Below are 72,089 nucleotides of genomic sequence, written 5' to 3' on the forward strand. Positions count from 1 at the left end.
TTGCATTTCATATATATATGCCTGGCCAATCACACGCGCGCGCGTGTATCCTCATACTGTGCTCCCCTGCGTGCTGTGACGTTAGATCTAGGGTTTTGGCTCCCTGGATCAATCCAACGCGCCTGATGCGTTTGGATGATCCAGGATCCATTTCCCTTGGGCCTGGACATCTTTTCTTCACAGATTCTTCGTTTTTGGCTTATTTCTTGCTATGTGCACCACTGGATCTTGTGTTTTACGCCCCTTGCTCATTCAAAATTGCTTTAAAAATTCCAAATGAATTTCCATGAGTTCTTGATAACTTTCTTGATGTTTTTATAACATTTTTGCATAATAAAATTTGATAAAAAACATGTGTAGCATTTTTTTACTATTCTTGTTGAAATTAGTGATTTTCTTGCACTTTTTAGTCCAAAAATCCCTTAAAAAATTCCTAAAAAATTCACATAGGCTTCTTGATATTTTTGTAGCATTTTGTGATAATTTTCACATGTTAAAATTGGTTAAAAAGTAAGGTGTTATTTTTCTTGCTATTTTTGTCATATTTTGTGCTAAAAAATAAGTGAAACTTTGCTTGATTTCAATCCAAATTGCTTGATGAATTTTGGTGACCTATGCCACTTGATTCCATAGAAGTTTAGCCACTGTTTGTGCTTGATTTTACTGCATGTATGGGGATATTGATGGATTACTTAGTTTACAAGTTACTTGTGTAAATAAATAATGCAAATATGCTTGAAGTTTGTTTTAAAATGCCAAGTAAATCATGTTGCCTTAATTCCCATTCCAAGACCTAATTCTAGACCTTTAAAAATGTATTGGAATGTGAGAATTATAGGTCATATGGTTCTTGCATTCTATGAATAAATTTTAGACATATTTGCACTCATTTTGCCTTTATTTTCTATCCTTTACATTCTAGTGTTTCTCTTGCTTTATTTTCTTTGATATTGTCATGTGCTACTAACTCCTTTCACTTCATGTTTCATCATTTCATAAGCATCTCCACTTCATCCCATATTCATCTCTAATTCTTTCTTACAATTTAATTTGTGCCAAAGTTAGAATGTAAATACTTAGGAGTTTTGTAATATTTTTTTTTTTCTTTATGCCTTTTAATTTCTTGGCAAAGAGGCCATAGAATGTATCTAGGGTATGATGTAAAGGACAATGGACTCTAATGATGTACACCGACACAAGCACCGACAGATGCACACACATCACTATATAGCTAGGATATGCATGTTTAGATGTATGTTTAGGATTGTATGTTTAGATGAATGCTTAGGACTTATACTTAGAAAAAACCAATTTTCCAAACAAATGTGAACAACTACACTCAAATCTTTTCTAAATAAACCTTGGGATCCAAAATCCCATTGTATTTTCTTTTTCATTTTCTTAATCAAATTTCAATGAAAATAATCATGTTTAGACCACATTTTGCAAATAACTAATCCCACCTCACCTTTTCTAAATCTCATGCCCTTGAGGCCTCTTTCTATTCTTCAAATTCCATTTTCAAACTTAAAATCAACCAACAAAAACAAAAACATTTTTGAAAGAGAACTACGGTGGATTTGATCCCTTAAACGGGTACGTAGGCAAGGAGCAAAATTCCTTCAATTCAAATAAAATAAAAATCCAAACACATTCTCCTCCCTCCAATTCTTCACTTAGTAACTTTTAGGTGTAAATAACATTTTCAAATAGCATTTAAAAATAGAGCGCGCGCGTAGAAATTAAAGACGGTTCCTATAGGTTACTATAGTCGTTACGGGTGCCTAACACCTTCCCGTAGCGAAAACAACTCCCGGACCTCGATTCTCAAGGGTTTTGCTTACTTTTTCCCTTCCCAAGAAAAAATAAGATATCACCGGTTAGAAAGGTTCAAACGTAATCAATGTTTGACACCCGAAAACCAAGATAAAACAATACCATGCATACATGTTGCATTTCCAATTCAATTTCAACTCCCAATTCAATTCAATTCCAATTCTCAAATCAAATATCAATGTCAATGTTTATGTCTATGTCTATGTCTATGTCTATGGCTATGTCTCTGTTAAACCCTCAATTCAATTCAATGTCTATGTCTATGTCTCTGATTGTTTTCAACCTTCAATGTCTCTTTCAAAATCAACTTTCAATTCAATTTCTCAATCAATGTTAATCCACTCTCAATTTGCTTTTGGGCCAACAAAAATGGTCATGCCTATCTTCAAATCAAGTCAATGTCAACTTACCCTCAATTTGTATCTTGTTAAATCAAACTTCCAATTTGTATCTTGTTATTGGTCAAGTGGGTAGTTCGATCCAAAGAACAGCTTGTACCTGCTTATATGCCTATGTTTCCGGTCAAACGGCAAGTTCGATCCAAAGAACAGTTTGTACCCAGTTTATGCTTTGTTATCGGTCAAACGGCAAGTTCGATCCAAAGAACAGTTTGCACCTACCTACATGATTGTGATACTAATCAAGCAGCAAGTTCGATCCAAAGAACAGCTTGTATCAGCCTATTGTCTATGTCTCCAGGTCAAATAGCAAGTTCGATCCAAAGAACAGTTTGTACCTGTCTATCTGTTCGTATCCTCAATCAAGCGACAAGTTCGATCCAAAGAACGGCTTGTATCCATCTCTTGTTTGTATCTCCGGTCAAGTAGCAAGTTCGATCCAAAGAATAGCTTGTACCTATCTTGTATTTCTATTTCCAGTCAAGCAGCAAGTTCGATCCAAAGAACAGCTTGTATCTGCCTGTATGTCTATGTCTCCGTTCAAGTGACAAGTTCGATCCAAAGAACATCTTGTACCCATATCTTGTTTGTATCTCTTGGTCAAGTAGCAGGTTCGATCCAAGGAACAGCTTGTACCCATCTCTTGTTTGTATCTCTTGGTAAAGTGGCAAGTTCGATCCGAAGAACAGCTTGTACCTATCTTTTGTCCCCTGGTTTGTCTACCCTGTCAATGTCTACCTAAATCCCCAGTGATGTGACATGCTCTGTAGACTCCAGTTCGCTTGTCTTGCATTCATAATCAAAATGTTGCATGGCATTCATATTTTGAAAATCTGAGAGCGTATTTTTATGTCCAAAAACAGTGCAAATGTTAATATTTAAGTATCTTCGTCCCGTCAAATCAAAGACTTCGTCTCTTGACTCTCCGGACAAAGAAACTTAAATAGGGGCAGCTGTTATACCCTAATTTTGGATCTAAAAATACTAGCTCAATTCTTCTCTTCTTGCATTTTAAGTCATTTGAAATTGTCTCTGATCAATTGCATCTTTCTCTGCGTCTTATTTCAATGTTATTTGCAAAATTCATGAAAAAGGGTATTTTAGTCATTTCCTGTATCCAAACTCATTTTAGTCCTTTAAAAATTGTTTGAGTCTTTTCAATTGGTTTGAATAAATCTTTATTTCAATTCTATGTCAAAATCCATTTCAAAAATTGTATTTGAGTCATTTTGAGTCAGTTTAGCCCCTGGGGGCATTTTAGTCATTTCCAGTGTTAAAACTCTGTTTAATTTCCAAAAAAATTGTCTCTGAGTCTTTTAATTTCGCTTGTATAAACTCTTGCTTTAATTCCATGTCAAAAACCATTTTAAAATTGCATCTGAGTCATTTTAAGTTGTTTTAGTCCCTAGGGGCATTTTGGTCATTTCACACGAAATTTTGGCAGAGAGAGGTTACTTTAAAGTACCTCATTTAAGTAGTTGGTTCGTTTTAGTCCATTTTGTGTTTTTTATTGGTTTCACTTTACGTTTATTTCAAATTACATTTTTTAATTCAATTTTATTAATTTTTGCATTTTAGTCCTTTTGTGTTATTTTGCATTTTGGTCCTTGTCTTTTATTATTTTGCAGATTAGTCCATATTGTCCAAGTCATTAGTCCAGGCCAGGTGGCGCATGCTCATTGGTCCAAGGCATTACTGCATCAGCTATAAATAGCTGACACATCACAGTCAAAGGGTCAACACCATTCACTTCTTGCCAACTCACCAGAAACACAATCACAATTTCTCTCTCCACCAAAACAGAATCAAAACCGAAAATCCTCAAGAACAAAGATGAAGATTCATCTTCATCCTTGAACCCTAATTCACCAAATTCCCCAAAAATCATCACAATTCGTCACTGATTCACCAAGAATCATCCATCATCAACATCAACAGATCAAGTTCAAACATTCGAACTCAAGTCTCAGAACACAAAATTCAAATCGAATTCCAATAACAGAATCAAACAAAGCCTTAGAACACAAATTCGAATCAAGCTCCCACACCGAATCCAACAAAGACTCAGAGTACAGATCCAAACCACAAGCTACGATCCGAGTTCATTACAAAGTTGTAACTAACTCAGTTAACACGAAAATCGAAGAATCAACACGAAGGAGCGAAGAAGAGGAAGGAAGAGGCATAAACATCACGAATCTCAACGGTATCCTCTTCTCCATTTTCGTTTTCAACATTTTCGAAGCTTGCATGTGTAGATCTTGACAATTTTACGGTGATTTCCTAAAAATTAAGTGTGGAACTGAAGAGAAGAGAGAAAGACGATCGTTTTGGTATAAAAAGGTTTCGAAAAAACGAGAAAAGGTTTCCGGTACGGCGGTGCTCCGACCGGCCACCGTACCGGAAAATTCTTCCGATCGGCTTCTCCGTTCGCTCACTTTCAGAGCTTCTCACTCTAGAAACCTTAGAGAGAGAAAGATTGGGAGAAATGGGGGTTAGGCCGGGTTCCTTTGGTTTTATACCAGCTCTGAACCGGTTCGACCCATTCCTCTCCTGACCCAATCCATCTCTAGGCCCATTTGTGTGTTCCACAGCTTGTATGATTGCCTGTTATGCGCACCTCCCCTTTCTTGTGTGTTCTTGGCCATTTCTTGCTTTCTACACCCCCTGCCTTGCCTAAAACTCTTACAAAAAATTCCATAAATTTTTTCAGATGTTCTTGTTAATTTTGTGGTATTTTTGTGATGATTTTTGCACTTTAAAATGTGATAAAAATATATGTAGTATTTCTTGCTAAGTTGATTACTATTCTTGTTAAAATTGGTGAAGTTTTGTACATTTTTTTTTAGTCTAAAAATCCTTGAAAAATTCTATAAAAATTCATACATGTTTCTTTATTTTTTTTTTGTGGTCCTTTTGTGATATTTGTTGTGTTGGAAAATTGATAAAAAAATAATATGGTGTTTTAGTGCTTTAATTGTGAAACTTTATGTAAAAAGCCTATGACAATTGTGTGATTCCAATTTCAATTCTTGATGGATGTTTTGATTCATGATATATGATTTGTGAAGGCCTTGTTGCTGTTTGAATGTGTTTTTACTATATGTGTGTGCCTTGTGTTTAGTTACTTGTTTTGCAAGATTTGTTTGTGAATGAATAATGAAAATATGCTTAAGTTCACCATTAAAATGCATGGTTTCTCATATCCCTTTGATCCCCATTTTAAAATCTGAGTTCATGTCTTTAAAATGTGTTAAAATATGAGGATTATAAGTCATGTGAGCTTTGTATTTTGTGGTGTAATTTTGGCTAGGCCTTGCATCATTTTTGCTATGTTTTGTGGTAATTTCTTTGCTTTTGTTATAGTAACTTTTACTTGCTTTATTTTCTTGATATTATCATGTGCTACTAACTCCTTCATTTTATGTTTCATGCATTCCATAAGGCATCTCATTCTCCATCTTATATTCTTGGTCTCTATTTTTCTCACACTTTAAAATTCATACAAAAGTTAGAATGTAATACTTAGGATCTTTTTTTACTTTTATGCAATTTTAATTTCTTGCAAGACCATAGAATGTAAACTAGGGCATGATGTAAAGGACAATGGACTCTAATGATGTACACCGACACAAGCACCGACACATGCACACACATCACATAGATATTTTTTTAGATGTATGGCTAGGATATGCATGTTTAGATGTATGTTTAGGATTGAATGTTTAGATGAATGCCTAGGATTTACACTTAGAAAAAAATCATTTTCCAAAAAACTTAAACAACATCACTTGAAAACCTTTTTCCAAAAAATATAGGAGTCAAAACTCCTTTGCATTTTCTCTTTTATTTTCTTAATCAAATTTCAATGAGAATTAATCATACTTGACTTTTTTTCAAAATAACTAATTCCACCTCACTTTTTCCTAAATCTCATGCCCTTGAGGCCTCTCTCTTATTCTTCAAAATTCATTTTCAAACTTAAAATCAACCAACAAAAACAAAAACATTTTTTGGAAGAGAGCTACGGTGGATTTGATCCCTTAAAAGGGTACGTAGGCAAGGAATCAAAATTCCTTCAATTCAAATAAAATAAAAATCAAACATTCTTCTCCCTCCAATTCTTCACTTAGTAAACTCTTAGGTGTAAATATCACTTTTCAAATAGCATTTAAAAATAAAGCGCGCGCGTAGAAAGTAAAGACGGTTCCTATAGGATACTATAGTCGTTATGGGTGCCTAACACCTTCCCATAACGAAAACAACTCCCGAACCTCGATTCTCAAGGGTTTTTCTTATTTTTCCCTTCCTAAGAAAAAATGAGATATCAAAGGTTAAAAAGGTTCAAACGTAATCAATGTTTGACACCCGAAAAACCAAGATAAAACATTATCACGTGACTAAAATACAACCTGCCGGTTGATTATACGTGTGTGGACATAATTATCTAGACGAATGTGCACACTAGAATTTGTCTTAGAATCTTCATAACATGTTATAGGCTTTACTATATCATGCATGTCATGGCGGTCAAAGGGATCCTAGAACCGCTTTGCCAAGATACGTTAAACGCACCGAAGCCTACACTATATTTCATGACACAATTCTATACCAGACGAATAGGGAAACCTAAGTTCGTCTTTGGTAAATCATTCATTTCATAATCTATTTCAACAATGGTTCATATCTAACATAATCATAACATGCATAGTTGTTTTATCTTGGTTTTCGGGTGTCAAACATTGATTACGTTTGAACCTTTTAAACCGGTGATATCTTATTTTTTCTTGGGAAGGGAAAAAGTAAGCAAAACCCTTGAGAATCGAGGTCCGGGAGTTGTTTTCGCTACGGGAAGGTGTTAGGCACCCATAACGACTATAGTATCCTATAGGAACCGTCTTTAATTTCTACGCGCGCGCTTTATTTTTAAATGCTATTTTGAAATGTTATTTACACCTAAGGGTTTTCTAAGTCAAGAATTGGAGGGAGAAGAAAGTGTTTGAATTTTTATTTTAGTTGAATTGAAGGAATTTTGTTCCTTGCCTACGTACCCGTTTAAGGGATCAAATCCACCGTAGTTCTCTTCCAAAAATGTTTTTGTTTTTGTTGGTTGATTTTAAGTTTGAAAATGAATTTTGAAGAATGGAGATTGAGAGGCCTCAAGGGCATGAGATTTATGAAATTGTGAGGTTGGATTAGTGATTTGCAAAAGAAAGTCAAAGTATGATTAAAGTTCATTGAAATTTGATTAAGAAAAAGGAAAATACAATGGGATTTTGATCCCAAGGTTTATTATGAAAAAAAGGTTTGAGTGAAGTTGGTTCATATTTTTTGGAAAATTGACTTTTTCTAAGTAATAAGCCTAAACATTCATCTAAACATACAATCCTAAACATACATCTAAACATGCATATTCTAACTATATATCTAAAGTGAAGTGTGTGCATGTGTCGGTGCTTGTGTCGGTGTACATTATTAGAGTCCATTGTCCTTATTACATCATTGGCCTAGATACATTCTATGGTCTTGCAAGAATTAAAAATGGCATAAAAGTAAAGTACAAGATTTCCTAGATGTTACATTCTAAGTATTAATATGGGAATTAAAGTGCAAGAAATGAAACTATAATGGAAGAATGAAGTAAGCTTGTGGAGATGCATGAAACATGAAACAAAATGGTTAGTGGCACAAGGAATAATAAGGATTGAAATGGATGCAAGTAAAATAGCATAGGAAAGTAATGAAACTTGACAAAAAAAGTAGAAATCCTAGCACACAAAAGTGGTAAAATATGCCTAAACTTTGTCATAAAATTCCCACAATCATAAGGCCTATAATTTTCATGCCATGACAATCTTCAAAGAGTTTTATTTCAGCTATGACATGAAAATTATAAGACAATATTACACCAAGAATTATGACACATTTTAAGCATATTTTACACTTTATTTCCACAAACAATTATTTACATGACTTGTAAAACAAGAAATTAACAAATCAAACTCCAAAACAGTAAAGAATAGCACCAAATCAGAGGCATGCACATTGCAAATTCTCATATCAAGGGTCAATATACCATAGCAAGATTTTGGGATCAAGAACATGCAAGAATTTCACAAGAAATTAACAAAAAGTAACATAAAATCACAAGAAAACTCCACATATATTTTTATCAATTTTAACATGCAAAAATTATTACAAAAATACCACAAAACTATCAAGGAATATGTGTGAAAATTTTTGGAATTTTTAGAGAATTTTTAGACACAAACACATATAAAATTTCACAATTTTTAACAAAAAATGGTAAACTTTTAACAAGAAAATACTACATATTTTTTAATCAAGATTTAACACATAAAAACACCAAAAAAATGTCAAGAAAATGATCAAGGATACATGAAATTTTTTTAGGAATTTTATCAAAGATTTTGGACAGACAGGGGTGTAATTAGCAATTTTTAGCAAGAAATGCTGGGAAAGGGGGGGTGCACGTAGCATACTGGAAAAAGAAGGCACAAAAACGTTGGGCTTATGGCAATTTCGGAATGGGCTGAGGGAGTATAAAAGGGCTTTTGCTGATTTTTTTTCATTTTCACTTAAACTACTTCTCTCTCTACCCTTATTTTACTCTCACCTCTCTCTAACAGATTTCTGGAAAACTCAAGAACAAGAAGATGAATATTCATCTTCTCCGGCAAGCCTCATTACTCCGGCGCGGTGGCCGGCCACCATAGGGTGGCGGCGCCGCCGCCGGAGTAAAAAAAATTGCTCCGTTTTCAAAAATAAAAACACTTTTCCGAGATCTTTTTTCACATAGAACACGAATCCGGCTTCCAAATTTCCAAAACAAACATACATAAGCCTAGATCTACGAATGAAGATTCAAAGGAATAAAAGAATGATTACCTCAAGTTTCAAAACGGAAGAGACTGGATTAGACTTGAATTCGCCTTGGATTCATTCTTCCTCTTTGAATTCGGCTTTGTGTTTCCTTCCTTTCTTGTTGCTGCGATTCTATCAATCTTGTTGCTGTTCTTGCTCCCTTTGCCTGCGAGTTGTGGCTGTTGCTGAGCAGCAACCTTGTTGCTTCGACTTTCTTCTCCGCTCAAATCCTCACCGGATTCGGTTAAGCCTTGGATGATGAAGTTTGAATCCTTGTTGAACAATTTGGTCCGATTTAGTTGAAGCTTTGGTGTTGACAGATTCGAAAACGTTAGCGTTGTGTTCGTCGGTGAATTTGCAAGTATTACGTGATTGTTGTGAAAAAAGGAACGAAAATGGCTAAGAAAAGTGGATCGGTTTTGATGAATTTTGGAGATTTTGTGATGAATGTGGTGGTTAGAAGTGGTGGTTAGAATTAGTTATGGTGGTTAGGGTGGAGGAGAGTGGTGGTGGAAAGTTGTTATGGTGGTGATGGAGGTGGAGAAAGTTAGTTAGAGGAGAGAGAAAGTGGGAGAGAAAAATGATTAGAAAAAATGATTTTTTTGGAATTTTTGGGAGTTTTTGTGAAAATGATTAATTGTTGTGAAATTTTGACCATAGTTTGACTTATATAGGTGATGTGGGAAAGCTTGGACCAATTGGAATGAGACATGTGGCACTAGACTTGTAACAAACTTTTGTGGACCAATAACATTTGGACACGTGGCATTTGGACTCTAACAAACTTAAAAGGGATTAAAACGTAAATAACAAAAGTGCGCGGACTAAAAATGAAAATTAAACTAAAATTGAATTGAAAAAGTAAATTGAAAATTAACGTAAAGCGAGACGATTAAAAACAACAAAGCAGATTAAAATGAATCAGCAATTTTATGTGAAATGACCAAAATGCCCCTAGGGGCTAAAAACGACTAAAAATGACTCAGATGAAATTTTAAAATGGATTTTTAACAGGAAATTAAAGCAAGAACTTATACAAGACTCAGAGACAATTTTTAGAATTTAAACAGGGCTTTAACACATGAAAAGACTAAAATGCCCCTAGGGGCAAAACTGACTCAAAATGACTTCAAATGCAATTTTTAAAATGGATTTGGACATAGAATTGAAATGAAGACTTATTCAAACTATTTGAAAAGACTCAAACAAATTTTTAAAGATTGAAAGAGATTTTATCATGGGAAATGACTAAAATGCCCCTAGGGGCTAAACTGACTAAAAAATGACTTAACTGATATTTTCTGAAATGAATTTTGACACGAGATTGAAACAAGGACCTATACAAACCAAATTAAAAGACTTAAACAATTTTCAAAGATCAAAATGAGTTGAATGCAGGAAATGACTAAAATACCCTTTTCCATGAATTTTGCAAACAATATTGAAATAAAATGCAGAGAAAGATGCAATTGATCAGAGACATATCAAATGACTTGAAATGCAAGAAAAGAAGAATTGATTAGTATTTTTAGGTCCAAAATTAGGGTATAACAGCTGCCCCTATTTAAGTTTCTTTGTCCGGAGAGTCAAGAGACGAAGTCTTTGAGTTGACGGGACGAAGATACTTAAATATTAACATTTGCACTGCTTTTGGACATAAAAATACACTTTCAGATTTTCAAACAAACATGAATGCCATGCAACATTTCATTTATGAATGCAAGACAATCGAACCGGAATCTACGGGCTGTGTCACACCACCAAGGGATTTATAGACATCAAGGTAGAAAGAACGGGCAACAAATAGACAGGTACAAGCTGTTCTTTGGATCGAACTTGCCACTTGACCGAGAGATACAAACAAGAGATAGGTGCAAGCTGTTCTTGGGATCGAACTTGGCACTTGACCGGAAACATAGACATATAGGCAGATACAAGCTGTTCTTTGGATCGAACTTGACACTTGATTGAAAACACAAACAGATAGGCAGACACAAACTATTCTTTGGATCGAACCGGCCGTTTGGCTAGAGACATAGACAAAAGGGTTGATACAAGCTGTTTCTTTGGATCGAACTTGCTTGTTGGATTGTCACCACATCACGTGGGAAGGTGCAAACTGTTCTTTTAGATCGAACTCGCCGTTTGACCGATAACAAAGCATAAGCTGGGTACAAACTGTTCTTCAAATCGAACTTGCCGTTTGACCGATAACAAAGCATAAGCTGGGTACAAACTGTTCTTCAAATCGAACTTGCCGTTTGTCCGGAAGCATAGGTATATAAGCAGGTACAAGTGGTTCTTTTTGAATTGAACCTGGCACTTGACCAGTAACAAGATACAAATTGAAAGTCTGGTTTAACAAGATACCAATTGAGGGTAAATTGTCATTGACTTGATTTGAAAATAGACATGACCATTTTTGTTGGCCCAAGAGTAAATTGACATTGATTTGAATTGAATTGAAAGTCGAAATTGACATTGACATTGACATTAACATTGACATTGGCTTGGCAATTGAAATTGACATTGACATTGACATTGACATTGACATTGGCTTGGCAATTGAAATTGACATTGACATTGACATTGGCATTGACATTGGATATTGACATTGAATATTGACATTTGACATTTGACATTTGACATTGACATTTGACATTGATATTGACATTGACATTGGATATTGACATTGACATTGACATTTGACATTTGACATTTGACATTGACATTTGACATTGACATTGGCTTGGCAATTGAAATTGACATTGACATTTGACATTGACATTGGCTTGGCAATTGAAATTGACATTGACATTTGACATTGACATTTGACATTGACATTTGACATTGACATTGGATATTGACATTGACATTGACATTGGCTTGGAAATTGACATTTACATTGACATTGACATTGGATATTGGCATTTGACATTGGATATTTGACATTGGAATTGGATTGAAATTGGATTTTGACATTGGAATTGGATTGAAATTGGAATTGAAATTGGAGATTGGAAATTGCTTCGAATTTGACAGTTTGACATTGAAATTGGAAATTGCTTCGAATTTGACAGTTTGACATTGAATTGGATTTGACAGTTGGAATTGAAATTGGAATTGACTTTGAATTTGACAGTTGAAATTTGGATTGAATTTGACAGTTGAAAGTTGGATATGCAACATGTATGCATGGTATAGCAAGATTACTGGATGTATGAGCACATAAAATGCATGATTATGCATGTATGAATGCTTGAAATGCCTGATTGGCTTGTAATTTGACAGAGAAAGTTTCACAGAGATAGACAAAACATTGGAAGATTGGGCACGTAGTGGCTCGTGCTGCAACATATTCACAGGGGAAAACCTCTTTGGAGAGACCGTCGTTGAGACGTATCGAGACCATGGCTGAGGGTAGTAAAACTTGTAAAGGAGGATCCTTGGAAGGTTCTTGGATACAGGTCGCCGTTGCTAGGCGTGTCAGTGCTGGGTAAACATTGGATGTTCGCATCTGTGGTCAATGCTTTTCAACATTCTTTCATTTTTCATTTTCAAACCCCATTTTTTCCTGAACCGCCCTTTCGGGTTTTCGATTCACCGGGGAATAAGATTCTTTTCATTGCCCCATTTTTGCCTGAATTGCCTTCATAGGTTGTCAATCAGCGGGGTGCTCATTTTTGCCTAAGCCGCCCTTTCGGGTTTTCAACTTAGCGAGCTTTTCATTTTCATTTTTCAATTTTTCATTTTCATTCTGTTTTTTCATTCTTGCCATTGACCACAGATCATCCTGGGGAGTAACCTGCTTGTAACATGTATTGAAATAGACATTGATATTCATTTATTCATGCATGCTTCATTGAAATGTACCCTGTTGCTCAGGTTTGCTTTCAAAATAGACAGGAAAAGATGTTTTAATTTTCACAAAATGTTTGTTTCAGACATTGACATTATCAAACAGAAAGAAATACTTTGTATATAGCATTGAAAATAGAAAGAAAATAGAATTTCAAACAATAGAAAGGCTCAAATTGATGCAGAAGAGTGAAAGTCAGCCAAGGGCATGACTTCACGGATTTACAAAGCTTGGAAAATGGTAATTTTATTGGTTGGTGATACATTGAACACGATGACCGCTACATTTCATAGAAATTTTGAATTCACAAGTCCGGAGGCCTCTGATGAAGAAAACCATTGACAGTTGCAGATGCCCCAAGGGGTGATGGTGATTTGCCAGATATAGTTACTTGTCTTTTATTGTCAACCTCATTTTTGCATGAACCGCTCTTTCGGGTTTTCGGCTCATCGAGGCGCTCATTCTTGCCTGAGTTGCGTACAATCTCAGCGAGCTTTTTCATATTCATTTTTTTGTCCCTAACTTTTGCCTGGATCGCCCTTTCGGGTTTTCGATCCACCGGGGAGCGCATTTTTGCCTAGGCCGCCCTTTCGGGTTTTCGACCTACCACGCTGTTCTTTTCTTTCTAGACAAAGTATTTCTTGACTATATCGGCATTAACAGGATTTGGAAGTTCAACACCATCCATGTGTGTAAGAATCAAAGCACCACCAGAGAAAGCCTTCTTGACAACATAAGGACCTTCGTAGTTCGGTGTCCACTTGCCCCTTGGGTCGGGTTGCTGACTTATCCTTCTTTTCAATACAAGTTCGCCTTCCTTGAATTCTCGAGGTCGGACCTTCTTGTCAAAAGCATTCTTCATTCGCACTTGATACAACTGTCCATGAGCCATAGCATCCATACGTTTCTCTTCAATCAGATTCAATTGATCATACCGACTTTGACACCATTCAGCCTCAGTTAACTTTGCTTCCATGATTACTCGAAGAGATGGAATCTCCACTTCCAAAGGGAGAACTGCTTCCATACCATACACAAGAGAGAAAGGGGTTGCCCCGGTTGAACTGCGCACTGTAGTACGGTAACCATGCAAGGCAAATGGGAGCATTTCATGCCAGTCTTTGTAAGTAGTGACCATCTTCTGAACAATCTTCTTGATGTTCTTGTTAGCGGCCTCAACTGCACCATTCATCTGAGGTCTATAGGGAGAAGAGTTGTGATGTTCAATTTTGAATTCTTCACATAAAGCTTGCATCATGCTATTGTTCAGATTGGAACCATTGTCAGTGATGATTTTGTTGGGAACACCATATCGACAGATGATGTTATTCTTGATAAATTTGACAACCACTTGCTTGGTCACATTGGCATAGGAAGCAGCTTCGACCCACTTGGTGAAATAGTCAATTGCTACTAGAATGAAACGATGTCCATTGGAAGCCTTCGGTTCAATTCTTCCGATCATGTCAATGCCCCACATAGAGAAAGGCCATGGGGAGGATATAACATTGAGGGCATGTGGAGGCACATGAATCTTGTCAGCATAAATTTGACATTTGTGGCATCTCTTAGCATGTTTGTTGCAGTCACGTTCCATGGTTATCCAGTAATAGCCGGCTCTTAACAGTTTTCTTGACATGGTGTGGCCCGAAGCATGGGTCCCAAACGTACCATCATGTACATCATGCATCAGTTTCTCAGCTTCTTGTTTGTCAACACATCTCAACAAGACCATGTCGTAATTCCTCTTGTATAGGATTTCTCCGTCCAGAAGGAATTTGCTAGCCCATCGTCTCAAAGTCTTTTTATCCCTGTTGGAAGCACCAGGTGGATATTCACGATTCTGCAAGAATTGCTTGATGTTGTAATACCAAGGCTTCTTATCATTCACATCTTCGTCAGCTGGATCTGGTATATTTTCAATGGTAAACACATGAGCGGGTCTATCAAGACGCTGCACTTTGATTACGGGCACGTCATTCCAGTGATTGACACGAAACATGGAAGACAAAGTAGCAAGAGCATCAGCCATCTGATTTTCATCCCGAGGGATATGGTGCAGCTCAACCTTGGTAAAATATGTCAATAGACGTCTTGCATAGTCACAGTATGGGATCAGCTTCTCATGATGAGTCTCCCATTCACCTTTTATCTGATTAATAACAAGTGCAGAATCTCCATAGATGTCAAGGTGTTTGATTCTCAGGTCAAGGGCTTCTTCAATGCCCAAGATGCACGCTTCATATTCAGCTATGTTGTTTGTGCATTCAAAAGTTATTCGAGCGGTGAAAGGAATGTGGTGCCCCTGCGGAGTTACAATGATGGCTCCAATTCCTTTACCATAAGCATTAACAGCACCATCAAACACCAATCCCCACTTGCTATTGGGATCTGGCCCTTCATTGATCAGTGGCTCTTCACAATCTTTCGCTTTCAGATACATGATCTCTTCATCAGGGAAATCAAACTTAATTGGCTGGTAATCATCAAGAGGTTGACAAGCAAGATGCTCAGCAAGGACACTTCCTTTGATTGCTTTCTGAGCTTTGTACACAATATCATATTCAGACAATAACATTTGCCAACGTGCGATCTTTCCAGTAACAGCAGGCTTCTCAAAGATGTACTTGATTGGATCCATTCGGGATATCAACCAAGTTGTATGATTCACCATGTAATGACGCAGGCGTTTAGCAGCCCAGGCTAAAGCACAACAGGTCTTTTCAAGCATCGTATACCGAGTCTCACAGTCGGTGAACTTCTTGCTCAGATAGTAGATGGCATGCTCTTTCTTACCAGTCTCATCTTGTTGACCGAGAACACAACCCACTGAATCATCTAACACTGATAGATACATAATCAAAGGCCTTCCTTCCACTGGCGGGACAAGGATAGGTGGCTCCAACAGGTATTCTTTAATGCTATCAAAAGCTTTCTGACATTCATCATTCCATACAACATGCTGATTCTTTCTGAGTAATTTGAAAATTGGACCACAAGTAGTAGTCATGTGAGATATGAATCTTGAAATATAATTCAGACGTCCGAGGAAACCTCTGACTTGCTTCTCAGTTTGAGGGGCCGGCATTTCTCTGATGGCTCGGACTTTGTCAGGATCAACTTCAATGCCTCTTTGGCTGACAATGAAGCCTAGCAACTTTCCAGATCGTACACCAAATGTGCACTTGTTAGGATTCAACCGCAGCTTGTACTTTCTCAGTCTTTCAAACATCTTTTTCAAATACACAACATGCTGCTCTTCATCACTTGATTTCACAATCATGTCATCAACATATACTTCAATTTCTTTGTGAATCATATCATGAAACAGAGTTGTCATACCTCTTTGATAGGTAGCACCAGCATTTATCAAGCCAAATGGCATCACTTTATAACAGAACGTTCCCCACGGAGTGATGAAGGACGTCTTTTCTCTATCTTTGGGAGACATTCGTATCTGATTATAACCAGAGAAACCATCCATAAAGGAGAACACTTTGGATTGAGCAGTACTGTCAACAAGCACATCAATATGAGGCAATGGGAAGTTATCTTTTGGACTGGCTTTATTCAGATCTCTGTAATCAACACACATTCGAACTTTCCCATCTTTCTTTGGTACCGGCACGATGTTGGCAATCCACTCAGGGTATTCAGCTGTCATGAGGAAACCCGCATCAATCTGCTTCTGTACTTCAGCCTTGATCTTAAGGGCCATGTCTGGACGAGACCTTCTCAATTTTTGTTTGACAGGAGGACATTCAGGTCTTGTCGGTATCCGATGTTCCACAATCTTGGGATCTAGACCCGGCATATCTTCATAGGACCATGCAAAGACATCTGGATAATCATGGAGAAGCTGAATGATCTTCTTTTTCACTTCTGGCTCAAGTGCAGCACCGATCTTGATCTCTCGCTTATTCTCTTCAGTACCCAGGTTGATGAGTTCAATCTCTTCCTGGTGAGGCTGAATGGCTCTTCTTTCTTGCTCAAGCAGTCGAGTGATCTCATACGGTATCTCCTCATATTCATCATCCTCATCTTCAGCTTCATATACAGGAAATTCAAAATTTGGAGGAACCATAGGGTCACTGTGTTCAACGGGTTTATTATGGTTCAATCTGCATAATATGATTGGGATGATTTTTAGAAAAAGTTTTTATGCAGATTTTTGAAATAGATAAGAAAATACAGATGTTTTGGTTTTTTCTGGCATTACCATTATTTCCAAGAAAAAGGCACTAAAAAAAGTAAAAAAACAAAGAGTCGTGAGAACGACGACAACTTTTTATTGATTAACGGCAATGCCGAAACAAACATGCCCTTACAAAGATATCACTTTCGCCTTGGGCAGAGCGAAAGGATTGTTATTTTGAAAACAGAAAAACATGAGCAACAAAACACATTACATGGAAGCATGCATGACTAAAGGAACATCAATGGCTTCCCAATTTCTCACAGTGCCTCCTGGTATGACAAATGCAGGCACGTGACCACCTTCAGTAGCATCTTCAGTAATAGCATTGATGAACCCAGCACTGTAGAAATTCCAGTTGAAACGCTTGAGGTAGGGGAGAATCCAAGGCCCTCTTTACGCTTGTTTTCCAAGATCTGAATCACTTTGCCCCAGCCAGCAGCTTGCCCTTCTTGAACAGCCTTCTGGGCGTCTTTCAGTGAAGCTATGCTCGTACCAGCCCTCCGGGGCTCTGCACCCTCAGCAGTCAAGCCAATCACACATACATCACTGGTAATCAAGTGTTTGTCATCCATCAGGCTCTGGATATCATCTTGCACTACACAACAGCCCATAGGATTCTGAAGACATTCTGAACAAGAATCATGATCATGTTTGAACAAAGAAGCCTGGCATAGCTTGACATATAATGGCACCAAGGGAGTAACAATATTGCGGACATCCAACACGGGATCCTCTTGAGGAACAGGGACCCTTTCAAAAGCCTCAATCATATTAACAGCAGCATGGTTTGGGAGTGGATTGTCAAGAACATGAGGAGCACTATTCTCAAAAGTCAACCGTCCCTTTTCTATTAGGTCTTTCACAATATATTTCAGAGCAAGGCAACCCTCAACATCATGACCCTGAGCACCCTGATGAAATTCACATGTTAGATCCTGTCGGAACCTGGGAGGCAAAGGATTAGGCGGCGGCCTGCCTGGTCTAGTGACACAGTGTCCCTTGGCCAGTAGAGTTGGGAGCAGCTCACCATACCGCATTGGTATTGGTGGAAAGGAAGGTTTGGGTCGGGGACCCTGTTGTTGCTGCTGTTGCTGTTGAGCAGGAGGCTGTTGTTGTGCTTGCTGAGGAATGGCATTGACGGGCATTGGTTGTTGACCCGGTGGCAGAGGGTATTGCTGGTAGAATGGTGGGAAGAACGGATGCTGAGAGTACTGCATGTAGTGGTAGGGCAGAGGTAATTGTGTAGCAGCTGCAGATGGGTTACCAGACACCATCCCTACATCAGATTCATTCTTCTTATGATGACCATTACCATACTTCTTTGGTGCACTGGTTGAAGATTCACCTTTCTCAAGGACAATAATACCATCTCGGACAGCCTCCTCTAGACGAGTTCCCATTGTAACCATATCAGAGAAGTTGTTTGGAGCAGAGACTATCATTCTTTCCTTATATTCCTTCTTCAGAGTCTTCAGGAATGTCTGTGTTAACTCTTCCTCATCAAGTCGAGGGGAAACACGGGCAGCTGCCCCTCTCCATCTCTGAGCATATTCTCGGAAGGTTTCATCTGATTTCTGAGACAAGGCCTTAAGAGAGTCTCTATTTGGCCTCAGACGGGTATTGAATTCATATTGACTTTCAAAAGCAGCAGCAAGTTCCTCAAAAGTGTGGATGTTATCTTTGCTCAGACTAGTGTACCAATCTGCTGCATCATCTGTCAAGCTACTCTGAAAGCAATGGATCATCAGTGCATCATTATCTGCGTAGTTAGCCATCTTTCGGACATACCGGATGACATGGTTGTGTGGACAAGAAGTTCCATTGTATTTGTCGAATTCTGGCTCTTTGAATTTCTTAGGAACCTCAAATCGGGATACCAAGCATAGATCACGAGCTTTAGTAGGAGCACCATTGTTTCCCCGACTAGCCTTGACCTCACGGAGTTCTCCAGCCAACTCCATCAACTGTCTTCTCATAGCTTCCATTGCGGGATCTTGTCCACGCGGAGTATCAACATCAATCACCTGTTGTACAGTGTGTACAACAGGGTCGGTAACAACAGTAGTCACTTGAGGCATAGAAGTACTTGTACCAGCAAAAGTTGTCATAGGAATCTGTCCTTGACCAGCAAAACCAGAGATACCAGCAGCAGTATTAGGAGAATAGAAAGGTGGGAGTCCATAGGGACGGCCGTTGGGCATAACAAACCGAGCATCAGTAGCCACAGTAGACAGTGGGATAGAGGGAATCACCTCAGCAGTAACTGGAATAGAAGTGGCTGGTTGTTCCTGTGCAGCCATCATAGTGGACATAGCGTCATGAGCCTTGGCCAGATCTTCTTTCATAGCAGCCAATTCGGCACGGAGCTGAGCATTTTCTTCTTCAAAATTAGCCATAATCCTTCTCTTGTGAAATCTTGTCTGATGAATTCTATCTGGTTGGTAGACTTTGCGAACACGAGCCACTTTTCAGACTGCGGCGGACAAAACCAGGAGGCAATGAGCACGAGAGAAGTTCTTTGTGACCAATGAATGCATATGATGCATGAAATGTGTAAATGCACATGCAAAAAGACTCTTTTTTGTGTTATCGAAGGGTTTTAGACAAATTATAAACTCGTAAACATTACTAAACAACAATTAACATAAACGGGAAACAAACAACCAACATATAGTTTTTCAAGACAATTTCAACATAAACAAAAGGAAATAACAACAGGAAAAGGAAATCCTCAAGCATAGGAAGTGGAAGCGTCATCCTCAGACTCAGACTCATAGCTGCAGTATCGTGCGTAGAAGTCACGGGCACTCCTAGCCCTCTTGGAGTCTCTCATAAGCAATCTATCTTTCTCCTCAATCTCTCTCTTAGCCTTAGCTAACTCTTTCTTCAGTGTCAAGACCTCATGAGTCTGCTGCTCGCCCTTTCCATCCAAAGTCATGATCAAGTTCTCAGCCTCATAGTATCTAGCTCTCCACTGATGCTTCTCCCGACTCTCCACAGCTAGATGCTCCTGATACATCTCCTGGGTAGGTGGGAGTAGAGGCAAAGGCATGGTAGGAACAGTTGCAGACACATATCTCATAGAGGGGTAAGGCGTACCAGCCTCCTCAGCTCGGTTTATCACCCACTGTGTATAGGCCTCATGAGCGATACCGGACCTCACACCCATATGCTTTACCTCTTTCTTCCGAAGCTTGGTCCAAGCTTGCATGAAATCTTCTCTAATTCCGGTGGGAGCATTGGAGTAGTGAAAGAAGTAAGGAGCTGTAGCAAGATTGATGGGTTTATCTTTCATCGGGAAACCAAATTGTCGCAAAGCAAGCTCCGAGTTATAGTTGATTCCACCCCGGGTACCAAGAAGAGGTACATTAAGAAACTTTCCACCACCAAAGATGATTTCCTTGACCCTAGAAGCGGGAGTGAGCCAAACCACTTCATTAGGAGTGAGAGCCATAATCCTCTGTGAAATAGACCAATTCCTCGGATTGTCGTGGAAAGACTGCGGAAGGTGCGAAATAAACCACCTATAGAGGAGAGGCACACAACAAAGAATGTATCCACGACCTTTGCTGGAACGATCGTGAATAGCATGGTGTGTGTCAGCTAGCAAAGTAGGAACCGAATTCTTGGAGTGGAAGATCATAATAGCATTCATGTCCACGAAGCCATCAAGATTCGGAAAGAGAATAAGCCCATAGATGAGAAGTGCAAGAATAGCCTCAAGAGTGTCCTGACAAGTGGTATTAAGGTTGGCTTTCCCAAGAAGATACTCTGAAGTGAACCCTCGGATGCGTGCCTTAGTGACAAGATTCTTGGAGACATCGGTGGTCTTGAGATAGAAATCTTTAGCAATAACCAATGGAGGAGGAGGATCTTCAGGTCCTGAGAAAGGTATCCCCTTAGCAATAGATAGACCTGTCAAGGAAGAATAAGCCTCTAGAGTAGGCACCAACTGAAAGTCTGGAAAAGTGAAGCACCGATACCCCGGATCATAGAATTGCACTAGAGTGTGCACAAGCTTCTCATCCACATTAGTATGGAGAATAGGAAGTAAAGCCCCGTAACGGCGTCGGAAACCAGTCGGATCCTCAATCTTGAGTGCCAAATCCCTCAAACTAGCCAAATCCACTTCCTTGAACTTGTAGGACTTAGTCATCTTCATGCCTACAATGTTTACAAATTCAACTTGTCTAAGCCCTTCGATAACAATGCATGATAAAAAGGTTTATGCATGAATGCATGTATGCATGAATGCATGATTATGTTCAAGTTCGGAGAAAACATGGTGGGTTTGAAGTTCAAAGTCGAGGAGTCATGGGTGGACACGGTGTCCGGTGAAACTAGGGTTTTAGGATAATAATAACCGGGTTCTAAAAAGGTTCCCAAGTTGCAACCTCTCCGACGTATCTCATGGTGTCACGAGACAACTCTCGCTCCATGATTATACGTGGAAGGTCTAACTTGAGTGTAGTATCGCGTGACGACTAAAACTCGAGACGACACTCGGCTTAGCCTCCGCACTACATCCTAGAAAATGGCCATGGATGGGTTTGGTTATCTACGGTTCATAGCGTCATAGAACAATTAGAAGTAAAGTGCCTAAACGCGACAAGTCGCGCCGACAACATCACCCCCAAAATGCCTCAACTATGTGGGATTGATCGCATAATCCAAAACACGAGGCAACCCCCGGAATGAATTGTCGACTATATCCCTCCTAAATCGTAAGTTCACTCAGCCCGGGTGCAGGACTTTTGATATTCTCACCCCACACGTTTGCAAGAATTTAAACATTTATTCACATAGGAAAGCAAGTAAAGGAAGCAAGTAAAAATACAAGCGCAAGCGTGGAAATAAAGACTAGGCGTAACTCTCGAATCTCCCCAGTGAAGTCGCCAGCTGTTTTATCTTGGTTTTCGGGTGTCAAACATTGATTACGTTTGAACCTTTTAAACCGGTGATATCTTATTTTTTCTTGGGAAGGGAAAAAGTAAGAAAAACCCTTGAGAATCGAGGTCCGGGAGTTGTTTTCGCTACGGGAAGGTGTTAGGCACCCATAACGACTATAGTATCCTATAGGAACCGTCTTTAATTTCTACGCGTGCGCTTTATTTTTAAATGCTATTTTGAAATGTTATTTACACCTAAGGGTTTTCTAAGTCAAGAATTGGAGGGAGAAGAAAGTGTTTGAATTTTTATTTTAGTTGAATTGAAGGAATTTTGTTCCTTGCCTACGTACCCGTTTAAGGGATCAAATCCACCGTAGTTCTCTTCCAAAAATGTTTTTGTTTTTGTTGGTTGATTTTAAGTTTGAAAATGAATTTTGAAGAATGGAGATTGAGAGGCCTCAAGGGCATGAGATTTATGAAATTGTGAGGTTGGATTAGTGATTTGCAAAAGAAAGTCAAAGTATGATTAAAGTTCATTGAAATTTGATTAAGAAAAAGGAAAATACAATGGGATTTTGATCCCAAGGTTTATTATGAAAAAAAGGTTTGAGTGAAGTTGGTTCATATTTTTTGGAAAATTGACTTTTTCTAAGTAATAAGCCTAAACATTCATCTAAACATACAATCCTAAACATACATCTAAACATGCATATTCTAACTATATATCTAAAGTGAAGTGTGTGCATGTGTCGGTGCTTGTGTCGGTGTACATTATTAGAGTCCATTGTCCTTATTACATCATTGGCCTAGATACATTCTATGGTCTTGCAAGAATTAAAAATGGCATAAAAGTAAAGTACAAGATTTCCTAGATGTTACATTCTAAGTATTAATATGGGAATTAAAGTGCAAGAAATGAAACTATAATGGAAGAATGAAGTAAGCTTGTGGAGATGCATGAAACATGAAACAAAATGGTTAGTGGCACAAGGAATAATAAGGATTGAAATGGATGCAAGTAAAATAGCATAGGAAAGTAATGAAACTTGACAAAAAAAGTAGAAATCCTAGCACACAAAAGTGGTAAAATATGCCTAAACTTTGTCATAAAATTCCCACAATCATAAGGCCTATAATTTTCATGCCATGACAATCTTCAAAGAGTTTTATTTCAGCTATGACATGAAAATTATAAGACAATATTACACCAAGAATTATGACACATTTTAAGCATATTTTACACTTTATTTCCACAAACAATTATTTACATGACTTGTAAAACAAGAAATTAACAAATCAAACTCCAAAACAGTAAAGAATAGCACCAAATCAGAGGCATGCACATTGCAAATTCTCATATCAAGGGTCAATATACCATAGCAAGATTTTGGGATCAAGAACATGCAAGAATTTCACAAGAAATTAACAAAAAGTAACATAAAATCACAAGAAAACTCCACATATATTTTTATCAATTTTAACATGCAACAATTATCACAAAAATACCACAAAACTTTCAAGGAATATGTGTGAAAATTTTTGGAATTTTTAGAGAATTTTTAGACACAAACACATATAAAATTTCACAATTTTTAACAAAAAATGGTAAACTTTTAACAAGAAAATACTACATATTTTTTAATCAAGATTTAACACATAAAAACACCAAAAAAATGTCAAGAAAATGATCAAGGATACATGAAATTTTTTTAGGAATTTTATCAAAGATTTTGGACAGACAGGGGTGTAATTAGCAATTTTTAGCAAGAAATGCTGGGAAAGGGGGGGTGCACGTAGCATACTGGAAAAAGAAGGCAAAAAAACGTTGGGCTTATGGCAATTTCGGAATGGGCTGAGGGAGTATAAAAGGGCTTTTGCTGATTTTTTTTCATTTTCACTTAAACTACTTCTCTCTCTACCCTTATTTTACTCTCACCTCTCTCTAACAGATTTCTGGAAAACTCAAGAACAAGAAGATGAATATTCATCTTCTCCGGCAAGCCTCATTACTCCGGCGCGGTGGCCGGCCACCATAGGGTGGCGGCGCCGCCGCCGGAGTAAAAAAAATTGCTCCGTTTTCAAAAATAAAAACACTTTTCCGAGATCTTTTTTCACATAGAACACGAATCCGGCTTCCAAATTTCCAAAACAAACATACATAAGCCTAGATCTACGAATGAAGATTCAAAGGAATAAAAGAATGATTACCTCAAGTTTCAAAACGGAAGAGACTGGATTAGACTTGAATTCGCCTTGGATTCATTCTTCCTCTTTGAATTCGGCTTTGTGTTTCCTTCCTTTCTTGTTGCTGCGATTCTATCAATCTTGTTGCTGTTCTTGCTCCCTTTGCCTGCGAGTTGTGGCTGTTGCTGAGCAGCAACCTTGTTGCTTCGACTTTCTTCTCCGCTCAAATCCTCACCGGATTCGGTTAAGCCTTGGATGATGAAGTTTGAATCCTTGTTGAACAATTTGGTCCGATTTAGTTGAAGCTTTGGTGTTGACAGATTCGAAAACGTTAGCGTTGTGTTCGTCGGTGAATTTGCAAGTATTACGTGATTGTTGTGAAAAAAGGAACGAAAATGGCTAAGAAAAGTGGATCGGTTTTGATGAATTTTGGAGATTTTGTGATGAATGTGGTGGTTAGAAGTGGTGGTTAGAATTAGTTATGGTGGTTAGGGTGGAGGAGAGTGGTGGTGGAAAGTTGTTATGGTGGTGATGGAGGTGGAGAAAGTTAGTTAGAGGAGAGAGAAAGTGGGAGAGAAAAATGATTAGAAAAAATGATTTTTTTGGAATTTTTGGGAGTTTTTGTGAAAATGATTAATTGTTGTGAAATTTTGACCATAGTTTGACTTATATAGGTGATGTGGGAAAGCTTGGACCAATTGGAATGAGACATGTGGCACTAGACTTGTAACAAACTTTTGTGGACCAATAACATTTGGACACGTGGCATTTGGACTCTAACAAACTTAAAAGGGATTAAAACGTAAATAACAAAAGTGCGCGGACTAAAAATGAAAATTAAACTAAAATTGAATTGAAAAAGTAAATTGAAAATTAACGTAAAGCGAGACGATTAAAAACAACAAAGCAGATTAAAATGAATCAGCAATTTTATGTGAAATGACCAAAATGCCCCTAGGGGCTAAAAACGACTAAAAATGACTCAGATGAAATTTTAAAATGGATTTTTAACAGGAAATTAAAGCAAGAACTTATACAAGACTCAGAGACAATTTTTAGAATTTAAACAGGGCTTTAACACATGAAAAGACTAAAATGCCCCTAGGGGCAAAACTGACTCAAAATGACTTCAAATGCAATTTTTAAAATGGATTTGGACATAGAATTGAAATGAAGACTTATTCAAACTATTTGAAAAGACTCAAACAAATTTTTAAAGATTGAAAGAGATTTTATCATGGGAAATGACTAAAATGCCCCTAGGGGCTAAACTGACTAAAAAATGACTTAACTGATATTTTCTGAAATGAATTTTGACACGAGATTGAAACAAGGACCTATACAAACCAAATTAAAAGACTTAAACAATTTTCAAAGATCAAAATGAGTTGAATGCAGGAAATGACTAAAATACCCTTTTCCATGAATTTTGCAAACAATATTGAAATAAAATGCAGAGAAAGATGCAATTGATCAGAGACATATCAAATGACTTGAAATGCAAGAAAAGAAGAATTGATTAGTATTTTTAGGTCCAAAATTAGGGTATAACAATAGTCATATTCGTTAAGTCATTATGTTAGCGTGAGTCAAACAGCATTATCTTGGTTCGTTTTATGGAGAGACCCGAGTGGAGTAACCCCGAGAACTATCCCATACATGACCAATGTACGTACATCGGACTCCCTCGGTGTCGTGCGGGTCCCTTACGGCTTGAATCGTTCCCCTTAGGTCGGGAACCTCTTGTATCCCCCTGACGTGGATAACAAGAGACACGAGCACCTACATCTTATATTAGTCATGTTCATATACATACATATTCATACTTGTTCATAGGCATAGAAGATATTCTTCGTTTCATCACTCATAGTACCTAGAAAAGGTAATATGACATTCTATTCTCGACAACTATGTCGAGTCTCTAGATTTCAAACCTTTCCTTAGAATATCACTACCCCATCATGCTTAACTCTCTTGAGTCATCCTTGAGACACATGTTAAAATTGCCATGTCTTTTGATTCAAAGTTCCATTAACGATTGGTACATCTTTCTATTAATTTCTGAGGACCAAAAATGCCATAACCCAAGTAACAAGCCATTTATAAATTCAAAGTTTTAACCAAGTCAAGTTTGTTCCAGTTGTAAAATAAGTGAAAACAGTAAAAATATACTTCAAACGATCGCATCGGACCCCCACACGACTGACACCAAGCACCCGAGCACAAAACAACACGAAAGTTGCCCTGTCTGGGGTGCCTGGCGCCAGGAGCAAGGCGCCTAGCGCTAGCTCTCTATGGGTGGGCGCCTAGCGCCCTTGTACAGGCGCAGTGCTCCGAACCTGCGTTTTTCGGCTGCGGGTTTTTGTCATTTTCGACCCAAAACTCCAAATTTTGATCTCCTAAATGTACCAACTCATTCCAAACATTGTTAACAAGTTTATGTACTCAAAATGGTTTACAAAAACATATACAAGATCATGTTCCATGGCAATTTATCATGTAATCAACAAGGCATGGCTTTAGGTTCAATAAAATTTCATAGAAGCAAAACTAACACAAAACATGATTTCTTAACTTGATTTTTCCAACCCAAAGGTAGGTTACTCTATCTATAGAACTCACCTTGAAAAAGATTGATGTTGGTTACAAGTCTCTAACCACAAACCCTAGGATCACTACTCTTGATTGAGAAAGGAAACTAGTTGAAAAGCTTGCTCCACTACACCCAAAGCTCACTTGATCACATACATCATGAATCTTGAACAACTTTGAGCCAAAAGAATGAAGGATTGGATCGGTTCTAGAGAGGGAAGAGAGGAAGAGAAAAGTTTGTAAACCTAGAGTGAGGAAATGGAATGAAAAATGAAGATTTTGGACCAAATTTTCCTTATATAGTCCTTAAACTCAAATTACTATTATACCCTTCTGCTTAAACGTGCGCATTTGTATCGTTTTCAGACATTACGTTAATTCCTAATACGCGGGATGTTACATTTGTCGAGAAACGGAATTGAGGATCCAAGAATGGATCAAATGATTGCATTTTCCCACGCAGTTCTCTTCAAATCATCTTCACCAGGTTCAGGAGTAGATATATTGATGAAAGCAAGCTTGTTTTTTGCGCCAAGTGCTCGTTGCATGGATCTGCTCCAAGCTAGGTAGTTTGATCCGGTGAGAAGAGGCGTAACCGTCACGGTTTTGGGACCTTTACTAGGATGAACGTAAAAAATGGAATCAATATCAGCATGAGGTTGTTGACGAACCATAGTGAATCAATGAAGAGGAATGAAGAACGAGAAAAACAGAGAGATAAGAAAATCTGGAAAATTTCCAGAAAATTTGAACAAAACCGAACAAAAACAATGAATTCACAACGAATTCAAAGAAAAGATGATGAATTCACAACGAATTCAAAGAAATGATGATGAATTCACAATGAATTCACCGTGAAACAGAGGAAAAATGACGAAGAAATCGCGAGAAAAGTGCAGCGGAAAGATAGAATCAAGGATCGTAACAAACTCTCTCTTCAAAGAGAGCTCTTGATACCATATTATGAAACTGAGAAACAAAGTTATTTTCATTAGATTGAATCAATAGAGTACAATCACTATATATATATATATATATATATATATATATATATATATATATACATATATACATTGCATTGTACTATCAATCAACTAAGATTGTACTACATCACAGTTACTTGTACTGCAAGTTACTGGTAACTGTACTACATTACAGTTACTTCTATTGCAAGTAACAGCTGTCTCCTCCTCATTGGTTGGAGAAAGCTCATGGCGTAATAACTACTCAATATATCTAACCACAGATTAATCAAACATATAGAATGCGTCTCAATTTTACAATTATCCATTATATGAAATTTGTAGATAGTCCATTTGTTTGAGATTAACAATAATGGTTATTGATTTTTGGGATAAATCCAAATTCAATTCTATAAAAAGAAAACATTTGCATCTAGGCCATTATTGGTCGTAAATCTTAGTGATTACCAATTGTGGAAAAACAAGATTCAAAACACAAAAAAACCTAAATGTAAACCTTCAACCAAGAAATTAAAGAACAATTTTGAGATAGAGATCACCTTCAACCAATGATGGAAAGAGTGAAGCAATTGCGATTGAGAGGAGGCGAAGATATTGAGTTGTTGACGACGAGAGTGAGGGAACACGACGACAACTTAGACCAGCGACCATGAGGAAATGAAGAGAGTGGAAGGAGATTGAGCGGTTGGGAGGAGACAGCGACGATAGGCCTCATCCTCAGATCAGGGTCGGCCTAAGGGCCAAGCCACCAAAGCGAGGGCTTTAGGCCTCAAGATTTTGGGTTAAAAAATACCTCAAAATAAGTGAATTTAATTATAAATATATAATATGACATACTAATGATCAATATTTAGCTAGCTTAGTTGGTCAATTTTAAGGCCTCAAATTCTTTTGGACCAAAGTTCAAATCTTAGATACAACAAAAATTGATTTATTATGCTTTTAATAAGCATTGTGTTATTTTTTTTTTTAATTCCAAAAGGCCTCTTTATAAAAAATTTGTTTTAGGCCTCTTGACATGTTGGGTCAGTCCTGCCTCAGATTTAGAAAAAGAGGGATGGAACTAAGAGCGAGGGCATAAAATTTCAGATTTATTTTATTTTATTTTAATTTAGTTTACGCTTTTAATAAGCATTGTGTTATTTTTTTTTAATTCCAAAAGGCCTCATTATAAAAAATTTGATTTAGGCCTCTTGACATGTTGGGTCAGTCATGCCTCAGATTTAGGAAAAGAGGGATGAAACTGAGAGCGAGTGCACAAAATTTTAGATTTATTTTATTTTATTTTAATGTAGTTTTGTTCACTTTTATGTTGACATTGTCATGAAAATCGAGGCCTAACTTATCCTTAAAAAACCGGCTTGTACGGTGAGGAGTGTCTCCTCTATATAAACTATTCTCAAGAATCCTATATATCCGATGTGAGACTAAATAACACCGAGTGTTGGCCGCGCTAACAGACATGATATCTTGCATGCATAGTAAAGATTTCATCTGTTTTTTAATAAAGAGCAAGAACAACATTGTGTATGTTTGGATTTACAATGAGTTTGATTGAATCATAGTGCACAATTGTGTTTTTGTTAAAAGCCAAGGTTAATAAAATAACAATTTATGCGTAATTTTGTTAAACTCACTACAATTTTTTTTTAAGGAGCTTGCCGTGAATCTAAATACTATTGAATATGTTTCCGTAAGCTTAGTTCAGTTGGTAAGGACAATGCATAATATATGCAAGGTCTGGAGGTTGAATCTCAGACAACAAAAAAAAAAAACTATTGAATATCATAATCTATGAAGCCCGGATACTTCAAAATGGTGCCGTATGATAGAGCCAAACCGCAAGTGCACGGCCTATCGAAGTAATAGTAGTAAGTAGAGTATCGTTCCGCTAGGGAGTTGTTCAACTTAATTAAATGATTAGAGGAGAGAAAGTTGATAAGAAAGAGTTTGATTGCTGAAGGTAAAAACAATAATAATAAAGGCCTTAGGATCATTGGTTCATCTTAATAACTAATCCTTCACTAGACAAAACCTAAACATCTAATTTCATGATTTACACACTAATTTCTAAAGACCGGTTTCCCTTAGCCCCTCACCTTTCCGATGAAAGTCCGGTGAGAGTTTACTTCTAGCAACCAAGCCTATTTCACTGACATGATTACTAGAAGATGCATAGAGGATTGAAACTACTCTTTGTCTCAATAATTGCAAAGACTATTTCACTGTTTTGCAATTATTGTCTAGATTCACTTGTTCCAACATCAAGACTCCGCTCTCGCTTTATGAATTGATGTTTGGGATGATGGATTAATGATTATCAAACCCTCCGCTTTCTCTTCCACAGTTTGATAATTGTTAATCCACGTTAAGACGGTGAATCTAGATTAGAAATTAGGGTTACATGGAAATTAGGGTTTAGACATGTTTTGTTTAGGATTGAGTCATTAGACTCCCCAATAATCCTAAGATTAAGAAGTCTACTCACTCATGTTCATCGTAGACATGGAAGAAGAAGAGAGAAATACGGTAAAATAAATTGCAAAGAAAGTAAAAGGGAAAATAAATACTTTTATTAAAATAGCAATTGAAATAAACAAAGTAAAGCATGATTGTTTATGGTGGAGAGCTACTCTATTTATAGCTTTACAATTGACTTAGAAACTAAGAAACTAAAAGGGTAAAACAGTAAAGCTGCAACAGGGTAACTTGGGCCCGAAGAAAAAGCAGCAAAAGAGGCTCTGGGGACGGGCACGGCCGTGCCACATGTTGGCACGGGCCGTGCCAAGCTTCTGGTAAGGGGAATTGTATTTTTGCCCCGTATATTCATATTCTTGCGCTGTATTTTGCTCCAGTCCTCTTTCTTTTGCTCCAAGGCACCTTCCACCATATATTTATTCCTAAAATAAAATAAAACATAATTTGAAGTAAAATATTCTAAACTAAAATAAAATGCAATAAAATAAAATCAAATCTAAAATAAAACTAAACTAAATAAGGCAATAAATAATACTATCTATGACTCATCAAACTCCCCCACACTTGAATCTTTGCTTGTCCTCAAGCAAAAGGCAGCAAACATAGCAGCAACAAAAGATTTGATTATGGCAATATTAAGAACAAATGTCTCAAGAGAAAGGCTTTGCCTCAAGTACACTAATTACAATTTCAAATACTTCTCATGAACCTATTCTACCCAACATCAAGTCTCAAGTGAGTGTGTGTGTGCAGTCCAACCCTTTTCTTGCTCCTGTATAAGACAGATATTATGAGGAATAGGTTCTATCCTTAGTGCTAAAGTAACCGAGAAAAGTCCTTTCTTCATTTCATATAAGAGTGATGGGAATTTGAGTTAAAAATTAAATTAGATATAACAATTAAGCACAAGGGGCTGCAGATGCTTAGGGGCTATCTATCCTCATAGGAAGTCTTCTCGGATGTAATTGTCCTTTCCTCCTAGATTCAAAATCACCCTAAGCAGTGCTGCAAAACTGTTTGTTTCATCTCCGCGTAGGAAGTCTTTTTGGATGTAATTGTCCTTTCCCCCTAGCATTGATGGATTTGTTTCACTTTAGGTTCAAATTAGGGAGTCACCACCACAATTAGGAAGTTAGGGATTGTCCTTTCCCCCTCATGTTGGTGCCATTCTCCCGCCCCATTTAACATTAACAATTTAATAAGAATATAACAATTAAGAACAATTTGATTAATTTTCCCACACAAACTTATACTACTTTTACTCTTAAGACTTTAAAGGGTCTAAGTTAACACTAAAGATAGAACGTGTTCCTTAAAATACCTATTCATACATTTGCTCAAGGATTGCAACCGGGTGCTTTTCTCATTGGAGAATTTTCACATTAAAACAAGATATGGGTATAGCAAGAACATAAGAAACACAAGAAACTATTTTCATGTACAAGAAGCAACCTAAAGAAGAGACAAAACAAAAATTTTCATGCCATATTTACATTAAAAACAAGCTACTAGTCATGCCTCTTGCTACAAAAACAAAACAAAAGAATAAAGTTCAAGGGAGTTTGGACACTACGACTCTAGACACTTTATTAGGCCCCCCCCCCCCACACTTAGGGGAAGCATTGTCCTTAATGATTCAAAAGAAAAAGAAATTAAAAGAAGAAGAAGAAGTAGAGGAAGAAGAAAGAAGGAGTAGAAGAATAGGAGTAGAGAGAGAAAAGAAGGGAAGAGAGGAAGAGGAAAGCTCACATGTTATTGAGGTCCATAAGGAGGACCTTGAAGTTGGAGGTGTTGCATCATCCGACGGAGCATCTCATTATTTTCATCATTGACACGGTTGCCCCTTTGAACTTCATTGCGAAGGCCGGAGATCTCAACACCTTTCCTTTGTTGTTCGGTGCTCATCCTCTCGATTTCATTGTGAATCCATGTCCATCGTTGATTGTCATTAAGCTCACTGGTTTCATGGCCATGGTGCCCCTCTTGGTGCAAGTTAGCACCTTCTCCTTCATCATGGTGCAAGTTAGCACCTTCTCCCTCTTCATCATCTTGCTCACCAAGAACCTGCACATCATTAACATACAACCAATTTTCTTCCACCTCGGTGGTAGTCCGAGATGGGTTAGGCAATAAAAACACGATTGGCATATTTAGCTTAAGTTGGTAATGGAGCGGTGGACGATGTTTGATAAAATTCATAGCAATAAGGGTTTCTATGTTAAGCCTATTGTTTCCCTCAATTGGTTTGATCCCCTCATCTTCACCCACTCCAAAACATCTAGCTATATATGTAATGATGCCACCCACCACTATGTCTCCTCTACCGGCCGGTCTAGTACCGACAAAGTCTAGGTAATCAGTCAAATAAAAACAAGTATTGACGGGGTGGTTGTGGAGCATTGCCCATAGCATGAACAATTCATCGGTTCTAGTGTTTCCTAGCTCGGTTCTACCCCAAATAGTGCAAGCCATTACCCTTTGGAGGTACCTAAGTACGGGGTTGTGGATGTTGCTAGCTTTGTTGGCTCTAGGAACATAGTTGGAAACGCCGGTGATACGTGTCCAAAAGGCAGCAGGGTCGTAGTTATCCGGTTTTAGGCTAGGATCCCAATGATCATGAATATATCCATCATTTGTAAAACCTAAGGCCTCACAAAAGTGCTGAAGTGACATGTCATGATCAATATTCATCAACCGAAAAACAACTCTATGGTTAGGGTTATCAAAATTCAACTTATCATTAGTGAAAACAATTGAGCTTAAAAATTCATAAGTGAAGTTTTCATAACCCCGCATAGGTTTCAGCAAATCAGTCCAACCTAACTTTCCTATCAACCTAGAAACATCATCAAACAGCTCTAGCACATCTAAAGTGTTGGGATCAGGATAACGAGAAGGATGCAAGTGTTTAGAGATTAGAATTTTATACCTGTCCCTTTGCTTGTTGTTTTTGAAGCTTATTCCATGATTCTTCACTTGTGCTTGCTTCTTTGGGGGAGGACCGGAGGAACTTGCTGGCTCCTTTCCACTTCTTCTTCATGAAGCCATTGACCCTTGTTTGAATTGGTTGGAAGGTTTAGGGTTTGGGAAGATTGTTGGTGGAAAGGATTGGTTTAGAGTTGGGGTTGGTGTATAAGGAAGGTTTGTTGGGTTGGATATGGAGATTGGTTAAGGTTTTGTGGTGTTTTTGTTAGGTTTTGAAAGATTAGGGTTTTGGTGAATTATAGTTTTGGATGGATGAAAGATGTTTTTGATTGGTGGTTTTTGTTTGGGATGAAGTTTGTGATTGATTGGTGAAAGAATTGAGTGGTTTGGTGAAGAATTGAGGGAGATATGAAGGTTTGAAGGTTTGAGGGTTATGGAGGTTTAGAGAGAAGTTTGAAGGTAGAGAGAGGTTTGTGGTTTGAGAATGAGGAAGAAGAAGAGAAAAAATTTGTGATATAGGGTACAAGAGGTCGGGCACGGGCCGTGCCACCCTTGGCACGGGCCGTGCCAACATTCTGTTGCTTTGGCCATTTTTTTTCTTCAAATACCTGGCACGGCCGTGCCATACTTAGCACGGGCCGTGCCACCTCTCTGGTCACAGGGCTTCAAAATTTTTTTTCAATTTCTTGATTTTCTTCGAATCAAACTTGGACAATCACCTACAAAACAACTTAAAACAAAGAAAAACAAAACAAAAGCAATTAAATGCGTGGGTTGCCTCCCACGAAGCGCTCTTTTAATGTCATTAGCTTGACGGTTAGAAAGAGTCCTTAGAATGGATCAAAGATATCATATTGTGTAGATGACGCCATAAAACGTTCTTTCACAACATGATCGTTAAGCATGCAACAAGAGTAAAGAGTGGGACCCTTCATAACGTTTTCCAACTCAAATCCTACCATCTTATCACTCACTTGAAAGACTATCCTACCAAGTTTAACATCAATGAGAGCTCCTGCAGTTGCGAGGAAAGGTCTACCTAGGATTATGGGGACGTCATCGTCCTCTTCAATGTCAACGACTACAAAATCAGTTGGGATGTATATCCCTTCTATCTTAACAGGTATGTCCTCGACAAATCCTACAAGTTTCATGGTAGAACGATCAGCAATTTTTAATTCCATCTCGGTAGGTTTCAACTCTCCTATCCCTATCCTTTTAAGAAGAGACAAAGGCAGAAAACTAACACTAGCTCCTAAGTCACATAAGGCTTTGTTTATGGTTTCATTCCCAATTTCACATGGTATGGCAAAGCTACCTGGATCTCTAAGCTTAGGGGGTGCTTCTTGGATGATTGCACTAGTTTCCTTAGCCAGGGCTATTGTCTCATTATGCTCTATAGCCCTTTTCTTTGAAAAAATTTCCTTTAAAAACTTGGCATATAGAGGCATCCTAGACAAAGCTTCAGCAAAGGGAAGTTTAATGCAAATCTTCCTAAGTATGTTAACAAATTTTTCAAACTTACCCTCTAGTTTAAGCTTATCAGGATTTAAGGGGGATGGAGTTTTGTTTTCTTCAAGCGGTTTTGCTTCTTCTATCACAATTTTATCACCTAAAGGCTTGACATTTTCTTTCCCAACCTTTTTAACCTTAGCAAAAGTTTCGCCTAACTTACTACCCCTAAAAGATATGACATTAACTTGGGCTTTGGGGTTGGCTTCGGTTTGACCAGGAAAGGCTCCCGGTGTTTGGGAAGATGTAGCCACTTGTTGGGCTATTTGGGCGATTTGTGTTTCAAGCATTTTAGAGTGAGTAGCAATAGAATCAACCTTGGTATTGAGCTTGGAAAGAGAATCATTCAGAAATACAGTTTGGTTTTTGAGTTCTTGAAGTTGTTTGTTTTGGTTGGCAATAGAGTTTTCCAACAAAATTTCCAAATTGGATTTTTGAGTGAATCTTTGGTTGTTTGCATAACCGGGTGGTGCTACTTGTCCATAGGGATTTTGGTTTTTATAAAAATTTTGATTTTGTCTCATCCCTTGGTTGTATTGAGCATAGTTCATTTGCTCAACACCGTTAATAGCACCACCTAGTTGGCAATCAACACCAGCATGACCAGTTATACCACATATTTCACAAGAAGGAGTAGAAGCAGAATTGATAGCACTAACATTGAATTTTTCAAGTTTTTCAGTTAGTGTATCAATTTTAGAAGCAAGGTGGTCATAGTTAGAGACTTCGTGTATACCTGCCTCCTTTTTGGAGGGTGAGGAACTAGTGATGGCTCTTTCGTCGGTCCATTTGTAATGATTATGAGCCATGTCTTCAATTAGGGCATACGCCTCCGTGTAGTTTTTGTTCATAAGTGCTCCACCTGCAGCTGCATCAACAGACATCTTAGTGGTATAAGACAAGCCATTATAAAAAGTGTGGACTATAAGCCACTTCTCTAGGCCATGGTGGGGACAAAGTCTTAGCATTTCTTTGAAACGCTCCCACGCATCATAGAGAGATTCCCCATCTTTTTGGTTGAACCGCGTGATTTGGTCTCTAAGTTTAGCGGTTTTAGATGGCGGAAAGAAGCGGGCAAGGAATGCTTGCCTCATCTGATCCCATGAAGTAATGGAACCGACTTCGAGGGAATGGAACCAAGCGCTAGCTCTATCCCTTAAGGAAAAGGGAAAGAGATGAAGTCTTACGGCCTCTTGGTTCTCCTTCATGGTACCACTAATTCGTAGGAAAACAGAGATGTGAAGATTGGGATCCTCAGTGGGGGATCCCGAGAATTGGTTTTGCTGCACCAAGTTAAGTAGGGCAGGCTTGATTTAAAAGTTGTCATCCTCAACCGTTGGGTACACAATAACAGCTTGTGGCTCAGCCGTAGACGGCGTTGCATACTCTTTGAGAGTGCGATTGGCCATGGCGGTGTTATTTTGTGCGTCTCTCTTTCGTCTATGCAAATATCTTTCGATCTCGTTGATTATTACAACTCGATTTCTAGTTTTTCGCATAAAAAATTGAGAACCCAAGAAGTTAATAATGACAGAAAAATAAAAAGTTAAAAATAAAAATAAAAAGAAAAGAGAAAGAAGAAGAGAGAATTCTAATCACTAAAAAAAAAGCTAATTAAATTAGTTAACTCCCCGGCAGCGGCGCCAAAAACTTGATAGAGCCAAACCGCAAGTGCACGGCCTATCGAAGTAATAGTAGTAACTAGAGTATCGTTCTGCTAGGGAGTTGTTCAACTTAATTAACTTTTAATGAATGATTAGAGGAGAGAAAGTTGATAAGAAAGAGTTTGATTGCTGAAGGTAAAAACAATAATAATAAAGGCCTTAGGATCATTGGTTCATCTTAATAACTAATCCTTCACTAGACAAAACCTAAACATCTAATTTCATGATTTACACACTAATTTCTAAAGACCGGTTTCCCTTAGCCCCTCACCTTTCCGATGAAAGTCCGGTGAGAGTTTACTTCTAGCAACCAAGCCTATTTCACTGACATGATTACTAGAAGATGCATAGAGGATTGAAACTACTCTTTGTCTCAATAATTGCAAAGACTATTTCACTGTTTTGCAATTATTGTCTAGATTCACTTGTTCCAACATCAAGACTCCGCTCTCGCTTTATGAATTGATGTTTGGGATGATGGATTAACGATTATCAAACCCTCCGCTTTCGCTTCCACAGTTTGATAATTGTTAATCCACGTTAAGACGGTGAATCTAGATTAGAAATTAGGGTTACATGGAAATTAGGGTTTAGACATGTTTTGTTTAGGATTGAGTCATTAGACTCCCCAATAATCCTAAGATTAAGAAGTCTACTCACTCATGTTCATCGTAGACATGGAAGAAGAAGAGAGAAATACGGTAAAATAAATTGCAAAGAAAGTAAAAGGGAAAATAAAGACTTTTATTAAAATAGCAATTGAAATAAACAAAGTAAAGCATGATTGTTTATGGTGGAGAGCTACTCTATTTATAGCTTTACAATTGACTTAGAAACTAAGCAACTAAAAGGGTAAAACAGTAAAGCTGCAACAGGGTAACTTGGGCCCGAAGAAAAAGCAGCAAAAGAGACTCTGGGGACGGGCACGGCCGTGCCACATGTTGGCACGGGCCGTGCCAAGCTTCTGGTAAGGGGAATTGTATTTTTGCCCCGTATCTTCGTATTCATGCGCTGTATTTTGCTCCAGTCCTCTTTCTTTTGCTCCAAGGCACCTTCCACCATATATTTATTCCTAAAATAAAATAAAACATAATTTGAAGTAAAATATTCTAAACTAAAATAAAATGCAATAAAATAAAATCAAATCTAAAATAAAACTAAACTAAATAAGGCAATAAATAATACTATCTATGACTCATCGACCGTACCCGTGTCGGATACGTATCGGATACCGATACTCCGCGGATACTCCCGGATACGTATCCCAGAAGTATCTGAATGATTTAATTTAATTTTTATTTAAAAATATATTGGATACCTTAAGGATACGTTAAGGATACTCCCGGATACGTATCCCAGAAGTATCCGAATGATTTAATTTAATTTTTATTTAAAATTTTTATTTGTATTTTGATCACAAGTATTAATTTTTGTAAATTGGGATCATTATATTGGCCATTACTTGAAAAGGGTGACTATCTTCATACTACCTTGCACTACAAAAAAACAGGAGATTACCGGCAGTTTTATTATGGCGGTTGACCAAAACCGCCAGAATGCACCGTGTAAAGTGGCAGTTTTACTAAACGCCGCAATGATATGTGCATTACGGCAGTTATAGCCGACGTAATTGACAACAATTATTTTGTGAACTCTACACACCACACCGCGCTCACTTTTTCACTTTGCCCCTCTTTTTTTTTTTGATCATATTCACTTTCCCTCTCCAGATTTTTTCTCTTTTCACTTTCCCTCTCTTAGTTTATCTGAAACCCTAATTTCACCTCCTTTTGTTTCACCCAGCCGCTCCACTTTTTCTCTCATATCCACCTACTCCCACCCAAATCTTACACTTCTTCATATCAATCGTGAATCATCAACAAATTGAATATTGGTGAAGGCAACCACAGATCAAAGTGACAATCGGTGATGGCAATCGAAGATGACGACGAGCATAAATCGAAGGCAAACACAAATCGAAGGTGACAATAGGTGATGGCACTCTGATTCACTCCTCAAATCCTCACCCTTCAGCCGTTGTTCACTACCGTCAATTTCCATATTCGGATCTTCCGCTCTCTCGTCCTCTTCTCGTTTTTCTTCCTGATCTCGTCCCTGCTTCCCCTAAGACCTGCAACTGGAGTTCTCCTCCTTCGGGACTCAAAAGGTATCGTTTGATTTTCCTTTTATATTTGCAAAATCATTGAAATTTTGAACTCGTAGAGAAAAATCGAGATCGAAATGTAAAATGAAAACTCGTTTTTCCTTCTTCTATAGGAGATGGATTTGATGTTTTACTGTTTGAATCTAGTATAAGTTGCATGATAACTATTTCTTGATCCAGTTTTTTATTTTTGTTGGGATTTTGTGCTGAAAATTTGATAATGTTATGTTTTTCGTTGTTAGATGTTGATTTTTGAGTGCAGTTTAGATTTTCAATTGGAAATTGAAACTTATGGAGTTTTAAATTTTGACCAAAATTATTCTGTCACTTTTAGGCGTCTGAGTTGTGTGACTTAGGGCCTTATTAGCTTACTTTGATTTGCTTTTATGCATCCATGTTATCTTGATTTCTGTCAATTTTATGCATCCATGCTTTTATGCATCCATGCTTTTATGATATCTTGGTATCATCATAGTGCAGGTTGTTTATATGGTATGTTTTGGTTTAAAGGATATCTTAGTTGGTGAATGGTCCATTGTATTTTGACTTGGTGTAATTAGTTTTAAGATTTCACGCTATTTATTTTTTGTGCGTTTATGTCTAATATATATATATATATTAAAAAAAAATTGTAAACGTATCCAAGCCGTATCGTATCCTAAATTTGAAATTTTTGACGTATTCTCGTATCCGTATCGTATCGTACCCGTATCCGTATCCGTATCGGGGCTTCATAGATCATAATGTGTTTGGTTTTTATTTTATTTTATTTTAATTTAGTTTATGCTTTTAATAAGCATTGTGTTATTTTTTTTTTTAATTCCAAAAGGCCTCATTATAAAAAATTTGATTTAGGCCTCTTGACATGTTGGGTCAGTCATGCCTCAGATTTAGGAAAAGAGGGATGAAACTGAGAGCGAGTGCACAAAATTTTAGATTTATTTTATTTTATTTTAATGTAGTTTTGTTCACTTTTATGTTGACATTGTCATGAAAATCGAGGCCTAACTTATCCTTAAAAAACCGGCTTGTACGGTGAGGAGTGTCTCCTCTATATAAACTATTCTCAAGAATCCTATATATCCGATGTGAGACTAAATAACACCGAGTGTTGGCCGCGCTAACAGACATGATATCTTGCATGCATAGTAAAGATTTCATCTCTTTTTTAATAAAGAGCAAGAACAACATTGTGTATGTTTGGATTTACAATGAGTTTGATTGAATCATAGTGCACAATTGTGTTTTTGTTAAAAGCCAAGGTTAATAAAATAACAATTTATGCGTAATTTTGTTAAATTCACTACAATTTTTTTTTAAGGAGCTTGCCGTGAATCTAAATACTATTGAATATGTTTCCGTAAGCTTAGTTCAGTTGGTAAGGACAATGCATAATATATGCAAGGTCTGGAGGTTGAATCTCAGACAACAAAAAAAGAAACTATTGAATATCATAATGTGTTTGGTTTTTCTTTTGTTAGCTTATACATTGATAGCACCAGTGTAACTAATTTCACATGTACTAATAAGTTAGTTTAATGACCTTGAGTTTATGTATATAAAAAAAAAAAACTAGTTATAATGACTTAAAATATATTTTACTAAATTACTTATAACATTGCCAACAAGGCAATAGAAGAGTTGAAAACATGAATCTCCTTAAAAAAAAGAATTTTGATTGATTATTTGAATTGTCCATTTCGAAAGAAGCCTAAACCCTAATGTAAAAACTAAGCAAATGATCCGCTTCCAACTTGAGCGTTAGGTTCATAGGAGCATAATGTGTCTAAGTCAAGGTGATAGCTTCGGGACACCTACTTGGGGTCAAAGACATGGAAGAATTGGTTACCATCTTAATTGGGCTAAAATTTAAAGAATAGGGATCCAAATGGAAGCATCAATACAATTAACCATCTAAAAATTATAATTAAAAAAACAAAATCAATTTTCTCAATATTGTCACACGTGATTCATTCATATCCATAATGAATTAGTTAACACACACCGGCCACACACTTCATTGGTAAATTAACATCAGATAAGAGAACAATTGACTGCACTTTTGCTGAGACCTTGAAAATTGAAGCTAAAGTCATTAAGAGGTAGGAGATGAGATCAGCTTCAACACAACAATGTTCTATATAAAGACACAACTAGCTGCTCAATTTCTTATTCATACCCCCCTTGAAACACAAACCTTGTTTTTTATATTTCTTTGATCATTTTGAACTATGGACGGCAAAGGAAATGGCAATGTTGGTGCTGCTGCAAACAATCCCAAGGACAACGTTGGCAATACCACTAAGGGTGATACAATGAAAGCACCTGGAGGAGATGGATCCAACATTTCAAGGGAGGAATTTGAGAAAAATCCTAAAGGCTATTTTGCTGATTTGCATGCTGCTCAAAAGGATAACAAGAAGAATTAGCTAGCCAGTTAATTTCCTTTTCTAATAATGTTATGGCTATGGTATTATATGTTCTGTAGAATATATTTTGTCATGTGCTAAGGAATAAATAAGAATTAATCTCTAAGTTTGTTTCCTACATTACCTGCACTGTTAATCTATAATAAAGCACTTTTCTTTGTTGGTCCCTCTTCTATACTTGTTTTGTCTCAAACTATTATTTTTTATGTTGAATTGATACTTTGCAAGCGTAATGATAATTTTTATCTTCTTTAATCAAGAACAAGAATAACTATCCAATTTCAAGCTGTTACTTTTGAATTAGATGCCTAGCTGGTGGTAGTGTATATGCATATTGTGGTTCCAAATATTAAAATGTAATTTTATTGAAGGTCAATAAAATTACAATGCCACTTTGATGTTGTCAAACTTAGTCCAAATATTTACTAAGGGGCAAAAATTCAGCATAGAGAAAGGGGCAAAAATGCTTAAGAGACTTCATAGTAATTTGAAATCAAACACATTGAATGGTTTACTATTTGAAATCTATCCGTTGAATTTACTTACTCCTACCATGCCAGCCATCAAATTTACCTACATTAATATGTTTTCTATTGACTAAGTCTGATTGATTCAATTAAATAAGTAGAATTAAGAAGACCATTGAATTTTTAGTAAAGATATTGCTTCAAATTTCACTTTAGGTCTCATTAAGTGTCGGACAGACCCTATTTACCATCAAGCGATAATCTACTATAGGCCTTTTGATTTTTTTTCAAATGTTTGGTGAAGAGTGAACCAGACAAAATAATGTAATTTGTCTTTATAACCTATACAGTTTGCTTTGATGATAAAAAAACAAAACCCAAAATAACAAATCACAAATGTTATGTGATCCTTTCCTCCAAATTCATAAACGCCAAAAAGAAAGTAGCACAAATGAGTAATGATATCCAAGAGCAAGAATTGTACTCTGTATACATTCCATCAAGAAAGGATATTAATGTGAGACTACAAAGCATAGTGTATACCTCCAATTTCACATTCTCTAAAATTTCCACTCATATTTTATATTGGGGTCATCTTCGTTGATGTAACTTATTTGCCAATAACATTTGAAGTGTTGTAGTCTAATCTATTTCAAGTGGGAGTATTGTAGTCCAATCCATAATGAATATGTCAAATCAACAAAAATAACCCTAAAATATAATAGGGTGGAAATTCTAAAAAAAGTTAAAGTAGATAATCAAAATTTTAGTTTATAAAATGAGGGACCAAAATTTCTTTTTCCTTTTTTTTTTTTTTTTATAATATGAGGATCAAAATGAGGGACCAATATTTCTTTTCCTTTTTTTAATACGAGAATCAAAAGTGCATTGGGGCAAAAAAGAAGAAAATAAAAAGTGAATCCTATGTTACCATTGGTGTTTTGATTTTAAAATTAAATGATTTGTATTTCTTTTTGGGAAATGCTAACTTGTGTCCATAAGGCACAAGTTAATAAGTCAAAAGTAGAAATATTTTATTGTAATTAATGCATTTGAATTTAATTTTTTTTACTTTTGATTAATTGAATGCACATAATTTAAAAAAAATATATATATTTTTGCGTTGCTTAACATGTGCCCTAAGGACACAAGTTAACATGACCACTCATATCTTTTTTAACAATAAGTATACGAAAATATGATAGATTTTGAAGTATGTACCATATTCACTTGTTTTTCTTTAATAAAGATAAGAATATGAATGCAATAATTGCAAATTCCTGAAAATATTTAGGTACATACAACCTAAGTTTTATCCAAGTTAAATTGACAAAAGAGCGTCATTTTTTTTTTGCATTGAATATAATGTTATATTAGCCATGCAAAATGAGATTTGACGAGAATCTCTCAATCCATAAATATTTTAATGAAAAGGCGTAACGTTTGAAAAAGATAAATACATATTGGTTTTTTAAAGTCAAATCACAATGCGGGAGTGGGAATATACACAACAAAAGTGGCTATAAAATGACTCCTTCACATCCGATTTTAATATATCATTTCTCAGTCTAAAGTAACATACACACCCACTTACCCTTTTCATTTTTCTCTTTTATCGTTTTGTACTTCAACCATGTCAAGCGGAAGGAAAGGTCGTGGGCGCCAAAAGATTGAGATGAAAAAAATGAGCAACGAGCGCAACCTCCAAGTGACTTTCTCAAAGCGTCGTAGCGGGCTCTTCAAGAAAGTGTGTAGATGTTGCTCTCGTTGTATTCTCACCTAGTGAAAAGGTATTTTCTTTCGGTCATCCAAATGTTGATACGGTCATAGATCGCTATCTCTCTGGGGTCCCACCGCAAAACAATAGCACCATAGAATTTATTGAGGCTCACCGTAGCGCCAAAGTGTGTGAGCTCAATGCTGAGTTGATTCAAATCAACAACACAGTAGACGAGGAGAAAAAGCATGGTGATGAGTTGAGTCTTTTGTGCAAGGCGTTCAAGGCTCAATTTTGGTGGGCTTGTCCGATTAATGGGATGAATAAGGCTCAGCTTGAATTATTCAAGAAGATTTTGGTGGAGCTTAAGAAACTTGTTGCTTATCATGCTGATAGGATTGCAATTCAGGGTGCTTTTGCTCAAACTTTTCCATTTTCTGTTGGTAATGATTTATCCTCTAACATCCCTCTCCATTATCAGCCAAATCCTCAACAAACTGAGATGTTTTCGCCACAAATTTTTCATAACCCTATGTTGCAACCTCATTTAATTGGCTTCAACAATATGGGAGGAGGAGGATATGGATCCCCAAGATTCTATTGAAGTTCTAGAGTCATTAAGTTCAGCTTCGCCACTTTACTTGTGTTGTATGAAAATCCATAACCAATTCAATTTCTCATCTATGCCCTCTCTTGAAACTCAAACTTTTGTTTACGAGTCTAATCATATCTCTGTTATCATTTTGAACTATATTAGATGGCAGAGGAAAGGGTAGTTATAAGTTTGTTGCCTAAAGTATATGCACCGTTGATCTATAATAAAGCACTTTTCTTTGTTGAATCCTCTTCTATACTTGTTTTGTCTAGTAAACCAGTAATTTTTATGCTAATTTGATACTTTGTATGCTTAATGATGATTTCATATCCTTTTTTATTAATCAAGAATGACTACATGTATGTTTGAATTGACATCAAGTTTGGTAGAATCGTAGTACGCCATTGTGATTTTGTTAAAATTGCAATTTAGAGTTCAATAAAAAATCACAAGAATCTAAATATTGAATACCATACCATACCATTTTGGTTTCTCTCTCTCTCTCTCTCTTGTCATTTCTCTCTCTCATCCTCATCTCTTCATTTTTTTCATTTGTCTCTCCTCACTCACAAAAATTGCATGGACTGCAGTCATGTGGCTAGCAACTGATCCAATTTCAAGTGATAATTTTGGACATCTATTAAGGTCAAGACCCTAGTTGTACTAGATTAAAAAAAATGATCACATTAAATTTTAATTGATGCTATAAATCTATCAATGTGCATAAAGGAATTTGTAAAATACTTACTTCCTCAGTCCGCATGTATAGATAAGCATTTGTTTTGCTTTTTTTCATCCTAAAAAGTTGATAATGTAGTTGATGTTTCATTTTATGTGTGAATATCTAAACTACCCTTTGTACATATGTGTATGTAATAAACTACCCTTATTAAGAGTTTATTTGGAAAAGAAGCAATAAATGCATTTAAAAATTTGAAAAAATAATTATATTTAATTTAGGGACAAATTTTTATTCAAATTGATGCTTATATTTAGGGAAAGAGAGAGTATTATCAACGAATGTAGTGTACTAATTTGATTTCAATTAGTTGGTTGAAAAAAATACGAATGCAAAGCAGTTCTTATAAAACAAAATGCAAGGCAGTTACCAAACAGGAGTATAAATTAAAATACATTTCATCAGATAACATTAGGGTACAATAATTTGATGCATGTTTTGGACATTCATTTTTTGACATATGCAAGACTTGGAAACGTTTTCATCTTAACCAGATTCAGAAATACAAAAGGACAATTTTCATGTGAACTATTGGTATATAGTACCAGTTTGCTAACCTTTTCATCTCAACATTAGAGTATAATATCTTCACTAAATTCATTGCATCAATTGCACTGCATAAAAAAACATTAGCAGGCCTGAATGTTTGTCTACACCTCCCACCAACTTCAACTAGACTAGAAAACTGTTGAAGTTAGTAGCTGTTTATTTGTTTCTGCTTTTCTGTCTAATAAATCCTATTAATTAGGAAGTAAGGTTGTTTTGTTATCCTTTAAATTAGGAACCGTTGCTGACTTCTTTTAGTTTGATTTAGTCATTAAGATATTTTCCCTCTTTGTAGCTAAGTTATTGTTAGTGGCTAACCCACGTTTAGATGTGGTGGTTCTGGTGTAAGGCTATTTAAAAAGCCATTTTGTGTTTTCAATAAAAAAAGAGTACTTTCCCTTCAAATTTCCATTTTTTCTATCTGATACATAACATTTGGTATCAGAGCTCCACAAGGGGCCTGATAACCTGAAACATCAGTCTTCTGTGAACATAGGCAATGGCAACTGAAGGGTGCAGTAGCGGATTTGTGCAGCCAGCAATTCCGAAGCTTGATGGTCATTATGATCATTGGAGCTTGTTGATGGAGAATTTTTTGAGATCAAAGGAATATTGGGGACTGATTGAGGAAGGAATTCCAGAAGTAAGGGATGAAACAACCTTGACTGATGCACAGTTAAAGGCGAGAAATGAATTGAAGCTGAAGGATCTAAAGGCAAAGAATTACTTGTATCAAGCAATTGATCGAGTTGTTCTCGAAACCATTCTCAAGAAGGATACTTCCAAAGACATATGGGACTCCTTAAAGAAGAGGTATCAAGGCAATAGTAGAGTCAAGCGCGCTCAATTACAAGCTCTTCGTAAAGAGTTTGAAATTCTGCACATGAAGGCTGGAGAATCTGTTGATGAGTATTTTGCAAGGACGTTCACGATTGCAAACCGAATGAGGATACATGGAGATAAGATGGAAGATGTGACAATTATAGAGAAAATTTTACGCTCTATGACATCTAAGTTTGACTATGTCGTGTGTTCAATAGAAGAATCAAATGACATTGACACCATGTCAGTAGATGAATTACAAAGTTCCTTATTAGTGCATGAACAACGCATGTCAAATTATGTTGAGGAAGAGCAAGCTCTCAAAGTGACTCATGCTGGAAATTTTTCTGGAAGAAGCGGTGGCCGAGGAAGCTTTAGAGGAAGAGGCAGGGGACGTGGTCGTGGCACTAGAGAAGGAAGTTCTTACAGGTCATCCATTGAATGCTACAATTGTCACAAAATTGGCCACTTTCAATGGGAATGTCCTGGTAAAACAGAAGAAAAGGCAAACTTTATTGAAGCAGATGAGGAAGAATTATTATTGACGGCTTACATGGAGAACGAGCAAGCTGAAAATAGGGAGATCTGGTACCTTGATTCTGGATGCAGCAATCACATGACAGGTAACAAAAACCTTTTCTGTGATTTAAATGAAAGTTTTCGACAAAGTGTCAAGCTTGGTAATGACTCTAGCATGAGTGTTATGGGAAAAGGAAGTGTTAAAGTGCAGATGAACAGGAAGATGCAGAAAATAGATAATGTGTATTATGTACCAAAACTTAAAAGCAATCTGATCAGCCTGGGACAATTGCAAGAAACAGGTTATGCAATTGTAATTCAGAAGGGAACCTGCTAAATTCATGATCCAAAAGAAGGATTAGTTGTTGCTGTTAAGATGTATGCAAATCGAATGTTTCAATTAAAAAAGGAGACCGTTGAAGATCAAACTTGTCTCAAAGTATCTATTTCAGATCCTTCATGGTTATGGCATTACAGGTTCGGACATTTAAACTTTAATGGACTCAGAACCTTGCAACAAAAAGAAATGGTGAAAGGGCTGCCTCAAATTAAAACTCCATCTCATGTATGTGAAGAATGTATGATTGCAAAGCAGCACAAAAAGTCATTTCCTCAAGAGAGTACTTGGAGAGCTAATCAGGTCCTTCAACTAGTGCACTCAGACATATGTGGTCCATTGAATCCAACTTCAAACAGCAATAAAAGGTACTTCATAACTTTCACTGATCATTTTAGTAGAAAAACATGGGTATACTTGCTAAAAGAGAAATTTGAAGCTATTGAAATGTTTAGGAGATTCAAAGCAAGAGTTGAAAATGAGACAAATCAACTTATTCAATGCATTCGAATAGATCGTGGGGGAGAATACACATCAAGGGAGTTTGTGGATTTGTGTGAAAGAAATGGAATCAGGAGACAATTGACTGCAGCATACACACCGCATCAAAATGGTGTGTCGGAGAGGAAAAATAGAACTATCATGAATATGGTGAGAAGTTTGCTAGCAAATAAGAATGTGCCAAAGAATTTTTGGCCAGAGGCAGTTAATTGGAGTGTTCATATTCTCAATCGATGTCCAATATTTTCTGTGTAGAATATGACACCAGAAGAAGCTTGGTCTGGTCGCAAACTAGTCGTTGATCACTTTAGAGTATTTGGCTGCATAGCATATGTGCATGTTCCTGACCCGAAGAGAAAGAAACTTGATAATAAGGGAGAGAAATGTGTTCTTCTTGGCGTAAGTGAAGAGTCTAAGGCCTATCGTCTTTACAATATTTTAACAAAGAAGATTTGTATTTCTAAAGATGTTGTGTTTGATGAAAGCATCGGTTGGAATTGGGAAAGTCCAAATAAAGGTATATCAGTGGCTCTTGAACTAGAGGACAATGAAAGTACAGAAATAGAAGAGGATGTACATAGTGATTTGGAAGAATTAAATGAACTTGGTGGATCTGATCATGGAAGTGAAGATGCTGAAACTCCACTACAAAATATTCAGCGCCAAAGGCAGAGACCGGTTTGGATGAATGATTACACAAGTGGTGAAGGGCTCTCAGATGAAGAGACATTGGCTCACTTTGTTGCTGGAAGTGATACCATTTCATTCGATGAGGCAATTAAAAGTGCAGGGTGGAGAAAGGCTATGGATTTGGAGATTGAAGCAATTGAAAGAAATAATACATGGGAGTTAGTGGAGCTTCCAGAAGGAGAAAAACCAGTGGGAGTAAAATGGATTTACAAAACAAAGCTAAATGAAAAAGGAGAAATTGACAAGTTCAAGGCTCGTTTAGTAGCTAAAGGGTACGCTCAAGAGTATGAAGTGGATTATTCTGAAGTATTTGCTCTAGTCGCAAGGCATGACACAATTAGAATGGTTATCTCATTGGCTGCTCTAAATAATTGGACTGTGTTTCAACTTGATGTCAAGTCTGCATTTTTACATGGAGAGCTTTTGGAACAAGTTTTTGTCGAACAACCTCCAGGGTATATAAAGAATGGAAGCAAACATATGGTTTATAAGTTGAAAAGAGCTCTTTATGGATTGAAACAAGCTCCTCGAGCTTGGTACAGTCGGATTGACACCTATTTCAGCCAGGCGGGTTTTCACAAATGTCCTTATGAGCATACACTTTACATCAAAACTGGAGACAAAGGTAATTTTTTGATTGTGTGTTTGTATGTTGATGACTTGATATTTACCGAAAATGATGAATTCTTATTTAGAGAGTTTAAACAATCCATGATGAAAGAATTTGAGATGACTGATTTGGGAGTGATGAAATACTTCCTTGGCATAGAAGTGATTCAATCTGCAGAGGGTATTTTTATTTGTCAAAAGAAATATGCTCAAGAAGTATTGGAAAGGTTTAAAATGGATGATTGTAATCCAGTTCAGATCCCTATAGTTCCTGGAACTAAACTTACTCGGGATGATGAAGGAATGAAGATTGACAGCACCTACTATAAACAAATGGTTGGAAGTCTGATGTACATGACAGCCACTCGACCAGATTTAACGTATGTTGTCAGCCTTGTTAGCAGGTTTATGGAGTCACCAACTGAAGTTCATCATCAAGCAGTAAAAAAAATACTTCGCTACTTGAAAGGTACTGTTAATTATGGCTTGTTCTATAAGAAGAGTGAAATAAATGTGCTAGTTGGTTTCAGTGACAGTGATTATGCTGGTGATTTAGATGATCGCAAAAGTACTTCTGGGTATGTTTTTCTCTTAAGTGGAGCTGCAGTCTCTTGGTCTTCAAAGAAACAGCCTGTTGTGACTTTATCTACAACTGAAGCAGGATTTATAGCTGCTGCAGCATGTGCTTGTCAAGGTATTTGGCTTAGAAGAATTTTGGAAGAGGTAAAATGCACACAACAAGGTCCACTTATGTTATTTTGGGATAACAGTTCAGCTATTAAATTGTCAAAAAATCCAGTTTTACATGGAAGAAGCAAACACATTGATGTGAGGTTTCATTTTCTCCGTGATCTTGCTAAAGAGGGAGTTGTGGAACTATGTTACTGCAAAAGTGATGAGAAAATTGCCTACATCTTTACAAAACCTCTGAAAGTTGATTCCTATTTGAAGTTAAGGGCATTACTTGGCATGTGTTCGATTGAAGAAATAAACTGATTGCTTATGAACATTCAGTTTAAGGGAGAGTGATGAAGTTAGTAGCTGTTTTTATTTGTTTCTGCTTTTCTGTCTAATAAATCCTATTAATTAGGAAGTAAGGTTGTTTTGTTATCCTTTAAATTAGGAACCGTTGCTGACTTCTTTTAGTTTGATTTAGTCATTAAGATATTTTCCCTCTTTGTAGCTAAGTTATTGTTAGTGGCTAACCCACGTTTAGATGTGGTGGTTCTGGTGTAAGGCTATTTAAAAAGCCATTTTGTGTTTTCAATAAAAAAAGAGTACTTTCCCTTCAAATTTCCATTTTTTCTATCTGATACATAACATTAACACCTCATTGTAAAAACCAAACACGACAAACCGATCAACCAAAATATGCCCTATATTGATTTTAAACATTATCAATTCATCTTTCCTCATATATCCTCAATGCAGATCTAATTTTCTGATTAAAAGCGTATTTCAACTTCCATCAAATCATCCTAAATAAGCTTATCTAAAAACAATTACCCTAAATCAAAAAAAAAAAAGTCTATAAAATTTTGAAAGAAAAAAATCAACTTTTTAAAGGGATAATCAATGAGCATATGAGCAAATAATTCAACACATGAATACAAAGTTAATCGAAGTTGATAAAGACTAACCAATGTGCAAAGAATTCAACAACATATAGAAATATCCAGGTACACATATCCAATAGTTTGCTGAATAAGGTAAGATATACAAATTTGCAAAAAGGCGCCATATTTTTACATTGAATTTCCTGCCATAAAAGGCATGCAAAAGAGATTTGATAAGAATCTCCTAATCTAGTAAATTATCAATAAGAAAAGATGCAACATTTGAAAAAGATAGCCACGGTTGGTATTCAAAGAAAAATCATAATACAATACTTAAAACACATACACACAAAAGTTGACTATATAAAATGACCCCTTCACACCCAACTTCAATGTCTCATTTCTTACTCTACGATAACAAACACACCCACCCTTTTCTTTTCTTTGTTCTCTCTATGTGTCAGCCATGTCGAGTGGAAAGAAAGGCCGAGGTCACCTAAAGATCGAGATGAAAAAGATGAGCAACGAGAGCAACCTACAAGTGACTTTCTCAAAGCGTCGTAGCTGACTCTTCAAGAAAGCTAGTGAGCTTTGCACCCTTTGTGGTGCAGATACTGCTCTCGTTGTATTCTCACCTAGTGGAAAGGTATTTTCCTTTGGTCACCCGAATCTTCATACGGTCATAGACCACTATCTTTCTCTTGTACCACCACAAAACTACAACACCATGCAACTCATTGAGGCTCACCGCAATGCCAACGTTCGTGAACTCAATGCTCAGATGACTCAAATCAACAACACACTGGATGCCGAGAAGAAGATTGACGATGAGCTGAGCCATTTGATCAAGGAAACGGAGACTAATTTTTGGCGGGCCTGTCCGGTTGACGGAATGAATAAGGATCAACTTGAATTATTCAAAAAGGCATTGGAGGTGCTTAAGAAACTTCTAATTCAACATGCTACAACTCGAACTCTTCCATTTTTTGTTGGCAATGCTTCTTTCTCGAACATTTATCTCCATGATCAGCCAAATACTCAACAATCTGAAATGTTGCCATCATATTATTTTTCAAAATCCTATGTTGCAATTGCAGCCTCATTTGTTTGATAGATCAATGATGCTTCACCATGGCCAGAGGCGGATGCATGTTGGAGCTATGTGGGACTATAACTCCACATGCTTTTCCCTATTTTTTTATTTTTAGTAGATAAAACACATATAGCACACACGCACGGTAGCAACAGCAAGTGTTGAACATGTTTTTTAACTTCACCAGAAAAGTCATTCTCATGACTTCACCATAGAATTTTCCTTTTTATTTAGGGTAATTGTTTTTAGATAAGCTTATTTAGGGTAATTTGATGGAAGTTGAAATACGCTTTTAATCAGAAAATTAGATCTGCATCGAGGATAGATGAATTGATAATGTTTAAAATCAATATAGGGCTTTCCGACATTTTGGTTGATCAGTTTGTTGTGTTTGGTTTTTACAATGAGGTTTGTTTTATAGTCTAGTTGAAGTTGGTGGGAGGTGTAGACAAACATTCAGGCCTGCTAATGTTTTTTTATGCAGTGCAATTGATCCTATAAATTTAGTGAAGCTATTATACTCTAATGTTGAGATGAAAAGGTTAGCAAACTGGTACTATATATCAATAGTTCACATGAAAATTGTCCTTTTGTATTTCTGAATCTGGTTAAGATGAAAACGTTTCCAAGTCTTGCATATGTTAAAAAATGAATGTCCAAAACCTGCATCAAATTATTGTACCCTAATGTTATCTGATGAAATGTATTTTATACTCCTGTTTGGTAACTGCCTTGCATTTTGTTTTATAAGAACTGCTTTGCATTCTTATTTTATTCAACCAACTAATTGAAATCAAATTAGTACACTACATTCATTGATAATACTCTCTCTTTCCCTAAATATAAGCATCAATTTGAATAAAAATTTGTCCCTAAATTAAATATAATTATTTTTTCAAATTTTTAAATGCATTTATTGCTTCTTTTCCAAATAAACTCTTAATAAGGGTAGTTCACTACATACACATACAAAGGGTAGTTTAGATATTCACACATAAAATGAAGCGTCAACTATATTATCAACTTTTTAGGATGGAAAAAAGCAAAACAAATGCTTATTTATACATGCGGACTGAGGAAGTAAGTATTTTACAAATTCCTTTATGCACATTGATAGATTTATAGCGTCAATTAAAATTTAATGTGATCATTTTTTTTTAATCCAGTATAACTAGGGTCTTGACCTTAATAGATGTCCAAAATTATCACTTGGAATTGGATCAGTTGCTAGCCATATGACTGCAGTCCATGCAATTTTTGTGAGTGAGGAGAGACAAATGAGAAAAGGAAGAGATGAGGATGAGAGAGAGGAATGACGAGAGAGATAGAAACCAAAATGGTATGGTTAGATTCTTGTGATTTTTTATTGAACTCTAAATTGCAATTTTAACAAAATCACAATGGCGTACTATGATTCTACCAAACTTGATGTCAATTCAAACATACATATAGTTATTCTTGATATAAAAAAGGAGATGAAATCGTCATTAAGTTAAGCATACAAAGTATCAAATTTGTCTGGTTCACTCTCTTCACCAAACATTTGAAAAAAATCAAACGGCCTAGTAGATTATCACTTGATGGTAAATAGGGCCTGTCCGACATTTAATGAGACCTAAAGCAAAATTTGAAGCAATATCTTAATTGTACTTATTTAAATGAATCAATCAGACTTGGTCAATAGAAAACATATTAATGTAGGTAAATTTGATGGCTGGCATGGTATGTTATTCTTGTTCTTGATTAAAGAAGATAAAAATTAGAGACCAAACAAGTATAGAAGAGAGACCAACAAAGAAAAGTGCTTTATTATAGATCAGCAGTGCAGGTAATGTAGGAAACAAACTTAGAGATTAATTCTTATTTATTCCTTAGCACATGACAAAATATATTCTAAAGAACATATAATACCATAGCCATAACATTATTAGAAAGGGAAATTAACTAGCTAGCTAATTCTTCTTGTTATCCTTCTGAGCAGCATGCAAATCAGCAAAATAGCCTTTAGGATTTTTCTCAAATTCCTCCCTTGAAATGTTGGATCCATCTCCTCCAGGTGCTTTCATTGTATCACCCTTAGTGGCACTGCCAACGTTGTCCTTGGGATTGTTTGCAGCAGCACCAACATTGCCATTTCCTTTGCCGTCCATAGTTCAAAATGATCAAAGAAATATAATTAGATTAGATCAATAAAAAACAAGGTTTGTGTTTCAAGGGGGGTATGAATAAGAAATGGAGCAGCTAGTTGTGTCTTTATATAGAACATTGTTGTGTTGAAGCTGATCTCATCTCCTACCTCTTAATGACTTTAGCTTCAATTTTCAAGGTCTCAGCAAAAGTGCAGTCAATTGTTCTCATTTCTGATGTTAATTTACCAATCAAGTGTGTGGCCGGTGTGTGTTAACTAATGCATTATGGATATGAATGAATCACGTGTGAAAATATTGAGAAAATAGATTTTTTTTTAATTATAATTTTTAGATGGTTAATTGTATTGATGCTTCCATTTGGATCCCTATTCTTTAAATTTTAGCCTAATTAAGATGGTAACCAATTCTTCCTTGTCTTTGACCCCAAGTAGGTGTCCCGAAGCTATCACCTTGACTTAGACACATTATGCTCCTATGAGACTAACCCTCAGGTTGGAAGCGGAACATTTGCTTAGTTTTTAGTTTCTCAGGCCTATGAATCACACTACCCCTAAAATTAAGGGTGTTCGCGGTGCAATTGAATTATTATTGAGACAAAAATTTATCTCATCAAAAAATAAAATCATGTGCAATTCAGTTTGGTTTTAGATGACTAATTTAAAAAATCATATTGTATCCTGTCAATTTAATACAATATAATTTTAGATCGATTTGTGAATATCCAAATTATAAAATAGTCATTTTTTTTAATTAATATCTACTATAAATCATTTATAAAGCTAACAAAATATTTGTTACCTCCAACAGAATGAACTTGCATAGGTCCACACACATCGGAATACACCACTTTTAATATGCATCTTGTCTTCCTTATAGCATCTATTGCCTTCGAAATGGACAATTCAGATAATCAATCAAAAAAAAATTTTTTTAAGGAGATTCATGTTTTCAACTCTTCTATTGCCTTGTTGGCAATGTTATAAGTAATTTAGTAAAATATATTTTTAGTTGTTATACCCTAATTTTGGACCTAAAAATACTTGCTCAAAATATTTTTTCCATCTTTGATATATGTCTATTACTCTTGAAAATTGCCAATTTGCTATTGTTTACACTGACATTTTACTCTGCTTCATCTCCCAATTTAACTTTAAAAATCTTTTCGACTGTGTATTTGTCTATGTTTTCCTGCATCTCAAGTCATCCAAAACATTTTCTTGCATTTCAAGTCATTTGATTTTGTCTCTGATCAGTTCCATATTTCTCTGCATTTTATTTCAATATTATTTGCAAAATTCATGAAGAAGGGCATTTTAGTCATTTCCTGCATTCAAACTCATTTTAGTCCTTGAAAATTGTTTGAGTCTTTTCAATTTGGTTATATAAATCTTTATTTCAATTTCATGTCGAAATCAATTCCAAAAAATTACATTTGAAGTCATTTTAGGTCAGTTTAGCCCCTAGGGGCATTTTAGTCATTTCCAGTGTTAAAACTCTTTTGATCTTTGAAAATTGTCTCTGAGTCTTTTCAGTTGATTTGTAAATCTTTGCTTTAATTCCATGCCAAAATCCATTTCAGAAATTGCATCTGAGACATTTTGAGTCAGTTTAGTCCCTAGGGGCATTTTGGTCATTTCACATGAAATTTTGACAGAGAGAGGTTACTTTAAAGTACCTCATTTAGTAGTTGGTTCATTTTAGTCCGTTTTGTTATTTTTTAATCGTTTCACTTTACGTTATTTTCCATTTACCAATTTTTAACTCAATTTTATTTTTAATTTTTCATTTTAGTCCTAAAAATTCTAAAAATTGCACTTTAGTCTTTCTTTGCATTTTATTTTTTTCAAAAGTCTCATTATTTGCATTTTGGTCCTTTCTTTTTCATTTAAGTCTTTTTTTTCAAATTACAATTAAGTCCTTTAGTCTATTTTGCAGTCCAGTCCTTTAGTTTCAATAATTGCAGATTAGTTCTCCAATTTCTAAAAATTGCAAAAAGGTCCTTAAAGTTCCAAACTCAGCAAGGCCGAAGCCAACCAAGTTCAAATCCACATGTCAGCAAGCTATTGGTCCAACATCACACATGGCAGCTTATAAATAGCCAACTCATCAATGCATAGTGATCAATCACCATTCAACGCAAGCCACATCACAAACACAATCCAATTTTCTCTCTCTTTTCATCAAGATCAAAACCGTAACCGTTTTCCAGAAACTCCAAGAACACAATGAAACCCTAGAAATTCCAGAACTCAAATTCAACCAAATTTCATCACAATTTCGAAGAATTCAATGCTGTTCTCAGTAATCCTCTGCAGGATCATCATCATCGAACGGTTTTGCTTCGCAATTCAGTGTGAATCCATCACCAAGGGTGACGAACTCAAGCACGATCACGAAGACTTGATTCAGATCAGAGAAGAAGAAGAATCGAAGACGAAGAATCAAATCAGAGAAGAAAAAGAGAATAACTGATTTATTTTCAGTTCAAGAACTTACCAGAAGTATTCGCAAGGGTCTTTTCGTTCGAATCTCCAATCAAAACCAGGTAATCATCAGAACTTCTTCGTTTTTCATCGCAAAAGCTCAACGAAGGTCCACAAACGTAAATAAACGGTGAATCGAAGCAGAAACTTTGAAAAGATTTGAAGAAGATTGAAACCGAAACCCTAAAATGTAATCTGTGAAGATTCACCGTTTATTTGTGAAATCTAAGTTCATATCCATAATCAGCGTAGAAATTAGAATAGATTAGGGTTTCGTTTCAAGAAGTTTCAAAAAGATTTGAAAACCTAGAAACCGTAAGATTCAAGTGTAGATCTGTTCATATCTAGGCTTTGTTTCAAGAAACTAGTGCCAGAATCATAGAGAGGAGTCTCAGACGAACATGACGGTGTAAAAATTTCCTAAAAAATGTTCAGGTGCGGCGGCGCCACCGGCAAGCCACCGCACCTCCGCCGTGGTGTTCGTCGGAGAAGGTGAACGGAGAAGAAGAGAGAAGGGAGAGCCTCTCTCTCTAGATTCAACCTTAGAGAGAGAAACAAATAGGAGAAATGAATGGACCGGTCTCCTTTCCTTTAAGTAGACGTTGTTGAATCGTCCGGTTCAGTTGAACCGTACTGGTTCGTTCGTTTCACCCTTGGACCATGTGTTTGCACCGTCTGATCTAGGGTTTTAGGAACTGGATCAATCCAACGTCCCTGATGCGTTCGAATGATCCAGGATCCATGTCCCCTTGGGCCTGGGCCTTTTCTCTGCGCAGATTTTACATTCTCATGAGTTTCTTGCTATTCATACACTGCTGCTTGATAATTACACCCCTGTTGTGCCTAAAATTCATGATAAAATTCCTAAAAAAAAATTATGTGTTCTTGACAATTTTCTAGACATTTTTGTGATATTGTTACATGTTAAAACCTGATAAAAAAATATTGTGACATTTACTTGCTTCATTATCTGAATTCTATGTTAAAGGTCTATAAAAATTGCATGATTTGATTCCTTTTCTTGATGGATGTTTGTGGTTCATGGTATATGATCTTGTGAAGTTTTGTTACTGTTTGAATGTGTGTTTGTATTGAATATGTGCATGTGTTGGTTAGTTGCTTGCCTTGCAAGTTATATTTGTGAATAAATAGTGCAAATAGGCCTAAGTTCACATTAAAATGTAAAGCTTACAATAACTCTTTGATTCTCATTTTAAACCCTGGATTTTATGTCTTGAAAATATGTTGAATCATGAGAATTATAAGTCATATTTAAGCCTTGCATTGGTGATGAATTTTAGGTCTATTTCATATTGTTCTTGTTTGTTTTCATATCAAATTTTTTACCTTTTGTTATGATAGCTTTACTTACCTATGTCTCTATCCTTTTATGCCTTATACTACTAACAATTTCATCTATTGGTTTCATACATCTCATAAGCATCCCATCTCCATTTTACTTCTTGTCATTTAAATTCATGTAATACCTAGCATGTAAAGACTTAGGGGTTTTTTTTGTAATTTTCTTAACACTTTTAAATTCTTGCAAGACCATAGAATGTAAATTAGGGCATATGTAAAGGACAATGGACTCTGATGATGTACACCGACACAAGCACCGACACATGCACACACATCACATAGATACCTTAGATGTATGTTTAGGATATGCATGCCTTAGATGTATGTTTAGGGAATGTATGTTTAGATGTATGTTTAGGAACTTTGAGACTTAGAAAAATCCTTTTTCCAAAAAATATGAACTACTTCACTCAAATCTTTTTCCAAATAAACCTTGGGATCAAAGTCCCATTGATTTTCCCTTTCTTTTCTTAAACAAAAATCTTAATGAATCTTAATCATACTTAGAGTTCTTTTGCAAAAATGACTAATTCAACCTCATACTTTCACAATCTCATGCCCTTGAGGCCTCTCTCTCATTCTTCAAAATCTTATTTTCAAACTTAAAATCAACCAACCAAAACAAAAACATTTTTGGAAGAGAACTACGATGGATTTGATCCCTTAAAAGGGTACGTAGGCAGGGAACCAATATTCCTTCAATTCAACCAAAGAACAGTTTGCACCTACCTACATGATTGTGATACTAATCAAGCAGCAAGTTCGATCCAAAGAACAGCTTGTATCAGCCTATTGTCTATGTCTCCAGGTCAAATAGCAAGTTCGATCCGAAGAACAGTTTGTACCTGTCTATCTGTTTGTATCCTCAATCAAGCGACAAGTTCGATCCAAAGAACGGCTTGTATCCATCTCTTGTTTGTATCTACGGTCAAGTAGCAAGTTCGATCCAAAGAATAGCTTGTACCTATCTTGTATTTCTATTTCCAGTCAAGCAGCAAGTTCGATCCAAAGAACAGTTTGTATCTGCCTGTATGTCTATGTCTCCGGTCAAGTGACAAGTTCGATCCAAAGAACAGCTTGTACCCATATCTTGTTTGTATCTCTTGGTAAAGTAGCAGGTTCGATCCAAGGAACAGCTTGTACCCATCTCTTGTTTGTATCTCTTGGTAAAGTGACAAGTTCGATCCGAAGAACAGCTTGTACCTATCTTTTGTCCCCTGGTTTGTCTACCCTGTCAATGTCTACCTAAATCCCCAGTGATGTGACATGCTATGTAGACTCCAGTTCGCTTGTCTTGCATTCATAATCAAAATGTTGCATGGCATTCATATTTTGAAAATCTGAGAGCGTATTTTTATGTCCAAAAACAGTGCAAATGTTAATATTTAAGTATCTTCGTCCCGTCAAATCAAAGACTTCGTCTCTTGACTCTCCGGACAAAGAAACTTAAATAGGGGCAGCTGTTATACCCTAATTTTGGACCTAAAAATACTAGCTCAATTCTTCTCTTCTTGCATTTTAAGTCATTTGAAAATGTCTCTGATCAATTGCGTCTTTCTCTGCATCTTATTTCAATGTTATTTGCAAAATTCATGAAAAATGGTATTTTAGTCATTTCCTGTATCCAAACTCATTTTAGTCCTTTAAAAATTGTTTGAGTCTTTTCAATTGGTTTGAATAAATCTTTATTTCAATTCTATGTCAAAATCCATTTCAAAAATTGTATTTGAGTCATTTTGAGTCAGTTTAGCCCCTGGGGGCATTTTAGTCATTTCCAGTGTTAAAACTCTGTTTAATTTCCAAAAAAATTGTCTCTGAGTCTTTTAATTTCGCTTGTATAAGCTCTGGCTTTAATTCCATGTCAAAAACCATTTTAAAATTGCATCTGAGTCATTTTAAGTCGTTTTAGTCCCTAGGAGCATTTTGGTCATTTCACACGAAATTTTGGCAGAGAGAGGTTACTTTAAAGTACCTCATTTAAGTAGTTGGTTCGTTTTAGCCCATTTTGTGTTTTTTATTGGTTTCACTTTACGTTTATTTCAAATTACATTTTTTAATTCAATTTTATTAATTTTTGCATTTTAGTCCTTTTGTGTTATTTTGCATTTTGGTCCTTGTCTTTTATTATTTTGCAGATTAGTCCATATTGTCCAAGTCATTAGTCCAGGCCAGGTGGCGCATGCTCATTGGTCCAAGGCATTACTGCATCAGCTATAAATAGCTGACACATCACAGTCAAAGGGTCAACACCATTCACTTCTTGCCAACTCACCAGAAACACAATCACAATTTCTCTCTCCACCAAAACAGAATCAAAACCAAAAATCCTCAAGAACAAAGATGAAGATTCATCTTCATCCTTGAACCCTAATTCACCAAATTCCCCAAAAATCATCACAATTCGTCACTGATTCACCAAGAATCATCCATCATCAACATCAACAGATCAAGTTCAAACATTCGAGCTCAAGTCTCAGAACACAAAATTCGAATCGAATTCCAATAACAGAATCAAACAAAGCCTTAGAACACAAATTCGAATCAAGCTCCCACACCGAATCCAACAAAGACTCAGAGTACAGATCCAAACCACAAGCTACGATCCGAGTTAGTTACATAGTTGTAACTAACTCAGTTAACACGAAAATCGAAGAATCAACACGAAGGAGCGAAGAAGAGGAAGGAAGAGGCATAAACATCACGAATCTCAACGGTATCCTCTTCTCCATTTTCGTTTTCAACATTTTCGAAGCTTGCATGTGTAGATCTTGACAATTTTACGGTGATTTCCTAAAAATTAAGTGTGGAACTGAAGAGAAGAGAGAAAGACGATCGTTTTGGTATAAAAAGGTTTCGAAAAAACGAGAAAAGGTTTCCGGTACGGCGGTGCTCCGACCGGCCACCGTACCGGAAAATTCTTCCGATCGTCTTCTCCGTTCGCTCACTTTCAGAGCTTCTCACTCTAGAAACCTTAGAGAGAGAAAGATTGGGAGAAATGGGGGTTAGGCCGGGTTCCTTTGGTTTTATACCAGCTCTGAACCGGTTCGACCCATTCCTCTCCTGACCCAATCCATCTCTAGGCCCATTTGTGTGTTCCACAGCCTGTATGATTGCCTGTTATGCGCACCTCCCCTTTCTTGTGTGTTCTTGGCCATTTCTTGCTTTCTACACCCCCTGCCTTGCCTAAAACTCTTGCAAAAAATTCCATAAATTTTTTCAGATGTTCTTGTTAATTTTGTGGTATTTTTGTGATGATTTTTGCACTTTAAAATTTGATAAAAATATATGTAGTATTTCTTGCTAAGTTGATTACTATTCTTGTTAAAATTGGTGAAGTTTTGTACATTTTTTTTGAGTCTAAAAATCCTTGAAAAATTCTATAAAAATTCATACATGTTTCTTTATTTTTTTTTTTTTGTGGTCCTTTTGTGATATTTGTTGTGTTGGAAAATTGATAAAAAAATAATATGGTGTTTTAGTGCTTTAATTGTGAACTTTATGTAAAAAGCCTATGACAATTGTGTGATTCCAATTTCAATTCTTGATGGATGTTTTGATTCATGATATATGATTTGTGAAGGTCTTGTTGCTGTTTGAATGTGTTTTTACTATATGTGTGTGCCTTGTGTTTAGTTACTTGTTTTGCAAGATTTGTTTGTGAATGAATAATGAAAATATGCTTAAGTTCACCATTAAAATGCATGGTTTCTCATATCCCTTTGATCCCCATTTTAAAATCTGAGTTCATGTCTTTAAAATGTGTTAAAATATGAGGATTATAAGTCATGTGAGCTTTGTATTTTGTGGTGTAATTTTGGCTAGGCCTTGCATCATTTTTGCTATGTTTTGTGGTAATTTCTTTGCTTTTGTTATAGTAACTTTTACTTGCTTTATTTTCTTGATATTATCATGTGCTACTAACTCCTTCATTTTATGTTTCATGCATTCCATAAGGCATCTCATTCTCCATCTTATATTCTTGGTCTCTATTTTTCTCACACTTTAAAATTCATGCAAAAGTTAGAATGTAATACTTAGGATCTTTTTTGTACTTTACTTTTATGCAATTTTAATTTCTTGCAAGACCATAGAATGTAAACTAGGGCATGATGTAAAGGACAATGGACTCTAATGATGTACACCGACACAAGCACCGACACATGCACACACATCACATAGATATTTTTTTAGATGTATGGCTAGGATATGCATGTTTAGATGTATGTTTAGGATTGAATGTTTAGATGAATGCCTAGGATTTACACTTAGAAAAAAATCATTTTCCAAAAAACTTGAACAACATCACTTGAAAACCTTTTTCCAAAAAATATAGGAGTCAAAACTCCTTTGCATTTTCTCTTTTATTTTCTTAATCAAATTTCAATGAGAATTAATCATACTTGACATTTTTTCAAAATAACTAATTCCACCTCACTTTTTCCTAAATCTCATGCCCTTGAGGCCTCTCTCTTATTCTTCAAAATTCATTTTCAAACTTAAAATCAACCAACAAAAACAAAAACATTTTTTGGAAGAGAACTACGGTGGATTTGATCCTTTAAAAGGGTACGTAGGCAAGGAATCAAAATTCCTTCAATTCAAATAAAATAAAAATCAAACATTCTTCTCCCTCCAATTCTTCACTTAGTAAACTCTTAGGTGTAAATATCACTTTTCAAATAGCATTTAAAAATAAAGCGCGCGCGTAGAAAGTAAAGACGGTTCCTATAGGATACTATAGTCGTTATGGGTGCCTAACACCTCCCCATAACGAAAACAACTCCCGAACCTCGATTCTCAAGGGTTTTTCTTATTTTTCCCTTCTTAAGAAAAAATGAGATATCAAAGGTTAAAAAGGTTCAAACGTAATCAATGTTTGACACCCGAAAAACCAAGATAAAACATTATCACGTGACTAAAATACAACCTGCCGGTTGATTATACGTGTGTGGACATAATTATCTAGACGAATGTGCACACTAGAATTCGTCTTAGAATCTTCATAACATGTTATAGGCTTTACTATATCATGCGTGTCATGGCGGTCAAAGGGATCCTAGAACCGCTTTGCCAAGATACGTTAAACGCACCGAAGCCTACACTATATTTCATGACACAATCCCATACCAGACGAATAGGGAAACCTAAGTTCGTCTTCGGTAAATCATTCATTTCATAATCTATTTCAACAATGGTTCATATCTAACATAATCATAACATGCATAGTCATATTCGTTAAGTCACTATGTTAGCGTGAGTCAAACAGCATTATCTTGGTTCGTTTTACGGAGAGACCCGAGTGGAGTAACCCCGAGAACTATCCCATACATGACCGATGTACGTACATCGGACTCCCTCGGTGTCGTGCGGGTCCCTTACGGCTTGAATCGTTCCCCTTAGGTCGGGAACCTCTTGTATCCCCCTGACGTGGATAACAAGAGACACGAGCACCTACATCTTATATTAGTCATGTTCATATACATACATATTCATACTTGTTCATAGGCATAGAAGATATTCTTCGTTTCATCACTCATAGTACCTAGAAAAGGTAATATGACATTATATTCTCGACAACTATGTCGAGTCTCTAGATTTCAAACCTTTCCTTAGAATATCACTACCCCATCATGCTTTACTCTCTTGAGTCATCCGAGACACATGTTAAAATTGCCATGTCTTTTGATTCAAAGTTCCATTAACGATTGGTACATCTTTCTATTAATTTCTGAGGACCAAAAATGCCATAACCCAAGTAACAAGCCATTTAGAAATTCAAAGTTTTAACCAAATCAAGTTTGTTCCAGTTGTAAAATAAGTGAAAACAGTAAAAATATACTTCAAACGATCGCATCGGACCCCCACACGACTGACACCAAGCACCCGAGCACAAAACAACACGAAAGTTGCCTTGTCTGGGGCGCCTGGCGCCAGGAGCAAGGCGCCTAGCGCTAGCTCTCTGTGGGTGGGCGCCTAGCGCCCTTGTACAGGCGCAGTGCTCCGAACCTGCGTTTTTCGGCTGCGGGTTTTTGTCATTTTCGACCCAAAACTCCAAATTTTGATCTCCTAAATGTACCAACTCATTCCAAACATTGTTAACAAGTTTATGTACTCAAAATGGTTTACAAACACATATACAAGATCATGTTCCATGGCAATTTATCATGTAATCAACAAGGCATGGCTTTAGGTTCAATAAAATTTCATAGAAGCAAAACTAACACAAAACATGATTTCTTAACTTGATTTTTCCAACCCAAAGGTAGGTTACTCTATCTATAGAACTCACCTTGAAAAAGATTGATGTTGGTTACAAGTCTCTAACCACAAACCCTAGGATCACTACTCTTGATTGAGAAAGGAAACTAGTTGAAAAGCTTGCTCCACTACACCCAAAGCTCACTTGATCACATACATCATGAATCTTGAACAACTAATTTGAGCCAAAAGAATGAAGGATTGGATCGGTTCTAGAGAGGGAAGAGAGGAAGAGAAAAGTTTGTAAACCTAGAGTGAGGAAATGGAATGAAAAATGAAGAGTTTGGACCAAATTTTCCTTATATAGTCCTTAAACTCAAATGACTATTATACCCTTCTGCTTAAACGTGCGCATTTGTATCGTTTTCAGACATTACATTAATTCCTAATACGCGGGATGTTACATTTGTGGAGAAACGGAATTGAGGATCCAAGAATGGATCAAATGATTGCATTTTCCCACGCAGTTCTGTTCAAATCATCTTCACCAGGTTCAGGAGTAGATATATTGATGAAAGCAAGCTTGTTTTTGGCGCCAAGTGCTCGTTGCATGGATCTGCTCCAAGCTAGGTAGTTTGATCCGGTGAGAAGAGGCGTAACCGTCACGGTTTTGGGACCTTTACTAGGATGAACGTAAAAAATGGAATCAATATCAGCATGAGGTTGTTGACGAACCATAGTGAATCAATGAAGAGGAATGAAGAACGAGAAAAACAGAGAGATAAGAAAATCTGGAAAATTTCCAGAAAATTTGAACAAAACCGAACAAAAACAATGAATTCACAACGAATTCAAAGAAAAGATGATGAATTCACAACGAATTCAAAGAAATGATGATGAATTCACAATGAATTCACCGTGAAACAGAGGAAAAATGACGAAGAAATCGCGAGAAAAGTGCAGCGGAAAGATAGAATCAAGGATCGTAACAAACTCTCTTTTCAAAGAGAGCTCTTGATACCATATTATGAAACTGAGAAACAAAGTTATTTTCATTAGATTGAATCAATAGAGTACAATCACTATATATATATATATATATATATATATATATATATATATATATATATATACATTGCATTGTACTATCAATCAACTAAGATTGTACTACATCACAGTTACTTGTACTGCAATTTACTGGTAACTGTACTACATTACAGTTACTTCTATTGCAAGTAACAGCTGTCTCCTCCTCATTGGTTGGAGAAAGCTCATGGCGTAATAACTACTCAATATATCTAACCACACATTAATCAAACATATAGAATGCATCTCAATTTTACAATTATCCATTATATGAAATTTGTAGATAGTCCATTTGTTTGAGATTAACAATAATGGTTATTGATTTTTGGGATAAATCCAAATTCAATTCTATAAAAAGAAAACATTTGCATCTAGGCCATTATTGGTCGTAAATCTTAGTGATTACCAATTGTGGAAAAACAAGATTCAAAACACAAAAAAACCTAAATGTAAACCTTCAACCAAGAAATTAAAGAACAATTTTGAGATAGAGATCACCTTCAACCAATGATGGAAAGAGTGAAGCGATTGCGATTGAGAGGAGGCGAAGATATTGAGTTGTTGACGACGAGAGTGAGGGAACACGACGACGACTTAGACCAGCGACCATGAGGAAATGAAGAGAGTGGAAGGAGATTGAGCGGTTGGGAGGAGACAGCGACGATAGGCCTCATCCTCAGATCAGGGTCGGCCTAAGGGCCAAGCCACCAAAGCGAGGGCTTTAGGCCTCAAGATTTTGGGTTAAAAAATACCTCAAAATAAGTGAATTTAATTATAAATATATAATATGACATACTAATGATCAATATTTATCTAGCTTAGTTGGTCAATTTTAAGGCCTCAAATTCTTTTGGACCAAAGTTCAAATCTTAGATACAACAAAAATTGATTTATTATGCTTTTAATAAGCATTGTGTTATTTTTTTTTTTTTAATTCCAAAAGGCCTCTTTATAAAAAATTTGTTTTAGGCCTCTTGACATGTTGGGTCAGTCCTGCCTCAGATTTAGGAAAAGAGGGATGGAACTGAGAGCGAGGGCATAAAATTTCAGATTTATTTTATTTTATTTTAATTTAGTTTATGCTTTTAATAAGCATTGTGTTATTTTTTTTTTTAATTCCAAAAGGCCTCATTATAAAAAATTTGATTTAGGCCTCTTGACATGTTGGGTCAGTCATGCCTCAGATTTAGGAAAAGAGGGATGAAACTGAGAGCGAGTGCACAAAATTTTAGATTTATTTTATTTTATTTTAATGTAGTTTTGTTCACTTTTATGTTGACATTGTCATGAAAATCGAGGCCTAACTTATCCTTAAAAAACCGGCTTGTACGGTGAGGAGTGTCTCCTCTATATAAACTATTCTCAAGAATCCTATATATCCGATGTGAGACTAAATAACACCGAGTGTTGGCCGCGCTAACAGACATGATATCTTGCATGCATAGTAAAGATTTCATCTCTTTTTTAATAAAGAGCAAGAACAACATTGTGTATGTTTGGATTTACAATGAGTTTGATTGAATCATAGTGCACAATTGTGTTTTTGTTAAAAGCCAAGGTTAATAAAATAACAATTTATGCGTAATTTTGTTAAATTCACTACAATTTTTTTTTAAGGAGCTTGCCGTGAATCTAAATACTATTGAATATGTTTCCGTAAGCTTAGTTCAGTTGGTAAGGACAATGCATAATATATGCAAGGTCTGGAGGTTGAATCTCAGACAACAAAAAAAGAAACTATTGAATATCATAATGTGTTTGGTTTTTCTTTTGTTAGCTTATACATTGATAGCACCAGTGTAACTAATTTCACATGTACTAATAAGTTAGTTTAATGACCTTGAGTTTATGTATATAAAAAAAAAAACTAGTTATAATGACTTAAAATATATTTTACTAAATTACTTATAACATTGCCAACAAGGCAATAGAAGAGTTGAAAACATGAATCTCCTTAAAAAAAAGAATTTTGATTGATTATTTGAATTGTCCATTTCGAAAGAAGCCTAAACCCTAATGTAAAAACTAAGCAAATGATCCGCTTCCAACTTGAGCGTTAGGTTCATAGGAGCATAATGTGTCTAAGTCAAGGTGATAGCTTCGGGACACCTACTTGGGGTCAAAGACATGGAAGAATTGGTTACCATCTTAATTGGGCTAAAATTTAAAGAATAGGGATCCAAATGGAAGCATCAATACAATTAACCATCTAAAAATTATAATTAAAAAAACAAAATCAATTTTCTCAATATTGTCACACGTGATTCATTCATATCCATAATGAATTAGTTAACACACACCGGCCACACACTTCATTGGTAAATTAACATCAGATAAGAGAACAATTGACTGCACTTTTGCTGAGACCTTGAAAATTGAAGCTAAAGTCATTAAGAGGTAGGAGATGAGATCAGCTTCAACACAACAATGTTCTATATAAAGACACAACTAGCTGCTCAATTTCTTATTCATACCCCCCTTGAAACACAAACCTTGTTTTTTATATTTCTTTGATCATTTTGAACTATGGACGGCAAAGGAAATGGCAATGTTGGTGCTGCTGCAAACAATCCCAAGGACAACGTTGGCAATACCACTAAGGGTGATACAATGAAAGCACCTGGAGGAGATGGATCCAACATTTCAAGGGAGGAATTTGAGAAAAATCCTAAAGGCTATTTTGCTGATTTGCATGCTGCTCAAAAGGATAACAAGAAGAATTAGCTAGCCAGTTAATTTCCTTTTCTAATAATGTTATGGCTATGGTATTATATGTTCTGTAGAATATATTTTGTCATGTGCTAAGGAATAAATAAGAATTAATCTCTAAGTTTGTTTCCTACATTACCTGCACTGTTAATCTATAATAAAGCACTTTTCTTTGTTGGTCCCTCTTCTATACTTGTTTTGTCTCAAACTATTATTTTTTATGTTGAATTGATACTTTGCAAGCGTAATGATAATTTTTATCTTCTTTAATCAAGAACAAGAATAACTATCCAATTTCAAGCTGTTACTTTTGAATTAGATGCCTAGCTGGTGGTAGTGTATATGCATATTGTGGTTACAAATATTAAAATGTAATTTTATTGTAGGTCAATAAAATTACAATGCCACTTTGATGTTGTCAAACTTAGTCCAAATATTTACTAAGGGGCAAAAATTCAGCATAGAGAAAGGGGCAAAAATGCTTAAGAGACTTCATAGTAATTTGAAATCAAACACATTGAATGGTTTACTATTTGAACTCTATCAGTTGAATTTACTTACTCCTACCATGCCAGCCATCAAATTTACCTACATTAATATGTTTTCTATTGACTAAGTCTGATTGATTCAATTAAATAAGTAGAATTAAGAAGACCATTGAATTTTTAGTAAAGATATTGCTTCAAATTTCACTTTAGGTCTCATTAAGTGTCGGACAGACCCTATTTACCATCAAGCGATAATCTACTATAGGCCTTTTGATTTTTTTTCAAATGTTTGGTGAAGAGTGAACCAGACAAAATAATGTAATTTGTCTTTATAACCTATACAGTTTGCTTTGATGATAAAAAAACAAAACCCAAAATAACAAATCACAAATGTTATGTGATCCTTTCCTCCAAATTCATAAACGCCAAAAAGAAAGTAGCACAAATGAGTAATGATATCCAAGAGCGAGAATTGTACTCTGTATACATTCCATCAAGAAAGGATAATTAATTCATAAAGGCATATGATTGTCAAATTGAACGTCTACAAAAGCTTCCAGGCATATGAATTTCCATAAAAAATGACTTGTTAATTAAAGTAAGTGTTGCCAAACTTGGCTTCTTAAAATCTGAGAGGTTATTATGTGAAGAACGATAAGGAGTATGAAGATTAAGAAATATTGCTACTCTCACACACTGCTATGAGATCATAGAGAATCAAAACTATTAATGTGAGACTACAAAGCATAGTGTATACCTCCAATTTCACATTCTCTAAAATTTCCACTCATATTTTATATTGGGGTCATCTTCGTTGATGTAACTTATTTGCCAATAACATTTGAAGTGTTGTAGTCTAATCTATTTCAAGTGGGAGTATTGTAGTCCAATCCATAATGAATATGTCAAATCAACAAAAATAACCCTAAAATATAATAGGGTGGAAATTCTAAAAAAAGTTAAAGTAGATAATCAAAATTTTAGTTTATAAAATGAAGGACCAAAATTTCTTTTTCCTTTTTTTTTTTTTTTTTATAATATGAGGATCAAAATGAGGGACCAAAATTTCTTTTCCTTTTTTTAATACGAGAATCAAAAGTGCATTGGGGCAAAAAAGAAGAAAATAAAAAGTGAATCCTATGTTACCATTGGTGTTTTGATTTTAAAATTAAATGATTTGTATTTCTTATTGGGAAATGCTAACTTGTGTCCATAAGGCACAAGTTAATAAGTCAAAAGTAGAAATATTTTATTGTAATTAATGCATTTGAATTTAATTTTTTTTTACTTTTGATTAATTGAATGCACATAATTTAAAAAAAAATAATATATTTTTGCGTTGCTTAACATGTGCCCTAAAGACACAAGTTAACATGACCACTCATATCTTTTTTAACAATAAGTATACGAAAATATGATAGATTTTGAAGTATGTACCATATTCACTTGTTTTTCTTTAATAAAGATAAGAATATGAATGCAATAATTGCAAATTCCTGAAAATATTTAGGTACATACAACCTAAGTTTTATCCAAGTTAAATTGACAAAAGAGCGTCATTTTTTTTTTTTGCATTGAATATAATGTTATATTAGCCATGCAAAATGAGATTTGACGAGAATCTCTCAATCCATAAATATTTTAATGAAAAGGCGTAACGTTTGAAAAAGATAAATACATATTGGTTTTTTAAAGTCAAATCACAACGCGGGAGTGGGAATATACACAACAAAAGTGGCTATAAAATGACTCCTTCACATCCGATTTTAATATATCATTTCTCAGTCTAAAGTAACATACACACCCACTTACCCTTTTCATTTTTCTCTTTTTATCGTTTTGTACTTCAACCATTCAAGCGGAAGGAAAGGTCGTGGGCGCCAAAAGATTGAGATGAAAAAAATGAGCAACGAGCGCAACCTCCAAGTGACTTTCTCAAAGCGTCGTAGCGGGCTCTTCAAGAAAGTGTGTAGATGTTGCTCTCGTTGTATTCTCACCTAGTGAAAACGTATTTTCTTTCGGTCATCCAAATGTTGATACGGTCATAGATCGCTATCTCTCTGGGGTCCCACCGCAAAACAATAGCACCATAGAATTTATTGAGGCTCACCTTAGCGCCAAAGTGTGTGAGCTCAATGCTGAGTTGATTCAAATCAACAACACAGTAGACGAGGAGAAAAAGCATGGTGATGAGTTGAGTCTTTTGTGCAAGGCGTTCAAGGCTCAATTTTGGTGGGCTTGTCCGATTAATGGGATGAATAAGGCTCAGCTTGAATTATTCAAGAAGATTTTGGTGGAGCTTAAGAAACTTGTTGCTCATCATGCTGATAGGATTGCAATTCAGGGTGCTTTTGCTCAAACTTTTCCATTTTCTGTTGGTAATGATTTATCCTCTAACATCCCTCTCCATTATCAGCCAAATCCTCAACAAACTGAGATGTTTTCGCCACAAATTTTTCATAACCCTATGTTGCAACCTCATTTAATTGGCTTCAACAATATGGGAGGAGGAGGATATGGATCCCCAAGATTCTATTGAAGTTCTAGAGTCATTAAGTTCAGCTTCGCCACTTTACTTGTGTTGTATGAAAATCCATAACCAATTCAATTTCTCATCTATGCCCTCTCTTGAAACTCAAACTTTTGTTTACGAGTCTAATCATATCTCTGTTATCATTTTGAACTATATTAGATGGCAGAGGAAAGGGTAGTTATAAGTTTGTTGCCTAAAGTATATGCACCGTTGATCTATAATAAAGAACTTTTCTTTGTTGAATCCTCTTCTATACTTGTTTTGTCTAGTAAACCAGTAATTTTTATGCTAATTTGATACTTTGTATGCTTAATGACGATTTCATATCCTTTTTTATTAATCAAGAATGACTACATGTATGTTTGAATTGACATCAAGTTTGGTAGAATCGTAGTACGCCATTGTGCTTTTGTTAAAATTGCAATTTAGAGTTCAATAAAAAATCACAAGAATCTAAATATTGAATACCATACCATACCATTTTGGTTTCTCTCTCTCTCTCTCTCTCTCTCTCTCTCTCTCTCTCTCTCTCTCTCTCTCTTGTCATTTCTCTCTCTCATCCTCATCTCTTCATTTTTTTCATTTGTCTCTCCTCACTCACAAAAATTGCATGGACTGCAGTCATGTGGCTAGCAACTGATCCAATTTCAAGTGATAATTTTGGACATCTATTAAGGTCAAGACCCTAGTTGTACTGGATTAAAAAAAATGATCACATTAAATTTTAATTGATGCTATAAATCTATCAATGTGCATAAAGGAATTTGTAAAATACTTACTTCCTCAGTCCGCATGTATAAATAAGCATTTGTTTTGCTTTTTTTCATCCTAAAAAGTTGATAATGTAGTTGATGTTTCATTTTATGTGTGAATATCTAAACTACCCTTTGTACATATGTGTATGTAATAAACTACCCTTATTAAGAGTTTATTTGGAAAAGAAGCAATAAATGCATTTAAAAATTTGAAAAAATAATTATATTTAATTTAGGGACAAATTTTTATTCAAATTGATGCTTATATTTAGGGAAAGAAAGAGTATTATCAACGAATGTAGTGTACTAATTTGATTTCAATTAGTTGGTTGAAAAAAATACGAATGCAAAGCAGTTCTTATAAAACAAAATGCAAGGCAGTTACCAAACAGGAGTATAAATTAAAATACATTTCATCAGATAACATTAGGGCACAATAATTTGATGCATGTTTTGGACATTCATTTTTTGACATATGCAAGACTTGGAAACGTTTTCATCTTAACCAGATTCAGAAATACAAAAGGACAATTTTCATGTGAACTATTGGTATATAGTACCAGTTTGCTAACCTTTTCATCTCAACATTAGAGTATAATATCTTCACTAAATTCATTGCATCAATTGCACTGCATAAAAAAACATTAGCAGGCCTGAATGTTTGTCTACACCTCCCACCAACTTCAACTAGACTAGAAAACTGTTGAAGTTAGTAGCTGTTTTTATTTGTTTCTGCTTTTCTGTCTAATAAATCCTATTAATTAGGAAGTAAGGTTGTTTTGTTATCCTTTAAATTAGGAACCGTTGCTAACTTCTTTTAGTTTGATTTAGTCATTAAGATATTTTCCCTCTTTGTAGCTAAGTTATTGTTAGTGGCTAACCCACGTTTAGATGTGGTGGTTCTGGTGTAAGGCTATTTAAAAAGCCATTTTGTGTTTTCAATAAAAAAAGAGTACTTTCCCTTCAAATTTCCATTTTTTCTATCTGATACATAACATTTGGTATCAGAGCTCCACAAGGGGCCTGATAACCTGAAACAGCAGTCTTCTATGAACATAGGCAATGGCAACTGAAGGGTGCAGTAGCGGATTTGTGCAGCCAGCAATTCCGAAGCTTGATGGTCATTATGATCATTGGA

General features: G+C 36.0%; 1 long non-coding RNA gene, 1 other non-coding gene and 3 pseudogenes across 2 annotated transcripts; all 5 read left to right on the forward strand.

Moving 5' to 3' along the window:
- Window positions 1-35,678: 35,678 nt before the first annotated feature.
- LOC146936793 (small nucleolar RNA R71) lies at window positions 35,679-35,785 on the forward strand. Its single transcript, XR_015033636.1, has one exon. It is a non-coding gene; the product is annotated as a small nucleolar RNA R71 (small nucleolar RNA).
- A 2,113-nt stretch (window positions 35,786-37,898) lies between these two features.
- Window positions 37,899-41,171, forward strand: LOC146936794 (uncharacterized). The gene is made up of 2 exons (XR_015030725.1): window positions 37,899-38,570; window positions 40,812-41,171. It is a non-coding gene; the product is annotated as an uncharacterized LOC146936794 (long non-coding RNA).
- A 1,925-nt stretch (window positions 41,172-43,096) lies between these two features.
- LOC146936795 (agamous-like MADS-box protein AGL62) lies at window positions 43,097-43,784 on the forward strand (annotated as a pseudogene).
- Window positions 43,785-50,560: 6,776 nt separating this feature from the next.
- Window positions 50,561-51,302, forward strand: LOC146936796 (agamous-like MADS-box protein AGL62 pseudogene; annotated as a pseudogene).
- A 15,690-nt stretch (window positions 51,303-66,992) lies between these two features.
- On the forward strand, window positions 66,993-70,202 carry LOC146936797 (agamous-like MADS-box protein AGL62; annotated as a pseudogene).
- Window positions 70,203-72,089: the final 1,887 nt, after the last annotated feature.

This window comes from Medicago sativa, chromosome 3, assembly GCF_051527215.1.
Source record: "Medicago sativa cultivar Bolivia chromosome 3, Bolivia_mono, whole genome shotgun sequence".
Classification (NCBI taxonomy): domain Eukaryota; kingdom Viridiplantae; phylum Streptophyta; class Magnoliopsida; order Fabales; family Fabaceae; genus Medicago; species Medicago sativa.